The following is a 70,763-nucleotide window of genomic DNA, read 5'->3' on the forward strand; positions in this document are numbered from 1 at the left end:
GACCACATGGGGGAGGAGGACCACATGAGGGAGGAGGATCACATGGGGGAGGACCACATGGGGGGGGAGGACCACATGGGGGAGGACCACATGGGGGAGGAGGACCACATGAGGGAGAGGGACTACATGAGGGAGGAGGACCACATGGGGAGGAGGACCACATGGGGGAGGACCACATGGGGGAGAGGGACCACATGAGGGAGGAGGACCACATGAGGGAGGAGGACCACATGGGGGAGGACCACATGGGGGAGGAACACATGAAGGAGGACCACATGAGGGAGGACCACATGAGGGAGGAGGACCACATGAGGGAGGAGGACCACATGAGGGAGGAGGACCACATGAGGGAGGAGGACCACATGAGGGAGGACCACATGAGGGAGGACCACATGAGGGAGGACCACATGAGGGAGGACCACATGAGGGAGGACCACATGAGGGAGGAGGACCACATGAGGGAGGAGGACCACATGGGGGAGGAGGACCACATGAGGGAGGAGGACCACATGAGGGAGGAGGACCACATGAGGGAGGAGGACCACATGAGGGAGGAGGACCACATGAGGGAGGAGGACCACATGAGGGAGGAGGACCACATGAGGGAGGAGGACCACATGAGGGAGGAGGACCACATGAGGGAGGAGGACCACATGAGGGAGGAGGACCACATGAGGGAGGGCTCCAGTAACATAAAACCTCTTAAAGTTCAAATCATCAGAGACAGAGTGGAGGAAATAAAATTTATTGATCAGTCCACACAAGGCTCTGGGTTAGACTTGGTCCTGGGGTCTTCTGGGGGTTTAAATGTCTGTGGGGCTGAGAGAAAGTCTGATAGGGTCCAGGGTCCAGGGTCCGGGGTCCAGACCTGGCTGACATCCTGCTCCAGTCATTTCCGTTGGGCAAAGGGCACGGCGAGTGATGCGTTTTGGGCTGACTTTTTGCAGGATTCCGGCGACACTCGGAGCAAAGCCGACGGCAGGAGCTGGTTCCGTTTGATGATCTGAAGAGCCAACTGAGTATTTCCTACAGACGAAGGGCCAGACATGAACAACAGTGGATCCAGGTCCTTTTTAGGTTTGCGGCGATGAATTTTTGTGGTTAAAGACAAATGAAAAAGTGTAACGAGCCGTACCGTTCTGCAGCTCGAGGTAGACGCCCAGGAGAATGGCTTCAGGAGGAATCTCTTTAGTGTTCACCATCGACGCCGCCTGAAGACAAGCACATTTTTAAAAGAACACAACATATAGTTCATTATTGAACATTTGGCTTCTCCTGAACATAAATATGGATTGGAAAATGACAAAATAACAGAAAAGGTCCACTGACATTCTGTCCAAAACTGTGGATGCAGATAGTAAAAACCATAGAAAGGTCCACAAGTCAAGTTATAGTAAAGCTCATGAAAAATAATAAAATATCTTTATCTTAGTCATCTTTTTTTCATGAGTGCGTGAATGTCTTTGATAGAAAAGAAAGAGTAGCGGCAGCGGCGGTAGCAGCAGTAGTACTAGTACTAGTACTAGTACTAGTAGCGGTGGCGGCGGCGGCAGTAGCAGTAGTAGCAGTAGCAGTAGCAGTAGCAGTAGCAGTAGCAGTAGCAGTAGCAGTAGCAGTAGCAGTAGCAGTAGCAGTAGTAGTAGTAGTAGTAGTAGTAGTAGTAGTAGTAGTAGTAGTAGTAGTAGTAGTAGTAGTAGTAGTAGTAGTAGTAGTAGTAGTAGTAGTAGTAGCAGTAATAGAGAGCTCTCACCGACGTCACAAAACCATGTGATACGCATACGTTGCCGCCCCCTTGTCATACGTTGCCGCCCCTTGGCCGTCACTTGTTGCGTTCCTTTGCACTGATAGAGCGCGGAAAGTGATCTCAAACGTACATTATGGAGCCCCCAGAGCTTTCAGAGTCCACAAACTCCTTGGATGAGCTAAACAGAGGTCAATATATAGAAAAGCTGCGATAAATCAACTCAGATCCATATGTTTTGCCTAAATCACGACTCTTCCAGATATCTCCAAGCCCACTAGTCCCATGGTTCACAAGTCCCAATTTTGATCAAAGGCTCTACAGCTGAATAAAACATCTACAGCGTTTATTCTCCAGAGTTCCAGTGCAGGCAGGCGGTGCGTGAGTCTGCATGCCCGGGGTTATACATATATATATATATATACACATATATATATATATGTATATATATATATATATATATATATATATATATATATATATATATATATATATATATATATACATATATATATATATACACATATACATATATATATATATACATATATATATATATATATATATACATATACATACATATACATATATATATATATATATATATATATATATATATATATATATATACATACATATATATACATACATATATATATATACATATATACACATATACATATATATATATACATATATATATATATATATATGTATATGTGTATATATATATGTATATGTGTATATATATATATATGTATGTATATATATATATATGTATGTATATATATATATATATATACATATATATATATATATATATATATATATATATATATATATATATATATATATATATATATATATATATATATATATATATATATATATATATATATATATATACACACATATATACAAATACACACAGACAGACAGACAGACACAGTCTATGTCCATCGCGCTCTTATTTCCGGGTTTCTCGGTATCGGATAGAACTTTATCTTCTCGGTTGCATAACACCTGCACATAAACCTTCACCATTGTGATAATAGTAAAGAGTGCGATATCATTAATGAAGTTTTGGGCCTCTTTGAGCCGTGTTTCGTCGTAAATCGACGCAGACAGACTGCGGTTTAGAATGGGCTAGTATAGGGGGACAAGCACTGATGACGGCCAAGAGCCTGGAAGAGCCTGGGGGAGCGTGGGGGGCGGCCGTGTGACGTCACGTGAATGCTCTCTATAGAAGCAGTAGTAGCAGTAGTAGCAGTAGTAGCAGTAGCAGTAGTAGTCGAGCCTCACCTGGTGCAGACACTTGCGTGCCTTCTCGTACTCGCTCCGGAGGCAGTAGGCGCTGCCCAGGTTGAACAGCATCATCGCCCGAGCAGAAGCCACCGAGCTCGGGTAACAGAGAGGAGTCTGCTTCCCTGCTGGAGGAGAGAGCCACATCAGGACCAAACCGGGCCAAACAGGACTAAACCACGGCTAAAGAAGAGCTAAAGCAGGGCTAAAGCAGGTCTAAAGCAGGGCTAAAGCAGGTCTAAAGCAGAGCTAAAGCAGGTCTAAAGCAGGTCTAAAGCAGGGCTAAAGCAGGTCTAAAGCAGGTCTAAAGCAGGGCTAAAGCAGGACTAAAGCAGGTCTAAAGCAGAGCTAAAGCAGGTCTAAAGCAGGTCTAAAGCAGGGCTAAAGCAGGGCTAAAGCAGGGCTAAAGCAGGTCTAAAGCAGAGCTAAAGCAGAGCTAAAGCAGGGCTAAAGCAGGGCCAAACAGGACTAAAGCAGGGCTAAAGCAGGGCTAAAGCAGAGCTAAAGCAGGTCTAAAGCAGGTCTAAAGTAGGTCTAAAGTAGGTCTAAAGCAGGTCTAAAGTGAAAAGGTTATGACTGTATAAACTTACAGGACTCTCCGGGTTCATCTCCTTTGTCTGAACCTGAAAAACACAATCACAATCGTTATGGAACTTGAAACTCATGTTTGACTTCAGTCGAGTCGCGCTTCCTGACCTTGCTCCTGGTCGCTGGTGCACACGCCCATCGACACGTCGCTCACGTTCTCGGGGTTCAGGTGAGCGATGGCGTCAGAGATTCTGTCCAATGAGATGAGAGCTTCGGCCGCGTACAGGTGACCCAGGAACCTGACGGAGAGAAGCACGTTTGTGTTAAAGTCTGTCACCGATCTCCTGGCGATGGGCGGAGCCAGGATCCAGGTCTAGTAGGCAAGGCAAGGCAAGGCAAGGCAAGTTTATTTGTAGAGCACATTTCATACACAAGGCAATTCAAAGTGCTTCACAGCAGGAAAAATGCATTCAAATCACAAAGAAATTACAGAAACAGAAATACAATAAAATTAACTAAATTAAAAATTATCAATCCAACTGATTTTCTAAACTAATAAAATCACAAACAAAAGAGAAGAGTGCAAAGAAAAAATCCTTTCAGTCATATGCGCAGCTAAACAAAACTGTTTTTAGCTTAGATTTGAACATTGTCAGAGTAGAAGCCTGTCTCACATCTTCAGGAAGACTGTTCCAGATTTTAGCTGCATAAAACTGAAACGCAGATTCCCCATGTTTTGTCCTGACTCTGGGCACCAGCAAGAGGCCGGTCCATGTTTAGTCCTGACTCTGGGCACCAGCAAGAGGCCGGTCCCTGAGGTCCTCAGAGTCCGAGATGGTTCATATGGCACTAACATATCCAAGATGTACTTTGGTGCTAGGCCATGGAGAGACTTGTACACAAGCAGAGCTGCTTTAAAGTCTATTCTCTGAGCCACAGGGAGCCAGTGGAGAGACCTGAGAACAGGACTAATGTGATCATACATCTTGGTTCTAGTCAGGACCCGAGCAGCAGCGTTCTGGATGTACTGCAGCTGTTTTACAACTCGTTTGGAAAGACCAGTGAGCAGGCCGTTACAGTAGTCTAATCTACTGGAGTTCAAGTCTGAGTCCATTATTACCCCCAGATTTCTAATTTGGTTTGTAGGTTTTAGAGCGAGACTCTGGAGGTGACCGCTAACACTTTCTCTTTGTTTCTGTGGGCCAAAAACGATTATTTCAGTCTTGTCTGAGTTCAGCTGGAGAAAGTTGTTTTGCATCCACAAACTGATCTGTTGGATGCAGTGACAGAGTGAATCTACTGGTCCATAGTCACCTGCCGATAGTGAAACATAGATCTGAGTGTCGTCTGCATAATTGTGATAGGACACATTTTCACTGCGTATCAACTGACCCAACGGCAGCATGTAGAGGTTGAACAGAAGGGGACCCAGGACTGACCCTTGGGGCACTCCACAGGTCAGGGTCATGTGGTCTGAGACACAGCTACCAATTTCAACAAAGTACTTCCTGTCTTCCAGATAGGACCTTAACCAGTTTAGGGCAGTGCCAGTGATGCCCACCCAGTCCTCTAGTCTCTGTAAGAGGATCCCATGATCGACAGTGTCAAAAGCAGCACTCAGATCTAACAGAATTAAGACTGAGGCTTTGCCCGTGTCAGTGTTCAGGCGGATGTCATTTGTCACCTTGACAAGAGCAGTCTCAGTGCTGTGATGAGGTCTAAAACCTGACTGAAAAACATCAAATGAGTTGTTTATTAAGAGGAAATCTGTGAGCTGTTGGTAAACAACCTTTTCAAGGACTTTGCCCAAAAATGGCAGATTAGAGATGGGCCGGTAATGACTCAGTACTGCGGCATCAAGACTGCTCTTCTTTAGGAGAGGCTTTATGACCGCAGTTTTCAAAGACATTGGGAATGTTCCAGATTGAAGCGACATGTTAACTATGTGAGTGAATGGTGCTAACAAACTGTTCAGCACAGACTTTAGAAATCTGGTGGGTAACACATCAAGGCAGCATGTAGATGAACTCAGACTGGTGATGATCTCATGGACAGTTTTGTCAGTTACTGGTGCAAAGTGAGTTAGCTCTAAGTGTCTTGGTGGTTTTAGGGTAATTTTTTGCATTGTGGGATTTATAGCATTTTTAATGCCCTGAACTTTGTCATTAAAGAATAATGCAAACTCATTACACTTGGATGTGGAAATGAGTTCTAACGGCAGCTGAGCTGGAGGGTTTGTTAGTCTGTTTGATCTCGATCCGATACCGCTGTGGAACTTCCCTGTTGCCTCTACAAGTGGACTCATGTCTCTGAGGACCAGCAGCTGTGTAGTCAGAGTACACTTACAGGGCCGTAACGAATCAGATCACGAGAATTATCTGATAACCCATTGATTACCGTATTTTCCGGACTATAAGTTGCACCAGCTAAAAAATGCATAATAGAGAAGGAAAAAAAACATATAAGTCGAATTTTTTGGGGAAATGTATTTGATAAAATCCAAGACCAAGAACAGACATTTCATCTTCAAATGTTTAAATTTAAAATAATAAAAAGATGAGAGAACATGGTGAAGGTGGTCGCATGCTAACGCTAACACCTTCAGCTACATGACGTATGCTAATGCTAACACAGTCAGCTTCATGAGGCACAGACAGAACTGTGGTAAGTGTCTGGTATGTTAATGTAACATATGAACAGTTATTCAGATAACTATAGCATAAAGAACATGCTAACAAGTTTACCAACGCATCAGTTTTACCCCAAATCACTAAATCCATTGAATTGTTCTTCCTCTGTGTCACTTCTACTACTAGATCTTGCTTCCGAAGAGTGCACACGCTTTTTTGCTCGCTCCGCTTGCTATCGCTGCTTTCCTTATTTATTTTGCTTTTTAATCAGTTTTTGTCTTCCAAACATTTTTGCTTTAGACTTTTTCAAGTAAACCAAGGATTTTAAGAACATTTTTCCAGTTTTAACGACATATCTGACGCCAGCGACATGTCCGGGAGAAGAAGGGAGAAAGACTGTGAACGCTGTCGGAAATATCAACAAGAAATTAATGAGCTGAAAACACAGATATTTGTTTTGGAATCTGAAAAAGTTCTTCACGATACCATTCCTGTGTCAACCGACGGTAAGAAGAGCACACTTTTTACAAGAAAAACTGCTACTTTCAACCTAAACCGCAGTGACTCTGTGTCGTTTCCAAAACTGTCTAAAAACCAGAAAGACCAGGCTGTTTCTTGGAACAAACTAAAGCAAAGCCTAAACGATACAAAGATAACGTGAAGTCACCTAAAATACAGCTCACCAACAGATTTTTACCACTTTCAGAGATGGAATTAAATGAAAAAAGGAAAGATGACGTGGCCAAAATACAGCGAGGAGGATCTGTGCCAGGAGCCAAGGTCACGCAGATTGTTTTAGTTGGGGACGGCGCGATAAGTCACGTGACGCATGAAAAGATAAACACACATTCTTTTCCAAGCGCCACTGTTTCTGAGATAACGTCACTCCTTCCAAATATTATGGCTAAGCATGGAGGAGCTAAACAGCTGATTGTGCACGTGGGTGCAGTGGACATGCGGCGGGAACAGACTGAAGTTTTGAAAAAAGACTTCTTGAAGTTATTCGACGTGCTCGATAAAATGGAAATCAAAACATTCATAAGTGGACCTCTTCCAAACATCGACAGGAGGATAAACAAGTTTAGCCGGCTTCTTCAGCTGAACACATGGCTGTCCAAAGAGTGTTCCCCGAGAGGACTACACTACATTGAGAACTTCTATCTATTCTGGAAACGAGAGGACCTGTTTAATAGAAATTGCCCCCACCTATGCAGAGGTGGAGTGAGGGTGCTGACAGAGAACCTGCTCCACGCTCTGAGGCATTGGACTGGGCCTGGACAGGGTCCTGAGCAGATAGTTAGAGAAGAGAGGAATGAGAGAAGAATTCCTGCTCCATCAGCCAGAGACCGAGCCAATGTTTCAACATCAAAAGCACCACAACCTCAGCCTCCACCAAAGGATTCATCAGCAGCTGCTCCACCACCACCAGCAAAGGATTCAGCTCCAGCTGCTCCACATTCACCTCCACCGCCTCCAGCAAAGGAACAATCTTCAAAGGCCTTGGACCCATCTGTGACAAGCCCAACAACATCCCTGTCATCGCCCCTGCCTTCACACCAGCCCTGGGTTCCCCCTGCAACATCTACTCCCACTAAAGATTCATCATTCTCCTTCTCATCTCCACTCTCACCCATGGGCCTTCCCAGCCATTTTGAAAGTCTGATCAAATCAGGCATTAAGATGGCTCCACTCACGCCCAATATAGCAAGGGCTATGCCGACTACACCAACAAAAGCCCCACCACCCATCCCCCCTCGCCTCTCACCTGGTCCCAAACTCTCCTTGGCTACAAAAGCCCCACCACCCATCCAACCTCGCCTTTCACCTGGTATCTCCCATAGCTAGGATGCACTGGGTCTCAGCGTTGCCGGGACTTATTGTCACATTAAAAATCAAACCAACCCGGGGCCCTATGTAAAAAGAGCCCCCCCTAGTGCTATTTCTGTAGTCACATCATCACAGAAATGGAAAAACAAAATGCGAGTCAGGCCCAATCTGAGAAATGTGATTCGATTCTGTGAAAAGATAAAGCCCAGTCTCACTGAAACTAGTCTGAAACTTGCTGTGCTAAATGTCAGATCCTTATGTAACAAATCTCTTAATTAATAATTTTATTTCTTCTTATAATCTTGATTTTATGTTTTTAACTGAAACATGGCTTGACAAAAACACAGGAAATGTAGAGTCTGTGCTGTCTTTAGAGATGAAATAATTACCCGCAGGTTGTCTTTTGGGGTGTTTTCATAATTTGAGTATGTATCCTTTAAAATGGAGCTAAAACGGTCTCCATCCATTCTCTTCATTGTTTTATACAAGCCTCCCCAGCACTGCCAAAGTTTTATTGATTATTTTACTGAGATGCTTTCAGTCATATGCAGACTTTGATGGTTTGGTCATTACAGGTGATTTCAATGTGCATGTTGATAATATTTGTGACAGAAACGCTAAAGAGCTTGATGCTGTCCTTGAAACCTTCAGTCTTACTCAGCATGTGAGAGGCCCCACCCACAGCAAAGGACACACTCTAGATCTCATAATTACAAAGGGGGTAAATATTTCAAATGTTAATGTGATCGATGTTGCTCTGTCTGATCATTTCTGTGTCTTCTTTGACCTGTCTGTTTCTCCCAAACCTCCGGTTGGTCCTGCAGTTGTTCAGAGGAGACACATAAGTGATGGCACAGGTGCACTGTTTATGGAAATGATAAACTTTGAAAATGTCTCATGTTCTAATGTAAATAATTTGTTGAACTCTGTTACATCTAGTGTTTTGAATGTTCTGGACACCATCGCCCCTATGAAGGCTAAAATGGTTAAAAATAAGCAGAAGGCGCCGTGGAGAAATGATGATTCGGTCAGGGCACAGAAAAGGGAGTGCCGCAGGGCCGAACGGAAATGGCGCAAGTCAAAGCTCCAGGTTCAAAAAGAGATTTACAAAGAAAAGCTGAACATGTACAACCTAATCTTATGTAGAACTAGGGAAAGATATTTCTCTGAAATTATTGGAAGCTGCAGTAACAACTCGCGTGTCCTGTTTGCCACAGTAAACAGATTAACAAACCCTCCAGCTCAGCTGCCGTTAGAACTCATTTCCACATCCAAGTGTAATGAGTTTGCATTATTCTTTAATGACAAAGTTCAGGGCATTAAAAATGCTATAAATCCCACAATGCAAAAAATTACCCTAAAACCACCAAGACACTTAGAGCTAACTCACTTTGCACCAGTAACTGACAAAACTGTCCATGAGATCATCACCAGTCTGAGTTCATCTACTTGCTGCCTTGATGTGTTACCCACCAAATTTCTAAAGTCTGTGCTGAACAGTTTGTTAGCACCATTCACTCACATAGTTAACATGTCGCTTCAATCTGGAACATTCCCAATGTCTTTGAAAACTGCGGTCATAAAGCCTCTCCTAAAGAAGAGCAGTCTTGATGCCGCAGTACTGGGTCATTACCGGCCCATCTCTAATCTGCCATTTTGGGGGAAAAGTCCTTGAAAAGGTTGTTTACCAACAGCTCACAGATTTCCTCTTAATAAACAACTCATTTGATGTTTTTCAGTCAGGTTTTAGACCTCATCACAGCACTGAGACTGCTCTTGTCAAGGTGACAAATGACGTCCGCCTGAACACTGACACGGGCAAAGCCTCAGTCTTGATTCTGTTAGATCTGAGTGCTGCTTTTGACACTGTCGATCATGGGATCCTCTTACAGAGACTAGAGGACTGGGTGGGCATCACTGGCACTGCCCTAAACTGGTTAAGGTCCTATCTGGAAGACAGGAAGTACTTTGTTGAAATTGGTAGCTGTGTCTCAGACCACATGACCCTGACCTGTGGAGTGCCCCAAGGGTCAGTCCTGGGTCCCCTTCTGTTCAACCTCTACATGCTGCCGTTGGGTCAGTTGATACGCAGTGAAAATGTGTCCTATCACAATTATGCAGACGACACTCAGATCTATGTTTCACTGGTAGGTGACATCGGCAGGTGACTATGGACCAGTAGATTCACTCTGTCACTGCATCCAACAGATCAGTGTGTGGATGCAAAACAACTTTCTCCAGCTGAACTCAGACAAGACTGAAATAATCGTTTTTGGACCACAGAAACAAAGAGAAAGTGTTAGCGGTCACCTCCAGAGTCTCGCTCTAAAACCTACAAACCAAATTAGAAATCTGGTGGTAATAATGGACTCAGACTTGAACTTTAATAGCCACGTCAAATCAATAACATCAGCAGCTTTTTACCATCTAAAAAACATTGCCAAAATCAAAAATATAGTGTCAAAACCACATTTAGAGAGACTTATCCACGCGTTTGTCTCCAGTAGATTAGACTACTGCAACGGCCTGCTCACTGGTCTCTCTAAACGAGTTGTAAAACAGCTGCAGTACATCCAGAACGCTGCTGCTCGGGTCCTGACCAGAACCAGGAAGTATGATCACATTAGTCCTGTTCTCAGGTCTCTGCACTGGCTCCCTGTGGCTCAGAGAATAGACTTTAAAGCAGCTCTGCTTGTGTACAAGTCTCTCCATGGCCTAGCACCAAAGTACATCTTGGATATGTTAGTGCCATATGAACCATCTCGGACTCTGAGGACCTCAGGGACCGGCCTCCTGCTAGTGCCCAGAGTCAGGACAAAACATGGGGAATCTGCGTTTCAGTTTTATGCAGCTAAAATCTGGAACAGTCTTCCTGAAGATGTGAGACAGGCTTCTACTCTGACAATGTTCAAATCTAAGCTAAAAACAGTTTTGTTTAGCTGCGCATATGACTGAAAGGATTTTTTCTTTGCACTCTTCTCTTTTGTTTGTGATTTTATTAGTTTAGAAAATCAGTTGGATTGATAATTTTTAATTTAGTTAATTTTATTGTAGTTAATTTTTATCTTTGCACTCTTCTCTTTTGTTTGTGATTTTATTAGTTTAGAAAATCAGTTGATTGATAATTTTTAATTTAGTTAATTTTATTGTATTTCTGTAATTTCTTTGTGATTTGAATGCATTTTTCCTGCTGTGTGAAGCACTTTGAATTGCCTTGTGTATGAAATGTGCTCTACAAATAAACTTGCCTTGCCTTGCCTTCTAAACAACTCCACAAACTCCAGAGGAAGAGGAAGTGCAGAGTCTTCTTCTGCGTCACTTAGAGCCTAAAGCGCCCTCTTGTGGTTGTCAGTGTGAAAATAACGAAAATGATCACAAAATAAGTCGCTCTGGAGTATAAGCCGCACCCCGGCCAAAACTATGACAAAAGGTGCGATTTATAGTCCGGACAATACGGTAGATCTGATTCGCGAATGTGATCATCAAAAACACAAAATCAGTGGATTTTTAGAGCAACTGTTGCATTTCTACGTCAAAGAACGATAAAAAAACCTTTGTCACATTAGTTTGCCCTTTTTGCACAGTTTTCCTCGTCAGATCTGAACAATAAACTGACAAATCTGACAACTCCGGAAATCAGATCAGATTTCCAGTAGTCATAGAAACCGAGTGACTGGTGTTACATGTTACAGTCTCTATGGTTCTCTGCTCTTTTTGCAAACAATTCCCGTCCTTTACAGCAGAACAGGAAACCGCTGAGAGACAGTTTTTAAGTCTGTATACGAATCAAATACAAATTAAATCAAGCAGCTCATCGTCGCCCCGGGAGACGAATAACCATTGCTGTAAATCTGGGAAAGCACACAGTATCAAAGAACTGCTATAAACGGATTAACGGACGGAAGTAAACGCCACAAACCATCATCTTGAACTGACTAAACGTTTTTTCATTAAGATGTTTGATTCTGATTGGATTATAATCGGTGAAAAGCTGGTGAAGTGGGTGTCACCTCGAGCTTTCTTGACTCCGCCCTCCGCCATGACTTACTTCAGAGATCCCGACACTTTGGGCTGGTACAGCAGCTTCTCGGCGTGGTTCAAAGCCATGAGGTTGTCGCCCAGCGCCAGAGCCACGTACGCGCTGCACGCCAAGATGGAGCACCTGCGGGAGAAGGCGGGGTCGGGCAGGTGAACGGGGCGGGCCATGTTGAAGCGACGACCGACGCGGACATATACCGCAGACTTCATTACAATACCGTGTTCATAAAGTTAAATGGAGCGACACGAAACCAAACGGAGGTCACGTTATTAAGAGCTAAAGCAAAATGTAATCCCAATTAAATAATGAATGAATAAAAAGTCAGGAAAACCCTTTTAACGCTGAACTAAGTAACACGTCAACCTTCTTGAACGTCTTATAAGTCCCTGTGATGGTTAAATGTGCATTTTCGGAGCGTTCGCCATCGCCCCCTTTTGTCTTGGGGCGGAAACCCATTTGCCGACATCGACCCCAAGACAGCACTTCTGAGAAACCCTGGCTCTTTTTTTATATTTAGCAATGTGACATTTTTTGTTATTATGAAAAAGAAATCAATTGGAAAAAGAGGCCGTTTCATTAGAACTCTGATCAGGTGGACGTTATTTTAAATCGCTGATCAAACCTTAAACGCTGAAATAGAAGACACACTAGCAACATGGATGAATTAACATGTTTACCAGTCCATTTATGGAACAAAATCTGTAAAAACGAGTGTATTACTGACTTTGTGCAAATCCTGTGCAAATGTTCACAAAAAACACAGACGTCCCGAGGTAAAACAATATGTCTTAGATGTCATGAAAATTAAATGTGCTTTTATTTACTTTTTGTTATGTCATTTGTATAGCCATGTTTTTTGGAACATTTTGTTTATGTAATGTTTATGGTTTGTATTTTTTTAGAAAGTATATGCGTGTACCTGAGGTTTTCTACTTCCTGTTTCCGGAGAGGAGACGACGGTGCTGCAGACAGGAACTTATCTGCATCCTGCCCTTTACCACTGAAACACAGAGGAGAGTCCGGGCTTAGTCCGGGCTTAGTCTACTTACTTTTTCAATGAAATTAAAGGACACAAAATAAGGATAGGCAAAATAATATGTCTGTTTGCTGTAACACGACCGACCCGCTATGAAAATAGCCGACTGGAAAAAAAAATCAGCATTTTGTTGAAAAAACTTCAAAATCTTTTATTTTTAAATTATTTCGCCGACTTACCGACCGGACTTTCCTAAACCGCCATGTTGAATATTTTTTATCACGCTGATAGACGTGTCTTTCATCTCAAAGGACTGATAACGCACTGCACAACACATGTGCATCTTCATTTTCAGTCCTCCACATGCATCTGTAACATAACAGAGCGCGCATAGGAGTCGTCGTAGTGCTTTTGACAAGTTGGTTTGCCTTTGTCGGCACCACTGAAGTCTCCATAGGACATGTGTTTCTCTGTCAGGGTGTGAAATTTGACTTAAGCAAATGCATTCTGGGATTGAAACACGCCCAGCAGCGTCATCACAACAAACATGGCGGTGCCCGTGTCCCCGGCATGTTCCCCCCGCTCGCCTTAGCTACCAAATTAAAGGATAGCGGCATACAAAAGGTTGATTAAAATATCTTAAAATCGGGAAATTTAGTCGCCCGATCGGGTTGATAGACGTTTTCCGTCATTGACTGTTGAAGCCTGACCCCTGGTGGTCACTCAGACTCAAAAAATTGCAAAATTTTGATCTTTATTTGCCTTCAAAGTAAAAAAAATAAGAATTTGCCTACCGTCCGAGCCACTTAAAAAATGTTGACTCGGGTTACAGCAAACAGACAATTTATTTGGGGTAGCCTAAACAAATGGCTATTATCTTTACTTAGTTGAATCTAAATATTACTCTCAAAAAGTAAATATTGTCAGTGCAGTTACTCCTCTCTAAACTTTATTGGAAAGATTTCAGAAATTATCTTACCACCCTAAAAAAAGCCTAAAAATGAGGGGGCATTGGAGCAACAAACTTAAATTTACAATAAATATTATACATTACAGTATTTGAACTTTTGACTAAATTTGTTATATGTACAGAGTTTATAATAAACTGTATTTTCTCACAAACAGGCTTTTAGACCCGTCTTCCCGTATTTTGGACGGGGTATTTTAAAATGTAGACGGCCATTTTATTAATAAATCGGGAAGCATTTGACAATAGTCTGCCATTTAAGTTTACTGTTTACAATTGAAAATTTGCATGCTGCGCGCTGATTGGTCGACAAAATTTGTGTGCTTGGCTCTGATTGGCTGCCGAGCCGTGGTCCGGAGAATGCCGAAGCTACTTTTTTTTTTTCGCCTAGTCGGCCCCCGTACCCCCGGACATTATTTGGACGGGGTGTTTTCGAAACCCATCTAAAAGCCTGCTCACAAATATTACCATTAAAAACATTTTGTAATAACTGAAACCACTATAGCACAGCCCTAATTCAGATATATTCACGGTGTGCCAATGACTGAGCAATTGTTCTGCAAATAGAAAACTGGATTGTGTGCACTAATACTTTACCCACATTATCACTGAGCTTCAGTCAAAGTGATCTGAACACACTGCCCTTACATTAAAGAGGACTACTAATAAAACGTTCAATACATGGACAAAGCCATAGTGCGTTATGTATTGAACGTTTTATTATGAACATTTGTCTCAAAAGTTAACAAGAGTGACATTCATAATTTGTATACGACAAAAACAAATGTGCCGTAGATTGTACTTAGTGCCAAAGTTAAAGTAAGTGATGTAATGCAGGGTTCTGACCTGCAGAAGTCGCTGTTCTCGCTGCCGCTCTCCGTGCTCCCGGACTGACTGGAACCTTTGGACCCGTTCTCTGTTTTGGCGTCTTGTTGCTGATGTTCTGGGAGCAACAGTAACGCGTTTCTGAGGCAGATGGCTGCGAACTCCATACTGGCCACAGGGATCGCCCCCGACTGACCCTCACTGCAGGAAACAAAGTACTCACTTAGGTTGTTTTCACATATGTTAGTGTGCACGTGTACATGTTAGTGTGCACGTGTACATGTTAGTGTGCACGTGTACAAGTTAGTGTGCACGTGTACAAGTTAGTGTGCACGTGGTCCCCAGTGCACAGTAGATTTTGTTCCGTTTACCCCTCCATGAATCACTTGAGACATGTATGCACATACATACGGTGTTGTGCGTGTGTCTACGCACGCACACACTCTCTCTTTAAAGGTCCCATAACATGCAAAATCGACTTTTCAGAGCTTTTAACCTTCTTACATTGCTATTTGTGCTTCATATATGTACCCAGACTGTTTTTTTGATTGATTCCCGTAGTTTTTAGCTATATTACAGACTATCTCCTTTCCGCGAATCTCCAAACTGACGGGCGGTGGGGCAAGACCGCGTCATTATCCCCCCTCTCCGCGCTGCTGTCTCCCTACAAGCCCATTCCAGAGTTTTTCTGCTTCGATTTACGACGAAACACGGCTCAAAGAGGCCCAAAACGTCATTAATGATCTCTCTCGCACGCGCGCACGGGCACGCGCACGGGCACACGCACACGCACACGCACACACCTTTGAGACTAAAGTGTGTGTTGATCTGAAGTGCTATCGTTTCTCACTCAGTCGCGCGGCGCAGACAGCTGTGGGGCACACCCTACGTCACGGGTGGGCGGGGCACACACGCGCTCTGAGACTACGTCACGGGTTGGGCGGGGGAGCCAGATCGCTCTTCGCAAGGGTGGGGGCGAATATCAAACCAAGCCGTTTGCATTTCTGGGTTGGTGAGGGGGTCCAAGGTTAACTATTATGTTAAGGGTGTTGCACAACCCTTATTATTATCAATTATACACTTAAGATAGACTACGAAACGTGAAAAAAAGCATGTTATGGCATCTTTAAGTTTCTGTTATGAGGAAGTGACACTCGTCCTGCTCTCAGAGGGAGAAATGGTGCAGAGCACAGTGGACCCGGCGGCTCTGAGCTGCTCCGTGTGTTTGGAGGACCTGAAGGAGCCGCTCACTATTCCCTGTGGACACAGCTACTGCAGCAGCTGCATCCACAGCCACTGGGACAGAGAGGAGACAGAGAGGCCGGTCTACAGCTGCCCTCAGTGCAGGCAGAGCTTCAGCCCCAGGCCTGTCCCCATCAAAAACATCATGTTAGCAGGTTTAGTGGAGGAGCTGAAGAGGAGAGGGCTCACAGCGCCCCCTGCTGACCGCTGCTACGCCGCTCCTGGAGATGTGAGCTGTGACGTGTGCACTGGGAGGAAGCTGAAGGCGCTGCGCTCCTGTCTGCAGTGTGTGGCCTCTTACTGTGAGAGCCACCTCCAGCCTCATCATGACGCTGCAGCGCTTCAGAGACACCAGCTGGTGGCGCCCTCACACCACCTCCAGGAGAACCTGTGCTCTGAGCACAACGAGGTCAATAAGATGTTCTGTTATGGAGCATCACAAGGGCCACGACACCGTGTCCTCTGCCTCAGAGAGGGCCCAGAGGCAGGCACAGCTGCCGGCCAGGAGGGCCCTGCTGCTCCAGAGCCTCCAACACAAAGAGACAGACCTGCAGAGACTCCAACAGGAGGCCCAGGACATCAGCTGCTCTGCCCAGAGAGCGCTGCAGTGCAGCGAGGACAGCTTCAGAGAGATGGTCCTTCTCCTGGAGAAAAGACGCTCTGAAGTGGAGCAGCAGATCCTCTCCCAGGAGAAGACCCAACTGAGCCCAGTCCAAGAGCTCCAGGACCAACTGCAGCAGGACGTGACTGAGCTGAAGAGGAGCATGTCTGGCCACAGACACACAGCGTCCAGAGTCCAGGATCCAAACAAGATCAAGGAGGGACTTCGAGTACGTGTCCAGAGCTGTGGCTACACTCAGGGACAAACTGGAGGTCTTTCTGGAGGAGGCCATGGTTAAAGTCCAGGATGAACTGAGGCCTGAGCCGAGCTGCAGTGAGGACTTCCTCAGATATGCACGAGACATCACTCTGGACCCAAACACAGCAAGTAAACATCTGTCACTGTCTGATGGAAACAGAAGAGTAACACGTGTGGGTAAAGAGCAGAGTTATCCTGATCATCCAGACAGATTCAGTGTGTGGCAGGTCCTGAGTCCAGAGGAGCTGACGGGCCGATGTTACTGGGAGGTGAAGTGGAAAGGGGGGGAGGTTCTAATAGCAGCTGCTTATAAAGACACAGAGAGACTGTGTGCTTGGAAACAATCAGAAATCCTGAGCCTTACTCTGTCACAGTGGTGGTCACTCATTTGGGTTCAACAAAGTCTGGTCCGAGATCCCAGGTCCGGTCAGGTCCAGAATCGGGGTTTACCTGGACCACAGCGCAGGGGCTCTGTCTTTTTATAGTGTTTAGGTTCAAACCATGAGGCTTCTCCACAGAGTCCAGACTCAGTTCACTCCTCTACCTCTACAAGCTTGAGTCTGTGTTTGGTTTGGAGCCACTGCACATTTCCTTAAACTGAAATGACCTCCCGAACAGTCACAGTCGAGACCTTTTGGATCCTGATCAATTACTAAACCAAGACTTAAACTGGACTTGCTGCTCTCAGGGCATAAAAACAGCATCAGAACCAGAGTTTGAGAAACACTGGAAGAACAAAGACGAGATTTATGGAATGTACTCAACACTGCTTGTCTCAAAATCTTTAAAAACATTGCCTTATTATTGAATGTTGTTTAATAATGATGGGGAAGTACAAAAACATGATTCATAAAAACAAGTACATTTCTATCTCTATTTTATTGCTGACTATTTTATCATACGTTCTGCTTCTTTAACCACTAAACCAGCAGACACCACAAATTCATAAAATCTAATCTCAAGTATATATTTCTGTATGTGTTAAGTGTTGGGCTTTGTGTCGTTTGGAATCTTTTTGTCAATAAAAGTTGGTTCTTTGGATTTTAATTCAGATGTTTTCATTTTCATTAATCATCAGAGGTGAAGTAAGTTCAATTTCAAACTTGATTTCCATATTAAGGAAAAGGTTTGATACCAATTTTGATACCACAATGATGACAAACTGTGGAGCGAGGGGGTTCTAATAGCAGCTACTTATGAAGACACAGAGAGACTGTGGGTTTGGTGAAAATGAGAGATCCTGGGCTTTAGACTGCAACACCAAACTCAATATCTTATTCTTGGCCAATGATGTTTACATATTTATGTTCGACGGAGTCCGGTCAGGACAGTGTTCAGGGTCAAACCATAAGGCTCCTCCACAGAGTTCAGACTCGGTTCACTCACGGATCCACTGCAATTTTCCCTAAACGGAAAAAACCTGAACAGCCATCACAGCTGTAACGCGTTTTACAAATACTTTGAGTAATTAGATCTGAATTCGCCTTTTGAAGTAAACAAAAAAAGGACCGTGTCAGTTGATATGACGACAACATATTTTACAAAAGTATACAAAAAGATTGCTGTGTAATTCTAATTGATCAAAGTATAGACCCTCCAGAGCTGATTTGCACATACAGTCTGGTGCTGATATGTCCATTCATTTTAATGAGTCTGCAAAATAAAAATTAATGAACCATTTTGTTAGCAGATAGCGCAGAAAAATGTGTCGTTTATATTCTTTTTGTTACATTTGCAAGCGAATGATAACAGTAAATATCCAACTTTCAAGTAGTTCACAAATGTATGTAGTGCGGGACTTGATAAAATAAACACAAGTTTCCATGTCTTTGTCTTCTGGTTCATTATTGTCCAGTTAGATTTAAGAAATGTTTATTACGTCGTTAGCATTTATGCTACTTTTGGCACTATTCAGTACCGTTAATAATAATGCAAAACGAGTGCTACAGTGGTAATGTTTTCTTAAAAGGCTCTGGTGTTCCTCATGTGTGCTTGAGTAGTTGTCAAGCTTCAAACCCTCCCTGATCAGTTTGAGTTCCAGCCTTTAGAATGCAGCGTTTTGTTTCCGGGAGTGTCTACAGAAGCCGCGAAACTGCCATGTTATTTTGTGACGTGGCTCCTGAAACTGCTGGGCTATTTGACCGTGCTGGGTTAGACCGCACCGGCTTAGGGTTAGGTCTTGGGGTTAGGTTCAGGGTTAAGGTTAGGGCTAGGGTTAGCCATGAGGCTATATGGCCGTGCCACGGCTCCTGAAACTGCTGGGCTATGTGACCGCGCCGCGGCTTTGTAGCCACGGCCTTTATTTCCACATACTGGAATAGTCACTCTAAATATTTGTATAGTTAAAATTATTTAGATGCCTGTTAATTTATGTCCTGATGGATGTTGTGACTGGTGCCAACATTAGCAGTACAGTGTTCTCGCTGGGCTTGAGGTTTGAGGATGGCGGTGAACCTTGAACCTTTCCTTTGGTATATCATGGTTTGGACTTGACTAAATTATTCTACAAAAAGCAAACATGTGGGGTGTAGCGATTCAGGACTTTCGTGACTCGATTTGATCAACGATTACGGACCTACGACTCGATTTGTCACAATTTTGTCACAATTTGCATTCATCCAAAATACAACTCCAGGTATGTTTTTGATGAGAGAACATTAGCACAGGTTAAAATCTCAAAAAAAGTATATTTGCGTGATTTGTCTCCCTTAAGTGCTAGACAAGACAAACTAAACCAATAAGCCCTGGTGAACACACTGACCTGTAGGGGGAGCTCTGGGTGGACTGAGAGGCCAGGATGATCTTCCGGTGATACCCTTGACCCAAGATGGACTGGACTATTCCCTTTTTACAGGGAAGGCCTTTACTCTCCTGCTCCGAGCCCTGGAAGAGCAGAACCGGATGCTTTTAAATATGTTGGGCCAACACAAGACGTATGCATAAGTTGGTGAAAAAATAATAAATGCTTTGCTACCATTGCATCCGAAATATACAAGAACACCACTTAACTCACTTGTATGAGGAGTTTTTTCATGTGTATACTACTACTACTACTTGTAACTAAATCCAGATTCTCTCCCTTTATTCTTTATACAGATCCACGCGAGTCTGGATTAAAGCGGCGTGCGTCCTGAACGGCCGCCGCTTGAATGTGGCGCGTACCCCTTTGTTGGCGCAGATGCAGCACTCCGCGAGTCGAAGCCAGAGTCGTGGGTTGGAGTGATAAATCTGCACCGCCTCCATCAGGCACTCGAATGCCGCCAGGGGCCTCCCGATGTGCAGCAGCTGAATGCCACAGTTGTACAGCAGCTCGTAGCGCTTGTTTGACAGCAGCGCACACATGGGGATCCCCGCAAACTTCTTAGCTGCAAACAGAACACGACGAAAGGTAAAACGGGGCCGAGTCGTTCTAACCATGGTCGTAAGTACGACTTTGATCGGCGGAGCTGTGGTTAAACTGGTCAAAATGTAGATGTTTATGGTAAATTTGTATGTAATTACAAGGTCTATCCACGAGACACAAAAACTGTTCGGTCATAACTGTGAAAAATGAAAAGAAAAAACACTATCTAACTTTTCTGGTAGAGACAGGCTTCTCTTGGACGGAGAAAAAAAAACAGCAGAAGATTCTTTGAGCCGCGTCGCAGCTGGAGGAAACGTCAGTTAAGGAAGAGATTCAGAACGGAGTATTTTTGACGCTCGGAGGGAGAGGACTTTCTAACCGGGATTCATCAAACTGAATGAAGCTAAATGTGCTCCAGCCGAGTTTGCGACGAGGAACAGTGTGAGAACAGGGTTAGAAGAAAGAAAAAGTATATATTCAACACAATAAAATGTGGAACCTGCAAGCCAAATCAGTAACATCGGCCTCACCAGAAAAAATACACATTGCAACTTTAAGAGCTATCTGGGGGATCTTGTTATCTTGTTATGGGGTCCAATGCAACTACAAAACGATTGAAGCGTGTTGTCTGCGTGCGATTGCGTGCCGGTCCCAACGGCGTCCGATGGGACTCCATGCGAGGTCCTTGCCTGGGCCGCTGCCTCCGTCTCCCAGCTGCGCACACGTGTGGTCGTTCTCCTGCAGCGCCTTCTTGAAGTAGAAAATGCCCAGGTTGTGTTTGCCCATGGCGAAGTGAATGCAGCCCAGATTGTTCCAGAACATACAGCGAACGCATTCACCTGGAGGAGACACACAAGCAGACGGGGCTAGGTTCACACGAGGAGAGGCTGTGCCAGCCCTCTACAGGCGGCACAGAGAACTACATCAACTAAGTTCTATCTCTAAACCCTAAAGCAGGCCTATCATCACTCTTTCACTATATAAGAACAGCACGCAAGGAACAGCACGTTTTTGGGCCGAACATTTTTCGTATGTACATTTTTTGTATGTACATAGTGGGAAATTGTTATTTTTCTACTGTACAGTAAGATCTGAGCTTTATGGAGTCAAATAAGTAACTTCTATGACAAATATAGCTCATAACTAACGACTTAAGTGTTTTATTCTGTGTTTTAACTGTTGCAACTCAAGTTTTTTAACAATATTTATAAAAGGGGTTTTCCTGCTTAAGGGTTATTGTCCAATGTAAAAGGAAAAATTGGAAAATAATATAATTGGGCTTTTGTTGTGTTTGTGCAAGTTTGAATAATATTGTTTTTTTCTGATCAGAAAATCTGGCTTTTTTAGTTTTCTTATTAAACACAAACTTGACATTCTAATGGTGCACATCTCCAAAACACCGTTCGTTCTCACCCGTCTTGAGAGGCCCTGGGTGCTCGGCGATGTTGGAGCTGTTGAGGAGTTTCACCGCTTTTCTGTAGTTTCCTCGTAAATACTCAAAGTTACTTTTGAGGAAGAGGGACGGCGCAGACTGTAGGAGGAAAAGGAGAAAGAGAAAAAGAAAATGATCGGCGCTTGTGAGGAGGATGAAGAGTACTAGGCAGTGACATGCTAGCAGCTATTGCTATTCCAATCTCTGTAATCTCTGAGTTTAAAGCTCCCAGTTCGTCCATCCGGGTCCCACGAAGGGACATCACGATTATTCGGTTCATCGATAATAGTGATCATTCAGGTCACAATATAACCGTTAGAACCAAAAAAAAAAAAGAAACGTGACAATTTAAGAATTATATTTAATTATTTTTTGTTCAAAAAAACAACACCGTATTTCATCTGGCTATTTGTATCACACTTAACTGTCACTCACTATAACCGTAACGCTAACATTTGATACTGCGACGTCCCCAAACCCCACCACAATCAACCACTTGAAAGCGCTCGTCTTACGTTCCCGGACGTGTTCATGACGGACTTGATTTCACGTTTGCAGGCTTTGGACGACTTCATCTGGATATACGCTCGGACTTTGTACTGGAAGACACAGAGAGAGGAGGAGGCGTGAGAACGACACAAGCGCGAGTCGCGAAGAGAAAACGTGTTGTGGCTTCACCTGGTGCATCTTGGACTTTGCCGCTTCCATCATTGCTGCGAACTCCGCCTTCTGACTCGCCGCCTCTTTGTTTGAATTGTGGTTCTAGAAAAAACATAGTCTTCTTTAAGTTACATCCAAACAATTTGCCATTTTTAGTCCCGTATTTTCTGGATTATAAGTAGCACCTTTTTACATCGTTTTTGGCCGGGTCGGAGCGATATGTAATATTATTTGTTATTTTCACACTGGCAACCGCATTTCACATAACAGCAAGAGGGCGCTTTAGGCTTTAAGCGACACAGAAGAAGAATCAGCACTTCCTCTTCCTCTGGAGTTTGTGGAGTTGTTTAGAAGTGACACAGAGGAAGAAGAATTCAATGGATTTAGTGATTTGGGGTAAAACTGATGCTTTGGTAAACTTGTTAGCATGTTCTTTATGCTATAGTTATCTGAATAACTGTTCATATGTTACGTTAACATACCAGACACTTACCACAGTTCTGTCTGTGCCTCATGTAGCTGAAGGTGTTAGCGTTAGCATACGTACACCTATTCACCATGATCTCTAATCTCTTATTATTTTAAACTGCATTTCAAGATGAAACGTCTGTTTTTGGTCTTGGATTTTATCAAAATAAATTAAAAAACGCAATTTATACTCCAGTGCGACTCATATATGTTTTCTTCCCTCTAATGCATTTTTTGGCTATTGTGATTTATAATCCGGAAAATACGGCAGATTCAGGGATGCACAGGGTCTATAGAAAAACAACCATCACTAATTCAATAAACCTTCTCATGAGCCTGTTGTTCTGCCACTTTATGGAATCTGAAAGTCAAAGCTGTCCATCTGCAGTGACACAACAGTCTCTCACTGCCCCCTGCGGGATAATGCTATGTAAGCTTCTTTGTTAAATTGGCTTACAGTATTTATATGTTTAAAGGTGTAATGGACGATTTTTCGCCGATTTGAGAACTCTGAAGCGCATGCCACTCCCCCATGCATATGCCACTCCCCCGTGTGGACTGACACAACACACACGTGCGTTTGTTTATCAGCGCTCTCGTCTCCAATAGATTTCCGTCTCTTCTGAGTCAGCTCGAACTGTCTTTCTCCGTCTTCATTTTGTCCCGTACACTGAGGAACTATATTATGATAGATCCATGCGCTTAGACATGCGGAAACGTGCTGCTCTCATGGGGAAGAGCAGACGAGGCTGCAGGTGAGCAGTAGGTGCGTTCTATGATTGATACGCGGCAGTACTAATCGGCCGTCGACGCCACGAGGAAATAAGACTCAGATTTAGGCAAAAAAATCGTCCATTACGCCTTTAGGACTAAAACCTCAACTGTTCTATTTTATTTAAAAGCTGCAAATCAAGTAGTATAGACCTCAACAAACTCAACAAAAATCTGTTTAAAATGTGAACGTGAGGCGATTCCTACCATTAAAACACAAATCTAAGTCATTAAGCCCCAGTTAAAGTGGTCTTTGAGCCACAAGAACAACAACTGTTACAAAACAACAGTCAACATTTGCGTAGATTTTGAAGCCAGTGTTTGGTGTCCGTGCGTCTGACCTCTTTGCCGTTCTTGCCACCGCCCTGGACGCTGAGCTTGTCCAGCAGCGTGAGAAGGTGCAGGGCCTTCTCCGGCTGAAAGGTGAGAAGGTACAGGTCCACCAGCAGGAAGCTGACCCACAGCGCGAACTTCTCTTCTAGGGCAAATAACATGATGACTATACTGACAAAACCAGGTACGAACCAGGTCCGAACAAGGACAGATGCAGGACAGAACCAGGTCTGAACAAGGACAGATGCAGGACAGAACCAGGTCTGAACCAGGTCTGAACAAGGACAGAACCGGGTCTGAACCAGAACAGAACCAGGACAGAACAGGGTCTGAACCAGGACAGAACCGGGTCTGAACCATGTCTGAACCAGGTCTGAACAAGGACAGAACCAAGACAGAACCGGGTCTGAACCAGAACAGAACAGGGTCTGAACCAGGACAGAACCAGGTCTGAACCAGGAGAGAACCGGGTCTGAACCAGGACAGAACCAGGACAGAACCGGGTCTGAACCAGAACAGAACCGGGTCTGAACCAAGACAGAACCGGGTCTGAACCATGTCTGAACCAGGACAGAACCAGGACAGAACAGGGTCGGAACCAGGTCTGAACCAGGTCTGAACAAGGACAGAACCAGGACAGAACCGGGTCTGAACCAGGCGATGGTCTTCTCGTTTCTGAAACGATCATGTGCAAAGACGAATCCTGTGTTTTTGTGAAGGGTCAAGAAGCAGAACCTAATGTACTCCAGATCTGAGAGTGTTTGGGACGAGCTGAAGAAGATCTGTGTGAGGAACAATGACACACTGAAGATCTGTGTGAGGAATAATGACACACTGAAGATCTGTGTGAGGAGCAATGACACACTGAAGATCTGTGTGAGGAACAATGACACACTGAAGATCTGTGTGAGGAGCAATGACACACTGAAGATCTGCGTGAGGAACAATGACACACTGAAGATCTGTGTGAGGAGCAATGACACACTGAAGATCTGCGTGAGGAACAATGACACACTGAATATCTGTGTGAGGATTAACAAGTATCTACCAAAAGCAACTAAACAATTGTACGAATCGATGTAAAGATGGTTAAACTGCATTTCCTGAAACTACATATCTGTAAATAAGCTGAAAGCAAATAGAAAGTTTTTCTATTACTGTGTAAGTCATGAACATTTTAATTATTAATTATTTGAACTTTAAAATTAGTCCAAGAAGAGAAGCTGACAATGTCGAAGTTAATGGAGCTCTAAATAAATAATAAACTCCAAACCACAGAGTGTCTTGTAAAGGGCTCTTCAAGACTAATGCTAATTGGTTAATTATGCTAATGCTCAACCGAAAAAAGGTGTCTTGCCCTCTCCAGGTGGGTGGGGAGTCCTTGCCCTCTCCAGGTGGGTGGAGAGAGAGTCCTTGCCCTCTCCAGGTGGGTGGAGAGAGAGTCCTTGCCCTCTCCAGGTGGGTGGAGAGAGAGTCCTTGCCCTCTCCAGGTGGGTGGAGAGAGAGTCCTTGCCCTCTCCAGGTGGGTGGAGAGAGAGTCCTTGCCCTCTCCAGGTGGGTGGAGAGAGAGTCCTTGCCCTCTCCAGGTGGGTGGAGAGAGAGTCCTTGCCCTCTCCAGGTGGGTGGAGAGAGAGTCCTTGCCCTCTCCAGGTGGGTGGAGAGAGAGTCCTTGCCCTCTCCAGGTGGGTGGAGAGAGAGTCCTTGCCCTCTCCAGGTGGGTGGAGAGAGAGTCCTTGCCCTCTCCAGGTGGGTGGAGAGAGAGTCCTTGCCCTCTCCAGGTGGGTGGAGAGAGAGTCCTTGCCCTCTCCAGGTGGGTGGAGAGAGAGTCCTTGCCCTCTCCAGGTGGGTGGAGAGAGAGTCCTTGCCCTCTCCAGGTGGGTGGAGAGAGAGTCCTTGCCCTCTCCAGGTGGGTGGAGAGAGAGTCCTTGCCCTCTCCAGGTGGGTGGAGAGAGAGTCCTTGCCCTCTCCAGGTGGGTGGAGAGAGAGTCCTTGCCCTCTCCAGGTGGGTGGAGAGAGAGTCCTTGCCCTCTCCAGGTGGGTGGAGAGAGAGTCCTTGCCCTCTCCAGGTGGGTGGAGAGAGAGTCCTTGCCCTCTCCAGGTGGGTGGAGAGAGAGTCCTTGCCCTCTCCAGGTGGGTGGAGAGAGAGTCCTTGCCCTCTCCAGGTGGGTGGAGAGAGAGTCCTTGCCCTCTCCAGGTGGGTGGAGAGAGAGTCCTTGCCCTCTCCAGGTGGGTGGAGAGAGAGTCCTTGCCCTCTCCAGGTGGGTGGAGAGAGAGTCCTTGCCCTCTCCAGGTGGGTGGAGAGAGAGTCCTTGCCCTCTCCAGGTGGGTGGAGAGAGAGTCCTTGCCCTCTCCAGGTGGGTGGAGAGAGAGTCCTTGCCCTCTCCAGGTGGGTGGAGAGAGAGTCCTTGCCCTCTCCAGGTGGGTGGAGAGAGAGTCCTTGCCCTCTCCAGGTGGGTGGAGAGAGAGTCCTTGCCCTCTCCAGGTGGGTGGAGAGAGAGTCCTTGCCCTCTCCAGGTGGGTGGAGAGAGAGTCCTTGCCCTCTCCAGGTGGGTGGAGAGAGAGTCCTTGCCCTCTCCAGGTGGGTGGAGAGAGAGTCCTTGCCCTCTCCAGGTGGGTGGAGAGAGAGTCCTTGCCCTCTCCAGGTGGGTGGAGAGAGAGTCCTTGCCCTCTCCAGGTGGGTGGAGAGAGAGTCCTTGCCCTCTCCAGGTGGGTGGAGAGAGAGTCCTTGCCCTCTCCAGGTGGGTGGAGAGAGAGTCCTTGCCCTCTCCAGGTGGGTGGAGAGAGAGTCCTTGCCCTCTCCAGGTGGGTGGAGAGAGAGTCCTTGCCCTCTCCAGGTGGGTGGAGAGAGAGTCCTTGCCCTCTCCAGGTGGGTGGAGAGAGAGTCCTTGCCCTCTCCAGGTGGGTGGAGAGAGAGTCCTTGCCCTCTCCAGGTGGGCGGAGAGTCCTTGCCCTCTCCAGGTGGGCGGAGAGTCCTTGCCCTCTCTAGGTGGGCGGAGAGTCCTTGCCCTCTCCAGGTGGGCGGAGAGTCCTTGCCCTCTCCAGGTGGGCGGGGAGTCCTTGCCCTCTCCAGGTGGGTGGGGAGTCCTTGCCCTCTCCAGGTGGTGGGTGGGGTGTCCTTGCCCTCTCCAGGTGGGTGGGGGGTCCTTGCCCTCTCCAGGTGGGTGGGGGGTCCTTGCCCTCTACAGGTGGGTGGGGAGTCCTTGCCCTCTCCAGGTGGGTGGAGAGTCCTTGCCCGATTTACATTTTATACTTCCAGTTTCAGTACTGGCAGTGTGTGAGCAGTTTTAAAATAAAAATGCTTTTGGTAGCAACCGCTTTTGGGTGAATTCTTAATTATTTTCAAGCATAATAATAATGCACTGGTTAGTGTCCCAGTAGGAATCCACTGTTGCAGATGTCGTCACCTCAATGATGTCCTCCATTTATTGTCCTGAATTATCTTTCTTGAAGGTAGATTGACCCTTAAGTTAACCTTTTCAGTCTTCCAGCAATCAGTAACTACCAATACTTGTAAGATTTGCTGTTTAATATTGATATAATACTAGTTTTAATGTGTTGCTTCTCTACACAGTCAAATCGAAGAAAAAAAAACAAAACGATTTTGAAACGTAAAAATCGGAATCGAATTGATTCTTGAAATTTGAATCAAAACCTAGCTCTAAAAACGACACTGGGAGCGAGAAGAAATACATTTAGTGGATGAAAAAAAACAAATTAATTGGGTAAATTTTATCTAACTTACACTTATTACTTCCTTAATAAAGCATGAATCTTAACTCATAGTGAACCAAAGAGTTTATTGAGAATGATTCAGGTACATACTTAATACACTAACCTCAATTAGTTAGTTTACTAAGCTTGAATCATGCTTAATAAACTACATGTTCACTATTAATCAAGTCTCAGGCAAATGAAGGTGTAGTTATTATAAAGTGTAACCAATAACAGTAGTAATTACATTTTAAAAACAACACATTTCATCCGTCAGTGTGCTCCGTGTAGAAGTCCTCGTGCGGCGCCACATTCACAAATCTCACTCTCATTCATTTCCAAATCTCACATTCAAACCGGTAGTTTCACCCAACAACAGCGTCATCACACAGAGTCTTACCCAGGATTAGCAAGGTTGAAAACGCTCTGACCCAGTCGTCCAGACCAGTGTTTTTCAACCTTATTTGAGCCGCGGCACACTTCTTTTGGGGACTAACTGAGACGGCGCACCATCCCGCTAGAATATCGTCAACGCACACCAAAAGAAAGAGGGAAAATTAATGTCCGTTTCCGTGTGCGGAGCTTTGGATTTTTTGCAGTTATGGTTGTATTTTCTGGGTCAGGACGTTTGGTTAGGATAAAATCGATTGGAATTGGTACACGCAAACACACAAGTAACATGCAGAAAATTTGAATATCGGGGGGAAAAAACTCTTTTTTTCATTCATTTCAAAAACTCAGACATGAATATAGACCTCGTGCAGCTGACGTCAGCGGGTCACGTGACACATGTCGCTGGACGGCAAAACAAACAACCGAGCGTAGTGAAACCTGATAGATCCATGAGTGAAACACTGCAGACACTTCACTTTTTCATCTTTATTCACCTCAAACACAACCACAAAAACATGGTAATCTCATGCTTAGCATATGGATGTACCTATCGACGAAAGAAAGAAGGCGTTTCATGTTATCGCTTCCCAAAAGCTCCAGAAAGGCGAGCGAGATGGGTGGCTGCGTTTAAGAGACAAAACTGGCAATCGAGTGCCACTGGCAGAATTTCCAGCAAATTACACTTCCCGGCCGTTTAGTTTTTGGAGCCCAAACACGATCAGTGTTCAGCTTATTGGGCACTTTTCACAGCTGGACTCCACTAACCCGTCCTGACTTTCTGATGCTCCTGACTTTCTGATCCTACAGAAATAACTGTAGGCATCTAAACTTTTCTAAGCTTTCATTGCTAAGTAGGACTGACGATTCACCACGTAATTGTCCAATGGTAGACAAAGTCGGGAATGTCTGATGGATGGTGTTAGAGTGATGTTTACCACTGCATATGTTGGCACTATTTTGTTGTGCGCAATGTTACGTGCGCGGAGCCTCCTGTCACTCTCTGAAACAGAGCGGCTGCCGAACGTGAAAGACACACATGTCTCTTGTCTCGTGTATTGCTAACTTGGTGTGTGACTGGTAGTATTCTGTAAAGATGTCTACACAATCAGAAGGCTGAGAGTTCCCGTGCACAAGCAGAGCGACCCGCAGCAGCACAGAGCGACCCGCAGCAGCACAGAGCGACCCGCAGCAGCACAGAGCGACCCGCAGCAGCACAGAGCGACCCGCAGCAGCACAGAGCGACCCGCAGCAGCACAGAGCGACCCGCAGCAGCACAGAGCGACCCGCAGCAGCACAGAGCGACCCGCAGCAGCACAGAGCGACCCGCAGCAGCACAGAGCGACCCGCAGCAGCACAGAGCGACCCGCAGCAGCACAGAGCGACCCGCAGCAGCAGACTCAACAGACGCCAATCTTGAATCAAAGGGAAAAAACTCGCAGGAAAATGATAGGGACCCTGCACCCGGAACAAGTGCACTTTTTCCTGCATATATCGGTTCTTTAACTCTCCATCTAAATGTTCTACAGACTTAGATCACGTCGGGTTGGCTGAATCAGCGCTCATTTTGGATTCGGTTCAGTGTAGTTTGGATCTAGCTGTAGTTGTCCAGGATACGCACGGGTTTGTTTTGCCGTCCAGCGTCAAACAGTCGTCACGTGACTGCACGAGGTCTAGTATAGATTATTTACACACGGAGTGAAATATTTCAAGCTTTTATTTTGTAAAATGTTATGGATTATAGAAGATAAAACAATTTTCGGAGACACTGAATTCTTGGTTATATTGTCTGTAATCCATACTTGAAATATTTGCTCCATGCGTACTAAATCCAGGTTTGACGTTTTGAACTGATTGACAACAAAAAAGCATTTTTCATTAAATTCCAATTTTCTGAGTGGTACTTTTATTTCAAGGCAAACCTGGCAACCCCTCGAGGCACAAAACGCTCGCCCGAACCCTATTGTGGTCTGAACCCTAACGCTGGCCTGAACACTAACTGGTCCGAACTCTAACCTGAACCCTAACCCTCGCCCGAACCCCAACCCTCGCCCGAACCCCAACCCTCGCCCGAACCCAAACCCTCGCCCGAACCCAAACCCTCGCCCGAACCCAAACCCTCGCCCGAACCCCAACCCTCGCCCGAACCCCAACCCTCGCCCGAACCCCAACCCTCGCCCGAACCCTCGTCCGTTCCCCAACCCTTGCCCGAACCCTATCCCTGTCCGAACCCCAACCGTCACCCTATCACTCGCCCGAACCCTCGACCGAACCCCAACCCTCAACCGAACCCCAACCCGAACCCTAACGCTCGTCCGAACCCTAACGCTCGTCCGAACCCCAACGTTCGTCCGAACCTTAACGCTCGTCTGATAGTGTGCGACTGGCGTGTCTGGCCTGCAACTGGCGTGTGCGCTCGGACCTACCGAACGGCTCGAGGAACTGGTAGAGCCTCTCTGCGATGGCGATGGCCTCAGCGTACTGCCTCAGGTGGTACAGCACGATGGCCTGGTTGTAGTACAGCATGGAGTTCTCCACGTCGTCCAGGCCGTCCACGTCCTCGGATGAAGAGTGCAGCTGAAGAGCGTCAGAGAAGAAGTCAAACACAAACTACATCCTAACAGAACGCAAAGACATTTATACTGAATCACTTTGAAACAATAAAACAGCCTGATGTCATGATACTGAACATTAAAAGTATCAAAATAACATCGTTCTCTGTGAGAATAGCGCCTGTACAATGAGACTGAACACTGAGAATACCGTCTCAGTGTTCTCGCTGAGAGCTTTTGGCATGGCGGCCCACCATGCTGCCGCCGGCACCCGCCATGCCCAAAAGATGCTGCCGGCACCCGCCATGCTGAAAAGATACCGCCAGGTATTAAGATAACCGTGAGCGCGGGCATTTTAGGGTGCTGCTGCGCTTGCTTGCGCCTTCGGGTGCCGAGGGGGCGCCGAGCGGCCGGGCGGCAGAGGATGATCATATTGGCATTCTATATCGAGGGAAATGTATTGGTGTCCCACCGCCATCCTCAAACCTCAAAGCCCAGCGAGAACACGACCGCCTGTACAATCAGACTGAACACTGAGAATACCTGAACACTGTGAGAATACCGCCTGTACAATCAGACTGAACACTGAGAGAATACCGCCTGTACAATCAGACTGAACACTGAGAGAATACCGCCTGTACAATCAGACTGAACACTGAGAGAATACCGCCTGTACAATCAGACTGAACACTGTGAGAATACCGCCTGTACAATCAGACTGAACACTGAGAGAATACCGCCTGTACAATCAGACTGAACACTGAGAGAATACCGCCTGTACAATCAGACTGAACACTGAGAGAATACCGCCTGTACAATCAGACTGAACACTGAGAGAATACCGCCTGTACAATCAGACTGAACACTGAGAGAATACCGCCTGTACAATCAGACTGAACACTGAGAGAATACCGCCTGTACAATCAGACTGAACACTGAGAGAATACCGCCTGTACAATCAGACTGAACACTGTGAGAATACCGCCTGTACAATCAGACTGAACACTGAGAGAATACCTCCTGTACAATCAGACTGAACACTGAGAGAATACCGCCTGTACAATCAGACTGAACACTGAGAGAATACCGCCTGTACAATCAGACTGAACACTGTGAGAATACAGCCTGTACAATCAGACTGAACACTGTGAGAATACCGCCTGTACAATCAGACTGAACACTGAGAAATACCGCCTGTACAATCAGACTGAACACTGAGAATACCGCCTGTACAATCAGACTGAACACTGAGAGAATACCGCCTGTACAATCAGACTGCAGAGGGGGAGGGGTCTCGGAGGGACAGTTATCCACTGGCTCTGCTTCTCTTTTATTGATCAACGACCGTATCATTGTCGTCCATTGAAGCCACTGCTGCTGTGACTCTGGGCGTTACAAAAGTTAGAAAAATAAATGGAATATTGATTTAATTCATCTATTGCAGTGGTCCCCAAACTTTTTGACTCGAGGGCCACATTGGGTTCTAAAATTTGGCCGAGGGGTCGGGCCAGGAAAATATGTTGTGTTTGTGTGAACTAATGAATTCCTATAAATTACACACAAGATTTGACCTGTAACAAATGCAAGGCTCAATCTACTAATTGTTTTCCAAATGCATTAAATAATGATTAATTATCTAAGTAAGTAAGTAAATTTTATTTATATAGCACCTTTCACAGACAGAGGTCACAAAGTGCTTCACAAAACACAGAATAAAACAATAAAAACACAAAGAAACTTACAGTGAACAATACATATACAACAATATACAGTAAAATCAGTCCGTAAAACAAGTGCAATTAAAAGGCTCGACTAAAAAAAAAGGTTTTAAGCTGACCCTTAAAAGCAGTAACTGAGTCCAGTGACCGTAGGGAGAACGGAAGATCGTTCCAGAGTTTGGGGGCAACAGCCTGGAAGGATCGGTCTCCTCTGGTCCGAAAACGGGTGCAAGGAACCAACAACAGTTTCTGGTCCAAGGACCTTAGTGAGCGAGAGGGAGCGTATGGTTTAATCAGATCGCTGATGTACGATGGGACCTGACCATTTAAAGCTCTAAAAGTTAAAACAAGGATTTTAAACTGTATCCGGTACGAGACCGGCAGCCAGTGAAGGGCTTTAAGAATGGGTGAAATGTGGGCCCTTCTATTTGTGCGGGTTAAGATCCTCGCTGCAGAGTTCTGGACCAGCTGCAGATGAGAGAGTTCCTTCTTGTTAAGACAGGAAAACAAGCTATTACAATAGTCTAAACGTGAAGACACAAATGCATGAATTATAACTTCCAGGTCATTTTGAGACACCATTTTCCTGAGCTTAGAGATTTTCCTCAACTGAAAGAAACAGTTCCTCGTCAACAGCTTGGAGTGGTGCTCTAAAGACATGTCTTTGTCAAAGACAACACCCAAGTTTCTAAGACTTGGTTTAGCAGTCTGGCCTAAAACACCCAAGTACTGGTTTATCCCTGGAATGGCATCATTAGGGGCAATAATCAGAGTTTCTGTTTTGTCAGCATTTAGCTGCAAGGAGTTTTGACTCAGCCATTGTTTTATTTGCACTAAACAACTGACCAAGGAGTTCAGCTTCTGGATCTCAGAAGGTTTAAAAGAGCAATAGAGCTGAATATCGTCAGCGAACAGGTGATAGGACACATCACTAAACTCTTTAATGATCATTCCCAGGGGAATTATATAAAGCAGAAATAAGACAGGACCCAAGACGGAGCCCTGAGGAACTCCACACAACAGATCAGCTGAGTCGGACATTATTTGGTTTGCAGCAACACTAAAGCTCCGACCGGATAAATATGAGGAAAACCAATGAAGAACTGACCCCGATAGTCCAATCAGGTCCCTCAGTCTGTTCAACAGGATATGATGGTCGACAGTGTCAAAGGCTGCAGACAGATCCAACAGAACTAAAACAGTGCATTTTCCAGAATCAGCAGACATCATAATGTCACTGGACACTTTCAACAATGCGGTTTCCGTAGAATGATGTTTGCGGAAACCAGATTGAAAAGAGTCGTGAATGTTTGACTGATCAAGGAAATCTGACAATTGTTCAGAGACCACCTTCTCTAGGATCTTGGACATGAACGGGAGCTTTGATATGGGTCTGAAACTTTTGGGGTCTGTCGGGTCCAAATTTGTTTTTTTCAGTAAAGGCTCAACTATGGCATGTTTAAATGGACCAGGAAACACACCAGTAGAAAGAGAGAGATTTACCATGTTGGTTACCCAGGGGCCAATAACATCAAACACTTTGAGGAAGAGCCTGCAGGGAAGGGCATCTGATGTACAAGAGGGTTTCATCTTGGTCACCAGAGCTGAGATGTCTTCTAGAGTGACAGGCTTAAAAGAAGACCAGTTTTGGGAAACAGGCTCCACAGAAACAGGTTTATCAGACAATGGGAGTGGGATTTGGTCTTTGATTATCTTGATCTTATCGATAAAGAATCTGAGGAATTCATTGCTGTCAGCTTTGCAGGAAACAGGAGTCACTGCAGCTGAAGGACAAACGATAGAATTTATAGTGTCAAACAACACTTTGGGGTTTTTCTTGTTGGATGTTATTAGCTGGCGGAAGTAATCAGATCTGGAACTTTCCATCATTTCATTGTAAGATGATACAAGATCTCTGAGGTGTGACCTATGGACCTCAAGACTGGAGGTTTTCCACAGACGCTCAGTTTTCCGACATAGTCTCTTTAGGTTTAGGATATCTTCATTTATCCAAGGACAAGCTTTTTTCTGTGATGACACAGTGGATTTTACAGGTGCCACCTGATCTAAAATGGATACACAGTGGCTGTTAAAGGAATTAATTAAACTGTCCACATAAAGACAATTCATAAACAAATGAGGATCAAATACAGCAGAAAATTGGACGGCTGTATTTGCAGTGATAATGCGCCTCTGAGACCTGATGTTTGAGGGCACAGGCTCAGGAGAAAAGTTCAATTCAAATAAAACACAGCTATGATCGCTCATATGGACATCCTCCACACAGAGGTTAGCAACACTCAGGCCAAGTGAAAACACCAGGTCTAAAGTGTGTCCCTTTTGCTGAGTGGGACCTGAAACATGCTGCTCAAAGTTAAATGTTTCGGTCAAGGTTAAAAGATCCTTTGCAGGGCATGATGAGCCATCGACCCAAAAATCCCCAAGAATTAAAACATTTTCCAGCTTTATAATAGAAGATAAATAGTCACTAAAGTCCTTTAAAAAGACAGCAGCAGGACCAGGAGGCCGGTAGACTAAAACACAGTAAAAAGGACTTGAAGAACCAACCTTAATCATCTGTGATTCAAAGGAAGTGAAAGTGTGTGAGTCGATGACTTTACACATGTAACGGTCCTGGGACACAACTGCCAGACCTCCTCCACGTCGACCAGGGCGAGGCATCGCAGAAACGGAGCAGCCAGGTGGGCAGAGTTCATTTAGATGAATAAACTCACCCTCTCTCTGCCATGTCTCCGTAAGACACATGAAATCAAGGTTTTGTCTTGTAAAAAGTTCATTCAAGGAAAACGCTTTGTTGGCAATTGAACGGGCATTCAACAAGCCGAGCCGGACCGTGGATGACGTCACGTCCATCGCTTCAGCTGAGCGCAGCGGGACCTGTCGAAGGCACGCCTTACGGTCACGTGATTCCCATCTGTTTCGCCGGTAAGACGACGAAAACAAGGAAGCGGACGGTGGACCCCAGCGCTCATAATTCCAGCGGCGCGCGGGCTCCAGGAAAACAGCCGCCACATTCCGCGCAGGCTCCAGGACCGGTGCGGCCCCGATGGCCCGGGCAGGCAGCGGGAAAACAGCCGCGATGACACGGGCAGGCTCCGGGAAAGCAGCCGCGATGACACGGTCAGGCTCCGGGAAAGCAGCCGCGATGACACGGGCAGGTTCCGGAAAGCAGCCGCGATGACACGGGCAGGCTCCGGGAAAGCAGCCGCGATGACACGGGCAGGCTCCGGGAAAGCAGCCGCGATGACACGGGCAGGCTCCGGGAAAGCAGCCGCGATGACACGGGCAGGCTCCGGGAAAGCAGCCGCGATGACACGGGCAGGCTCCGGGAAAGCAGCCGCGATGACACGGGCAGGCTCCGGGAAAGCAGCCGCGATGACACGGGCAGGCTCCGGGAAAGCAGCCGCGATGACACGGGCAGGCTCCGGGAAAGCAGCCGCGATGACACGGGCAGGCTCCGGGAAAGCAGCCGCGATGACACGGGCAGGCTCCGGGAAAGCAGCCGCGATGGCCCGTGCAGGCTCCTGGAAAGCAGCCGCGATGGCCCGTGCAGGCAGCGGGAAAGCAGCCGCGATGACACGGGCAGGCGGCGAAGACGGCGACGGCGAACAGCCGCAAACATGGAGGAGCGGGACCAGGCGCAAGCACCGAGCACGTCTCCCAAAGCCCAGGCTCGTGTGCTCAGAACACAAGGCTCGTCTGCGCTTGACTTGCACACCAGAGCTTGTGCCTCGTCTCCTCTGCTTCCTCCTTTTCCCCGGGCCTCGGGACAGCAGCAAAACGTCAGGTGAGTTGGGTGGACAAACAAGGGGTGGCGGAAAGGCTTGTTTGTACCTGTCCCATGTGTCGAAAAGCAACTCCATCGTCGCTTTGATGCGGAAAAGTGCGCCACGGTCATAAACCCGCACAGCAGACACACAACAGACTAATGTCTGGGCTGATAAAACTGCATACGATGTAACGATCGTCACAAATAAGCGGCATAACAGGAGTCGAGCAGTGGCGTGGCCGAACACAGGCGCCATCTTGATTCATCTACTGTCTTCTACTGTCCACAAGTGTCTTCTACTGTCCACAAGAGTCTTCTACTGTCCACAAGAGTCTTCTACTGTCCACAAGAGTCTTCTTCAGTGTCAAACACTTGCGCTTCCTGCTTGATTGGCTCTGGTGGCCGTTTGTGGTGAATTTTATTTTCTGCACGCCATAGATTTTCTTGTTTGCTGCATGTCCTCCTTTCTCTCTCATCATTCCCCTTCCTTTCTTACTCAATCTATCTACTGTCTAATAAAGCCTACAGCAAAAATAAAATAAAAAATATATATATAATTTTTTTTTTTTTTTTAATATTTTTAATATAACTTGGACAAGCTTGGCGGGCCTGATTGAAAGGCCCAACGGGCCGGATGTGGCCCGCGGCCGTAGTTTGGGGACCACTGATCTATTGTATCTACTGTAAGAAATGATTGAAAAAGTTGCAAAAATAAAAACTGTACAAGAAAAGGACACACAAATTAAATTGGATTTTTGGACTTTTTGGTTTATTTTTTCCGTTTTTTTTTGAAAATCTAACCTCAAAACGTCTACAGGTAAAATCTGATATTTCTATTTATATAGAAACAATTAAAAAACACCAACAAGAAAAGAGCTTTGTCTTATTTCTATCGACTCCAATAACACAAAACATAAATAAAACTCGCAAAATATGACTGTAGATTTATCCTTTGCCTAATTGTTCCGTTGAAGCAGAGGAACATGTTCAGAACGTGATCTTTGACATGAACGATTATGACATATCATTTAATGTAAAACATAGTATTGCCTCGAGTAAACCGAGCATTTAGTGGATAAACTACCGTATATTCCAGACTATAAGTCGTACCCTTTTTTATAAAAAAAAGTCGGCGTGCAACATATACTCCGGAGCGACTTACTTATATGCAGGGTTCAGATTAAGGATTTTCACTTGTATAGCGGTGCTGCTAAACAATCCGTTCATTTTTTTCAAATTTGTATAGCAATTTGATAATTGCATAGCAAAACACGAAAGTGACTAACAATCAATATTTTCCATTGATGTAACAAGATTGTTATTTGTATTTGTAAACATTCTATTTAAAAAAAATAAATAAAAAAAAACTAACAAATGAACCCAAAATACGCATCTGATTTTTAAAACCAGGTTGTAGTCACTTGGCAGTGTAAATATGAGTATTTTGGCATGTGAATGATCTGAAAAGACTTTTGCGTTTAGGAGCTATTGACCTCAGAAGTCCGAATGTGTGACGCTAACTTTACCGCACGTGGCTCCTCCCACTTTCAAACTCGCTATCTGAGGCTGCAGTGGGACTCGTCATGTCAACACAGCGTCTCTACATGTGTCATACCGTTATTGACGATCGATTGACGAGTGATCAGTACTTTTAGGCGCTTTGGTTATACAATTGAACACACATTTTTGTATCGCAAAAGCTGTGATACAAACACACTTTTTTCTGACGAATGCATCGCATGAGAGAAATTGCATCGCAAAATGCGATGCGATACTGCTTATTCTGAACCCTGATATGTGATATTATTCGTTATTTTCACGCTCTCAACCGCATTTCACATAACGGCAAGAGGGCGCTCTAGGCTCTGACCGACGCAGAAGAAGAATCTGCACTTCCTCTACCTCTGGAGTTTGTGGAGTTGTTTAGAAGTGACACAGAGGAAGAAGAATTCAATGGATTTAGTGATTTGGAGTAAAACTGGTGCTTTGCTAAACTTGTTAGCATGTTCTTTACGCTATAGTTATCTGAATAACTGTTAATATGTACCAGACACTTACCACAGTTCTGTCTGTGCCTCATGTAGCTGAAGGTGTTAGCGTTAGCATGCGACCACCTTTACCATGTTCTCTAATCTGTTTATTATTTTAAATTCAAACATTTGAAGGTGAAATGTCTGTTCTTGCTCTTGGATTTAATCAAATAAATTTCCCTTATATTTCTCTTAAATGTTTTTTTTCTCTATTATGCATTTTTTGGCTGGTGCAACTTATACTCCGGAGCAATTTATAGTCCAGAAAATAAGGTAAAATTAAACGTGGCAGTGCGGAGCTTCACCTGGTTCTTCAGCATCATCAGCGTCTGTTTGAGAATCCCCGTCGTTGTCTGTCCGCTTTTGTAGAACTCCACCACGGCGCGGTTCATGGGGACTTTGTAGTCGTCCTTGTTCAGATCCTGCAGCGCCTCCAGCTGCTTCAGGGAGTCCTCGTATTTCCCAGCCTGCCACAAACGCACCGCACCGGGTTCACAGCTGTCTATCTCTAGAATTCAACTTAAAATTACGACAACTGCACAATGTAGAGTGAAAATGAGCGTCACAACTGGAGGGGTGGATTAATCATGGGACGTGAAGTTAATGCGTTAAAATGACTTCAGTGAAAAAGGTATAAAACGGAAAATAAATCAAAGTTTGTACCGTGAAAGCTTCGTAGGCGCTGGCTGCCGTTTGCTTCTCTTGGTCCGTCATTCCTGGAGAAGAGCCGTCGTGTTTGGTCTCGTTTTGTTCTGAGGAAAGAAACATGAGCAGATGCAGAGGAAAAAGAATCCAGGGAAACAGACCAACCGCTAATGGAGCTAAGAAATACAAACTGAAATATACACCGGAACCGGGAATGAACCAAAGCATGGTATCGGACATAATTTCATCAGTTGAATTCACAATGTACGATGAACTACGATGCTGTTATCTTGAGATCACAAGTTACAACAAATAACGAAAAGCTTAAAAGCATTTATTTGAGGACGTCCTGATGGAGGATGTTTACAGCCGAAAAAGGTTTTCCTTGTGTTATTTTGGTGTAATTCTTGCTCTGTCATAAACCTCTTCTCCTAGCCACTCCTTCCTGGCTGTGTGCTTGGGTCATTGTCATGTTGTAAGACTCTGCCACGCCCCATCTTCAACGGTCTGACTGAGGGAAGGAGGTTGTTACCCAAAACCTCCCAATTCATGGCCCCATTTATCCTGTACTTAATACAGTGCAGTCGTCCTGTCCCCTGCGCAGAAAAGCACCCCAAAGCAGAATGTTCCCACCCCCAAAGCATTATGTTTCTACCCCCAAAGCAGCATTATGTTTCTACCCCCAAAGCAGCATGATGTTTCCACCCCCAAAGCAGCATGATGTTTCTACCCCCAAAGCAGCATGATGTTTCTACCCCCAAAGCAGCATGATGTTTCCACCCCCAAAGCAGCATGATGTTTCTACCCCCAAAGCAGCATGATGTTTCTACCCCCAAAGCAGCATGATGTTTCCACCCCCAAAGCAGCATGATGTTTCTACCCCCAAAGCAGCATGATGTTTCTACCCCCAAAGCAGCATGATGTTTCTACCCCCAAAGCAGCATGATGTTTCTACCCCCAAAGCAGCATGATGTTTCCACCCCCAAAGCAGCATGATGTTTCTACCCCCAAAGCAGCATGATGTTTCTACCCCCAAAGCAGCATGATGTTTCTACCCCCAAAGCAGCATGATGTTTCTACCCCCAAAGCAGCATGATGTTTCCACCCCCAAAGCAGCATGATGTTTCTACCCCCAAAGCAGCATGATGTTTCTACCCCCAAAGCAGCATGATGTTTCTACCCCCAAAGCAGCATGATGTTTCTACCCCCAAAGCAGCATGATGTTTCCACCCCCAAAGCAGCATGATGTTTCTACCCCCAAAGCAGCATGATGTTTCTACCCCCAAAGCAGCATGATGTTTCCACCCCCAAAGCAGCATGATGTTTCCACCCCCAAAGCAGCATGATGTTTCTACCCCCAAAGCAGCATGATGTTTCTACCCCCAAAGCAGCATGATGTTTCTACCCCCAAAGCAGCATTATGTTTCTACCCCCAAAGCAGCATGATGTTTCTACCCCCAAAGCAGCATGATGTTTCTACCCCCAAAGCAGCATGATGTTTCTACCCCCAAAGCAGCATGATGTTTCCACCCCCAAAGCAGCATGATGTTTCTACCCCCAAAGCAGCATGATGTTTCTACCCCCAAAGCAGCATGATGTTTCCACCCCCAAAGCAGCATGATGTTTCTACCCCCAAAGCAGCATGATGTTTCCACCCCCAAAGCAGCATGTTTCCACCCCCAAAGCAGCATGATGTTTCTACCCCCAAAGCAGCATGATGTTTCCACCCCCAAAGCAGCATGATGTTTCTACCCCCAAAGCAGCATGATGTTTCTACCCCCAAAGCAGCATGATGTTTCCACCCCCAAAGCAGCATGATGTTTCTACCCCCAAAGCAGCATGATGTTTCTACCCCCAAAGCAGCATGATGTTTCTACCCCCAAAGCAGCATGATGTTTCTACCCCCAAAGCAGCATTATGTTTCTACCCCCAAAGCAGCATTATGTTTCTACCCCCAAAGCAGCATTATGTTTCTACCCCCAAAGCAGCATTATGTTTCTACCCCCAAAGCAGCATGATGTTTCTACCCCCAAAGCAGCATGATGTTTCTACCCCCAAAGCAGCATGATGTTTCTACCCCCAAAGCAGCATGATGTTTCCACCCCCAAAGCAGCATGATGTTTCTACCCCCAAAGCAGCATGATGTTTCTACCCCCAAAGCATTATGTTTCTACCCCCAAAGCAGCATTATGTTTCTACCCCCAAAGCAGCATTATGTTTCTACCCCCAAAGCAGCATGATGTTTCTACCCCCAAAGCAGCATGATGTTTCCACCCCCAAAGCAGCATGATGTTTCTACCCCCAAAGCAGCATGATGTTTCTACCCCCAAAGCAGCATGATGTTTCCACCCCCAAAGCAGCATGATGTTTCTACCCCCAAAGCAGCATGATGTTTCCACCCCCAAAGCAGCATGATGTTTCTACCCCCAAAGCAGCATGATGTTTCTACCCCCAAAGCAGCATGATGTTTCTACCCCCAAAGCAGCATTATGTTTCTACCCCCAAAGCAGCATTATGTGTCTACCCCCAAAGCAGCATGATGTTTCTACCCCCAAAGCAGCATGATGTTTCTACCCCCAAAGCAGCATGATGTTTCCACCCCCAAAGCAGCATGATGTTTCTACCCCCAAAGCAGCATGATGTTTCTACCCCCAAAGCAGCATGATGTTTCTACCCCCAAAGCAGCATGATGTTTCTACCCCCAAAGCAGCATGATGTTTCTACCCCCAAAGCAGCATGATGTTTCTACCCCCAAAGCAGCATGATGTTTCTACCCCCAAAGCAGCATGATGTTTCCACCCCCAAAGCAGCATGATGTTTCTACCCCCAAAGCAGCATGATGTTTCCACCCCCAAAGCAGGATGATGTTTCTACCCCCAAAGCAGCATGATGTTTCCACCCCCAAAGCAGCATGATGTTTCTACCCCCAAAGCAGCATGATGTTTCCACCCCCAAAGCAGGATGTTTCCACCCCCAAAGCAGCATGATGTTTCCACCCCCAAAGCAGCATGATGTTTCTACCCCCAAAGCAGCATGATGTTTCCACCCCCAAAGCAGGATGTTTCCACCCCCAAAGCAGCATGATGTTTCTACCCCCAAAGCAGCATGATGTTTCCACCCCCAAAGCAGCATGATGTTTCCACCCCCAAAGCAGCATGATGTTTCCACCCCCAAAGCAGCATGATGTTTCTACCCCCAAAGCAGCATGATGTTTCCACCCCCAAAGCAGGATGTTTCCACCCCCAAAGCAGCATGATGTTTCCACCCCCAAAGCAGCATGATGTTTCTACCCCCAAAGCAGCATGATGTTTCCACCCCCAAAGCAGCATGATGTTTCTACCCCCAAATCAGCATGATGTTTCCACCCCCAAAGCAGGATGTTTCCACCCCCAAAGCAGCATGATGTTTCCACCCCCAAAGCAGCATGATGTTTCTACCCCCAAAGCAGCATGATGTTTCTACCCCCAAAGCAGCATGATGTTTCCACCCCCAAAGCAGCATGATGTTTCTACCCCCAAAGCAGCATGATGTTTCTACCCCCAAAGCAGCATGATGTTTCTACCCCCAAAGCAGGATGTTTCCACCCCCAAAGCAGGATGTTTCCACCCCCAAAGCAGCATGATGTTTCCACCTCCAAAGCGTGATGTTCCCACCCCCCAAAACCCAAAGCATGATGTTTCCACCCCCAAAGCAGCATGGTTCCACCCCCAAAGCAGGATGGTTCCACCCCCAAAGCAGGATGGTTCCACCCCCACGCTTCACAGTAGGGATGGTGTTCTTGGGATGGTCCTCATCATTCTTCAAACATGTATAGTAGTCCCTCACAGAGTAGTCCCTCACAGAGTAGTCCCTCACAGTGGAAATGCACCTACGATGAACATTACAGATCCAACATAATTTCCTGCAAAATCGCAGGGTGTTCAAATACTTACGTGACTCACTGTATAACAATAACAATTCGATGATTACTAAATGAGATTAGAATGTTCAATATTCGGTTAAAACAAGTGAATCAAATAAACAGTGACATTATTAAATAAAAAAAATATCACTTTTTGATTGAATGTCACTGTCTTTGTTATACAAAAAGGTATTTTCGTGTATGTTTTAGAGTCTATTTAGTCCCGCTAACGATTACCTTCAGCAAAACACGACTATTATTTATAGTCTACTAGTCACCATAAGTCCATTAATTGACGCAGCCCTACTTTTTGCACTTAGAATCATCACTGAGCACAGCGCAAGTCCCAGTCGAGTAAAAGCAGTTCCTTTCATCCAGAGCAGCACAATACAACGCAAATGTATTGATATTGTAACATCGAGTAACGCAATAATCGATATTGACGTGTCACGTGAGCGCCACGTTCAAAACATAAACGTTACAGCGGCTTTAATTTCTTTGACGTTTTAAAATGTGGCATTTCTGACCAAAAGCCGGGATCAAAAGTCTTAAACAGCACAAATGGCATGTGTTGTCTTCACTTGGCCTCAGCTTTGACACCTGCCCGTCTCTAATGGAGGACGATTCACGCGGGACATACGAAGATTTATGGCTTACTTTTTTTTGAATGAAACTAGAATTCAGACGAGCTAAGCTAAGATGCTAACTCAACGTTTAAAGCAGAACTAAAGGAACGTATACAGAAAAACCGAAGGAAAATTATCATTAAAGTCAAACTGAATGTAGTCTTAAGGGACTAGGGCCATAGTCATCAATTTGCGTATTCAATTTTAGCAATACATAACGATAAAAACTATCCATTAGCCCAGTTTGACCAGGAAATGCTAAAAGGCTAGCGTTTAGCACCTACTGACCTGTGTTTTCTGCCATTTGAAAGGCCGTTTCCAACACCAGTCACCAGCTGAATGTTGGTATATGTAAGACTGTGGTTGTATCCCGTTGTCAGGATTAATAAATATTTAAATTAATCTTATATTTCAGAGAAAAAGCATTAAAAACAGAAGGTGCTAACTCCAGCGGCTCCGCTCTGTGTGGAAAAGCATGAGATCCGGTTTAAACAGCGGAAGTGCGCCACAAACTGCAGCGGTCGCCGAGTGGAACTACAAGAACACGGGAAAACATGAATGAAATTAACTAAAAATATAGCCGCAAGCGGCAATGATCGGCCCTCGCCACGCTGCCGCCGCCGCCACGCCGCAAGAGGAGGGGGCGCGTTTATTACGCCTACTGCTGAATCTGTGACGCTGTCACATCTTCTCCCCTTTGTTTTACCATCAAAAAGCAATTTTATTTTGAATTCTTGGCAAAATGTGCGGCTTTGCCGCACAGACACCGTGACTCTTTGAATAAAAATGTGGATACATTTTGATGGTCCACCCCTGAAGATGAGTCTCACCAAATTTCAGGTTAATAGGGCAAACGCCCTGGGAGGAGTTCGTGAAAGTCCGAAGTGTAAACATGTTCTGGCGATTTCCCCATTGGAATAACATGGGAGGTTTTGGTCATCGCTACGGCAAAGCCATAACAATTATGACATGGGTCTCATTGACTTTTTTGATGGGGCCAAAATTGAGTTGTGTGTCAAATTTCATAAAATTTCACAAAACTAAACATTTAACCTCCATATAAAATCTGTAGGGGGCGCTGTGGTGCCAAATTAATTTATTTCACTTCAAGTACGTTTAGGGCAAAGAGTTTAACAACTGATTCTAATTTGACGCAATAAGGACTTTATTTGCGCAAACGGCAGAAATGTTAAATTTGGGAGATTTCTGAAATTCTAGCTAGAGTTTGCGGCTTCGCCGCACAGAGACCGTGACAGGTATCAATGTAATTTGAATAACTTTTGATGTCCCACTCCTCAGTACCATTTTCACCAAATTTCAGCTTTTTAGAGCCAACGCCCTGGGAGGAGTTCGTAAAAGTACGACGTTTGGAAAAACTCCCGAGTCAAGCTTAGCCATTTTTGAAGCAAAATGGCCGACATTTGGTTGGGCGAACGGCGTTGCCGTAATTATATTTTTTACTTCTCTTGTCACCATCTACCTCTGCGCCAAATTTCATGATTCTACGATCAGATTTTTTTTGGGTCATTTCCCATCTCTCAATGCATTTTTGGTACATTTGGGGGCGCTGACGCGCCATTTTTTTATTTTAGAAAAGGGAAATAGCCAGAATGTAGAGAAGCACGATTTTTAGAGGTGTGCAAATTTTTGTGACTTTTCGTCAATGTTCACTGGGTGAAAAATAGGGGGGTTGGTCCCGAGAAGAAAGAAAGAATGAAAAAGAAGAAAGAATAATATTCCGATGCGAAAACAATGTTTCCCATTTTTCAAATATCATAAACTATACATTTTCGGAAAGCGCTCGCGCTTTCCTACCTCATGGTGTGGGTCCCTGGTCACTGACGGGTACTTTCGTTAATTTTGAGTGGGCTCCGCCCACTTTGTGTTTTTGGCCCTCTATACAGTAATAATGTTCAATTTTTGCATTACATGCTTATATGCTCGGAACATGCAAGAGATGGGGAACGTATTCGTGAGCTACTTAGCGCAAATGAGTGCTTTATATGTAAAGTGCTCGTTTAGTGCGCACTTTTGCACGGGCTTGGCCCGTTTACAACGGTAATGTTCCATTTTCCTACTACTAATTAGTATGCACGGGGCGTGCGTGAGTGAAGGAGTGCGTTAGTGAGTGTTTGGAAGTGGGCGAGCGCTTTGCGCTCGATTTCGTGCGCACTATGTGCGCACTTTCGCAGCCGTGCTTCGCACGGCCTTACGAGACTAATAGGCCTCTCGCCAGCTTGTGGCGCTCGGGCCTAATAACTTGAGTTCACAAATAATCATGATTTCAGTTGATTTGACTAGTTTACAGTTATTTGCTTGCCATTCTTATGTGATTTTTATTAAGGTTGTATACGTCTATCTCGTTTAGTGGATTATTTTCCTTTCAAACAGTGTGTCTCATGTTAACTAATTCCCACTGCTATTCTAATGTAATGAATTGGCATTTTTGGAGGGCCCCGAGCAAAATCCTAAATGCCAGATAGTGACACAGACTTTATTTATTTCTTAAGTTTAAGAGTAATTAGATGTGTAATTAGAACTCTGATGAGCATTGTTTGTTATGTAATGGCTAAGATACACTTTTGCATTGAAAATATTTCACGAACTTACATTTCTAACTGAGCAAAGATGTGCTTTCTTTGCCGGTCCAGCTCCAATACAACACTTAACAAAGACGTTGTTTTATCTCTCTCAGTTCAGATGTGTGTGATTGACAGGTGGATTAGCCAATCAATGAGTGGCTTGAGTAAAAGGTTTGTTACTCTTCTCACTGTGTGTAAGTTTGTTGACCACATTAAAGTATTTGAACATTTGTATTTCTTGCAATGCTCTTGTGAAAATACCAGATTTTGAGCATTAATTATTGATTGGTTCTTCCAATTACAATAACTCAACTTATAACTTATTTACTTACTTGAGTAATTCTTTGACCACTACTTTGTACTTTTTACTTGAATAATATTGTTCAAAGAGGTAGGAGCCTTTCTTAAAATAAAAAATACAGCAGAAAAAAGCCTGTGTAATGCTCAATGCAGCGGATCACGTGGTACGACATAACCTGATCTCTTCAGCTCTCTGAAGCTAAGCAGGGATGGGCCTGGTTAGTATTTTGATGGTAGACTGCGGGAACACCTGAGGCCACAGGGGGTGGTAGTGTGTTTTGTCTTTGGGCAAGACACTGCACCCACTTTGCCTCCGGTGTCCAAGTACTGGCCAGTGAATGAGAGAGTGAATGTGGGACAGTGGATGAAAATGAGCCCGTGTTCACAGCATCATGTATGACCTCATCTAACCTAATGTTCGCTAACACACAGTGCTCCCAACAAATGAACCAATAATATTAAAAAAACAATTCAAAGCAAGTCAGTCATCTGGACAAAGTTTTTTTAAATCAAGACTTTATTCAAAGAACTTTGATTGACTAAATGACTCCCGGAGGTCAAAACGTCTTGAACACAGAGGACTGAACAGTATTTCTTCTGAATCAGTGAATGAAGATATAAACTGTCATTCTCAGGTGAAAACGGTGCATTAAACTCATCTGACTTCACACTCAAAGAGTGAAACGTTCCAGGCACGAGCAGACGTGTTATAGTGTGGTGTTTCCACAGTTACAGGCTTAAACCTGTATTTAAGATATTTACTGCAGTGTAATTAGGCATACTCACATTTGCTTAAAAATGTGATTCCCCTGATAGAGGAGTGAAACCAAAAGTGTTACTGCTGTTTTAGAGAAGTGAGTGTCACACAAGTACAAAAGAGGAAGAGGCTGCCACTTACGCCACACTCTGCACTCTTTGTCTCGTCTTTGCAGCGAAATGGACAAGTTTAGAACCGTCCTAAACATCACCAAGAAGCAAGCCAGCCTCCACCTGGCCCTGGTGGCACTGCTCACTGCAGGTGGCGAGCAGATCTTCTCAAGCGTGGTTTTCAAATGCCCCTGCAACCAACTCAACTTCATTTACGGTTTGGTGTTTTTGCTTGTCCCTGCTTTGGCGCTGACCACCCTGGGTCTTATAATGTCCAAGACAACGTGGAAATTGGTCACCGGCTTGTGCAAACGAACGGACAAAGTCTGTGGCAGCTGCAGCAGGGTGAAGTCCCTTGCAAATGTGCTGTTCCAGATTTCCACGTTTGCTTTCCTGGCTCCGAGCACCTGGATTGCGGTGGCTCTTCTCAACGGGGTTTTCATCGAATGCGCAATGACGGGGACCAAAGTGACTCTGTTCAATAATCATCTGTGCGAAGGGAGGAAGGAGGAGGTGAAATGCCTGCAAGAGCTGCACTCGTTCCCCTGTGGAAAAGGAGATGTGCCTCAAGACGTGAGAGACGAGGTGCTACTGACGCTCCGAGCAGAGTCACAGGTCTGTGTGTCTTTGTAACCAGGACTGACCAGGACTGACCAGGACTGAACCTGGACTGAACCAGGACTGAACCAGGACTAAACCAGGACTGAACAAGGACAGAACAAGGACTAAACCAGGACTGACCAGGACTGACCAGGACTGAACCAGGACTGAACCAGGACTGAACCAGGACTAAACCAGGACTGAACAAGGACAGAACAAGGACTAAACCAGGACTGAACAAGGACAGAACAAGGACTGAACTAGGACTGAACCAGGACTGAACAAGGACTGAACCAGGACTGAACAAGGACAGAACCAGGACAGAACCAGGACAGAACCAGGACAGAACAAGGACAGAACCAGGACAGAACCAGGACAGAACCAGGACAGAACCAGGACAGAACAAAGACTAAACCAGGACTGAACCAGGACTGAACAAGGACAGAACCAGGACTGAACCAGGACTGAACCAGGACTGAACCAGGACAGAACCAGGACAGAACCAGGACAGACGGAGACAGAGCGGTTCATCTAGTGTGGCGAGTTCATCCAGGCAGTAAACACGGTGTGAGATGTTCTGTGCGACTGTGACTGTGACGTGCATGTCTTCAAGCCCAAGACAAGTTCCCTCTCTGGGACAATAAAGTCTCACCTCTACCTCTTTACTTGACCTTTGTGTCCTCAGGTCGTGGGCTGGCTGCTGATTGCGACCATCTTCCTTTCCTACCTGGCCGTCACGTGTTTGGCTCAGTGCAGCTCGCCGGTGGGTTACCTCCAGCTCAAGTTCTGGAGGCGCTACACGCAGGAGGAGAGCGCGGCCTTGGACTCGCACATGACAGAACACGCCCGGAAGCTCGCCGATCGTAACGTCAAAAGCTTCTTCACCAGCACAAAGACCGAGTCTGTCCACACGCCGTCAAACAAGGAGTGGCAGAAGGTCTCGTCGCTCTACATGTATCGCAGCAAAACAGGGTCTGTCACTCTCTCTTTCTCTCTCTCTACTTCCGTTCTTTCCTCTAGAGATTGTGGTCAGTTTGCTCGCTCAACATGATAAGCTTTCTAACCTTGTCAGCAAGATGAATTCTCTTGTTGTTGTGAGTTCACACACTCTTGAGAGTCCACCTTCTTTCGTTTGCAGTACACACCAGTGGTTTAACGGGCCGATCACAGGCGGGACTGGATCCAATCACAGAGCAGCATTGTGGTTGGGGCGGAAACAACCGAACCAAAATAAACATGGCGACGCCGACGGCCGTACTTCAGCTTATTGTGGGAGGAATAAGGACTATATTGTTTTTGTGTGCACACAATGGCACAGTTTTCTGCTTCTTCTGCTTTCGTGACCCTTCGACCAATCAGCGTGAAGTATGTTTCCAGATTGATTCATGTGACTCACTTCAGAGACACAGATCAGTCTGACGTGAGCAGGTTATAAGCTTTCAAAAGGATAAGTGTGTGCTAAAGGATAAGTGAGAACTCCAGGAACATAGCTAGATTTGAATAAATACTTCCTCCATTTGCAGTTTGAAAATCCGGAAATGAAGTTTTAACTGTCAGATATAATGTCTGGATGAACATTTGAATCTGATTGGTCAAAGCGTCACAACAACAACAGGAACAAGCCCAGAAATCAAAACTGTTGTTGAATCCAGTCAGAGAAAAGCACAGACTTCTTCGTCCTCAAATCTGCTAAAATAGGCCAAAGTACGTCTGTCGGCGTCGCCATGTTTGTTTAGGTTCATCCTTCGGCCCAAACTATAATACTGCGCTGTGATTGGTCAGCCACACAGCGGCTCAAACCGAGCAGCGCAGGTCTGACCAGAGCAGTGTCCGGAGCAGTGTCCAGAGCTTGTGAAACAAATATCATGAGAACTCGTCTGGCTCGCAGCCTAGAATAAAATGTCTAAACGACTTTTAAAACTTGAGCTGAGTGTCGCTCTGTCGTTCCTGCAGGGGGCAGCACTACAGCCCGCTGCACGGTTTTGTGGAGAGTCAGACAGAGACGCAGGACGACTCGAGGAGGAGCAGATCCACAGACTCCGTCCACATCACTCCGGCCGCGGTCGCCTTCGTGGAAGACGGACAAGCCTCTCTCTGAAGGGGAAGAGCCAAATGTGAACGTTTTTATCCGAGTTTAATCCTGGTTTAGAGCCAGGTTTTGGCTATATTAAGTCCTCCTTTAATCTGGGTAAATTCATGCTTTCCAAGATTCCTGGTTTGTTTCGTTGTTTGACTTTTTCCCTGTAACATTTCATAAAAACAGTGCGTTAGTTCATCTTTATGTGTCTGGAAACACGGATAAAGTGGAAATAGATGTCTGAACTCTGAAACCATCTGAAAATGTGTTAATCTTACAAAGAAAAGCTGATTCAACTCTTTCCACGTGCTGTCTCCGTGCACACAATAAAGAAAATACATGACTAACTTATTCATGTGAGTCACGGGACAGGTGCATCCAATGACAACAAAAAAGTGACTAAATCCAATCAAGCCCAGTTGTTTTTGGTCGTGTGCGTGCAGCTCACCATCGCAGCAGCAGCGGCAGAGGCTGAAGGGGAGTTTGTGGACAGGAAATGGATTAAAACAGCACTTAGAGCAACAGAGGATAGAGGACAGGAAGCAGCTCTGAGTAACGCAACCACGCAACCGCCACACGAATGGACAAAATTATTTTTATTCTTTTAATAAAATTTACGATCACAGCACTTTTATGTGCTGTTTTTCTTGTCTCAAACAGCGAGAAGAAACAAAATGTGACATCTTTAACTTGTGACAATTTTGTTGTTGTCGTGTTTTCTGAATTTTGTCCATTCGTGTGGCGGTTGCGTGGTTGCGTTACTCAGAGCTGCTTCCTGTCCTCTATCCTCTGTTGCTCTAAGTGCTGTTTTAATCCGTTTCCTGTCCACAAACTCCCCTTCAGCCTCTGCCGCTGCTGCTGCGATGGTGAGCCGCACGCACACGACCAAAAACAACTGGGTTTGATTGGATTTAGCCACTTTTTTGTCGCTTGCATGACTTGCATGTGCGAAAAAGGGACAGAAAAGATAGAGCGACTGTATAGTATAGACCTGAACCAGGGTCGTCATTGGGTGCGCCTGAAGGATTAGCCTCCTGATGGGGTTTTGGAGGCATCTAATGGTGACCAGGGGGATTGCTGTCTCCTTTTTCTGAATGTATGCAGCAACAGTAGCTCAACAGGGTGCTCGTCCTCTGACGTGAAGGTCGGTGTCACGGATCAGTTCGGAGGAGCCGTCTTAAACAAAGGTGATATTTAGCAGTGTGAAACAGTACATCATGTTTCCCCTGAGTGCTTGTCAGTCTCATTCATCATCCCAGGGGCACACATGAGACCAAAGCAGACGTGTGAGCTCGGTAGAAGGTGAATGTAGCGATGGAGACAACGTTAGACAAGCCTCGCTCTGACCGCTTTCCTTCGGTGGAGACGAGCGCGTAGATCCACCTAACGGCTTCAGACGGGGATAAAGGGAAGCACTATTGTGGAGGAACGTTTACATTTTATCCGGACAGCGCACACGAGCGGCCATGGGAAAGGCGGACACCGTGGAACGCCTTCTCCAGATCCACAAAGCACATGTGACTGTGGCAAACTCCCATGAACCCTTGAGCACCCGATGGAGAGTGAAGAGCTGGTCCAGTGTTCCACGAGCAGGACGAGAACCCCTTTAATCCTCCTGAATCCGAGGTTTGACTCTCGGTGGGATTCTCCTCCTCAGTACCCTGGGATAGACCTCATCGTGGAGGCTGAGGAGTGTGATCCGGCACCAACACGCTTCACCCTGTGACCTGGGAGAAGCTCTGCCTGAGGTGTGAGCTGAAGACCCCGCTGACAGACCCTAACGATGCGCTTGCCAAGTCTGTCCGGCTTCCTCTCTTCATCGGAGTGTGCAAGAAGGTCAGATGACATGACAGCTCGATCATGGAGCTCTGATGCAGCTGCACTGCACGGATGGACACGCTTGAGCCTGAACGCGGTGTTTGTTACGGACAAACCGCGACGAGCACAAAAGTCTGATGTTGAAATAAATTGATTGATTGATTTGACTTGTTCCAATGTATTTTTCAAAATATCGCTTGTTCAATCTAAGTTCTCTGTGTGTGACAAGTTCTATGACTCCTTTAAACTCAATAAGTGCTCACTTTGCGGCGTGTGAATTGAACTTGTGTTTTCTGTTGATCTTTTTTAAACTACAATAATCTCAAAACCTGAAAAACAAGTCTGACTTCCTCCAAACCGCAGCCTCAAAGTCCTCACAGAAGCTGAGGACTTTTGCAGAAGGTAACACATTTTGTATCAGTTGGAGTGGTTCTCAATCTGTGGTACAGCTTCCCCCTGGTGGTGCTCCAGAGTTTATGCACCCACTCTAGATCATTTCCTGATTTAGCGTGGGTTTATTCTGACGGTTTAGACCTGGTTTAGACCTGGTTTAGTCCAGGTTTGGACCTGGTTCAGTCCTGGTTTAAATCTGGTTAAGTCTTAGTTTAGACCTGGTTTAGACCTGGTTTAGTCCTGGTTCAGTCGTGGTTTAGTCCTGGTTTAGTCCTGGTTTAGTCTTAGTTTAGTCTTAGTTTAGTTCTGGTTTAGACCTAGTTTAGTCCTGGTTCAGTCCTGGTTCAGTCCTGGTTCAGTCCTGGTTCAGTCCCGGTTTAGTCCCGGTTTAGTCCCGGTTTAGACCCGGTTTAGTCCTGGTTTAGACCTGGTTTAGTCCTGGTCTAGTCCTGGTTCAGTCTTAGTTTAGTCCTGGTTTGGACCTGGTTTAGTCTTAGTTTAGTCCTGGTTTAGACCTGGTTTAGTCCCGGTTTAGTCCGGGTTTAGACCCGGTTTAGTCCTGGTTTAGTCCTGGTTTGGACCTGGTTTAGTCCCGTTTTAGACCCGGTTTAGTCCTGGTTTAGACCTGGTTTAGTCCTGGTTTAGTCCTGGTTTAGTCCTGGTTTAGACCTGGTTTAGTCCTGGTTTAGACCTGGTTTAGACCCGGTTTAGTCCTGGTTTAGTCCTGGTTTGGACCTGGTTTAGTCTTAGTTTAGTCCTGGTTTAGACCTGGTTTAGTCCCGGTTTAGACCCGGTTTAGTCCTGGTTTAGACCTGGTTTAGTCCTGGTTCAGTCGTGGTTTAGTCCCGGTTTAGTCCCGGTTTAGACCCGGTTTAGTCCTGGTTTAGACCTGGTTTAGTGCTGGTTTAGTGCTGGTTTAGATTTGGTTTAGACCTGTTTTAGTCCTGGTTTGGACCTGGTTTAGTCTTAGTTTAGTCCCGGTTTGGACCTGGTTTAGTCCTGGTTAAGTCCTGGTTTAGTCCTGGTTTGGACCTGGTTTAGTCTTAGTTTAGTCCCTGTTTAGACCTGGTTTAGTCCTGGTTTAGACATTATTAAGTGCTGGTTCAGTCCTGGTTTAGTCCTGGTTTAGTCCAGGTTTAGTCCTGGTTTAGACCTGGTTTAGTCCTGGTTTAGTCCTGGTTCAGTCCAGGTTCAGTCCTGGTTTAGTCCCGGTTTAGTCCCGGTTTAGACCCGGTTCAGTCCTGGTTTAGTTCCGGTTTAGTCCCGGTTTAGTCCCGGTTTAGACCTGGTTTAGACCTGGTTTAGTCCTGGTTTAGTCTTGGTTTAGTCTTGGTTTAGTCCCGGTTTAGACCCGGTTCAGTCCTGGTTTAGTCCCAGTTTAGTCCCGGTTTAGTCCCGGTTTAGACCTGGTTTGGACCTGGTTTAGTCCTGGTTTAGACCTGGTTTTGTCCTGGTTTAGTCCTGGTTTAGTCTTAGTTTAGTCTTGGTTTAGTCCCGGTTTAGACCCGGTTCAGTCCTGGTTTAGTCCCAGTTTAGTCCCGGTTTAGTCCCGGTTTAGACCTGGTTTGGACCTGGTTTAGTCCTGGTTTAGACCTGGTTTTGTCCTGGTTTAGACATTATTAAGTCCTGGTTCAGTCCTGGTTTAGTCCTGGTTTGGACCTGGTTTAGTCTTAGTTTAGTCCCTGTTTAGACCTGGTTTAGTCCTTGTTTACACATTATTAAGTGCTGGTTCAGTCCTGGTTTAGTCCTGGTTTAGTCCAGGTTTAGTCCTGGTTTAGACCTGGTTTAGTCCTGGTTTAGTCCTGGTTCAGTCCTGGTTCAGTCCTGGTTTAGTCCCGGTTTAGTCCCGGTTTAGACCCGGTTCAGTCCTGGTTTAGTTCCGGTTTAGTCCCGGTTTAGTCCCGGTTTAGACCTGGTTTAGACCTGGTTTAGTCCTGGTTTAGTCTTGGTTTAGTCTTGGTTTAGTCCCGGTTTAGACCCGGTTCAGTCCTGGTTTAGTCCCAGTTTAGTCCCGGTTTAGTCCCGGTTTAGACCTGGTTTGGACCTGGTTTAGTCCTGGTTTAGACCTGGTTTTGTCCTGGTTTAGTCCTGGTTTAGACCTGGTTTAGTCCTGGTTTAGTCTTGGTTTAGTCCTGGTTTAGTCTTAGTTTAGTCTTGGTTTAGTCCTGGTCCAAAGTTGAATGACAGTGAATGTGCACTAAAAAAAATAAGCTTTGCAGTTGTTTCCACTTAAACATTTGTGTAAATTTAAAATAAACATTTTAAGTGGATCAACTTTTTCTTGAAATGCTTTTGGTCAAGACGAAACAATCAAGGAAAAATAGACCATAATAATCAAGATTTAAGAGGACATTTCCTTTTCTTGAGTGTTGGAGGAGCGTGAGCCCAGTCTGAGGGAACTTCCTGTTTCAGGGAGGAGCTTAGGGAGGCTTGGCTTGTTTTGTTTTTCTTCTTCCTCATTCTCTCTCTCAGCTCCTCTCTCTTGGTTCCTCTCTCTCGGCTCCTCTCTCTGGGCTCCTCTCTCGGCTCCTCTCTCTGGGCTCCTCTCTGGGCTCCTCTCTGGGCTCCTCTCTGGGCTCCTCTCTCTCCCTCCTTCTCTCCTTCCTTCCCCCTTCTCTTCTCCCCTAAGTGCGTGTGAGAAATGCCGGCAGAAGTCATGGACGGCTTCCAAACCGTCCTGCGCTTCTTCATGAACCAAAAAGCCACCATCGGCTACAGCTTCATGGCGCTCCTGACCATCGGCGGCGAGAGGGTTTTCTCCATGGTTTCCTTCCAGTGTCCCTGCAACCACGACCAGAACTTTGCCTACGGCATCACGTTCCTGCTGGGCCCCGCGGCGGTTCTTCTGGTCCTGGGTCTTTTCATGAGCACCAGACTGTGGAGGCTGTACACCGGCTGCTGCTTGAACCCGCTGAAGCTCTGCCCTCGTGGAAACTGCTTCGGCTGCCTCCGCGTGGTCCTGAACATCATCTCGGGCGCCTGCGTGGCCCCGGTCATGTGGCTGTCCGTGGCGCTGCTGAACGGGACGTTTTACGAGTGCGCCGTGAGCGGTCTGGATGACAACGTGGTGGTGAACCTGTTCTGCGTGAACAAGACGCTGAAGTGCCGCGAGGAGCTGGCGCATGTGCCGTGCGACAGGTCCCAACTGACGCCCGGCGAGAGGATGGAGCTGCTGCTGATGCTCCGGGCGCAGTCTCAGGTGAGGAGGGCGGGGTAAGGCAGCGGCGTCTGGTGGCGGGGGGGGGCAGCGGCGTCTGGTGGCGGGGGGGAGGCAGCGGGGGGAGGCAGCGGCGTCTGCTGGCGGGGGGAGGCAACAGTGTCTAGTGGCGGGGGGGGGGGGGGGGGGGGGCAGCGGCGTTTGGTGGCGGGGGGGGAGGCAGCGGCGTCTAGTGGCAGGCAGCAGCATCTAGTGGCGGGCAGCGGCGTCTGGTGCCGGGGGGAGGCACAGCTTGTGCAGCCGGGAGTGAATCTGAACCATTAATTTGGCCTGCGCGGAGGCAGCGGCGTCTCGAAGAGGGGGGAGGCAGTGGCGTCTGGTGGCGGGGGGAGGCAGTGGCGTCTGGTGGCGGGGGGAGGCAGTGGCGTCTGGTGGCGGGGGGAGGCAGTGGAGTCTGGTGGCGGGGGGGCAGCGGCGTCTAGTGGCGGGGGGAGGCAGCTGCGTCGGGTGGCGGGGGGACGCAGTAGCGTCTGGTGGCGGGGGGGCAGCGGCGTCTAGTGGCGGGGGGAGGCAGTGGCGTCTGGTGGCGGGGGGAGGTAGAGGCGTCTGGTGGCGGGGGGAGGCAGCGGCGTCTGGTGGCGGGGGGGAGGCAGTGGAGTCTGGTGGCGGGGGGGCAGCGGCGTCTAGTGGCGGGGGGAGGCAGTGGCGTGTGGTGGTGGGGGGGCAGCGGCGTCTAGTGGCGGGGGGAGGCAGTGGCGTCTGGTGGAGGGGGGGCAGCGGCGTCTAGTGGCAGGGGGGAGGAAGCGGTGTCTGGTGGCGGGGTGGAGGCAGCGGCGTCTGGTGGTGGGGGGGAGGCAGAGGCGTCTGGTGGCGGGGGGGAGGTAGCGGCGTCTGGTGGAGGGGGGGCAGCGGCGTCTAGTGGCAGGGGGGAGGAAGCGGTGTCTGGTGGCGGGGTGGAGGCAGCGGCGTCTGGTGGTGGGGGGGAGGCAGAGGCGTCTGGTGGCGGGGGGGAGGTAGCGGCGTCTGGTGGCGGGGGGAGGCAATGGCGTCTGGTGGTGGGGGAGGCAGTGGAATCTGGTGGCGGGGGGGAGGTAGCGGCGTGTGGTGGTGGTGGGGAGGCAGTGGCGTCTGGTGGCGGGGGGGAGGCAGTGGAGTCTGGTGGCGGGGGGGCAGCGGCGTCTAGTGGCAGGGGGGAGGAAGCGGTGTCTGGTGGCGGGGTGGAGGCAGCGGCGTCTGGTGGTGGGGGGGAGGCAGAGGCGTCTGGTGGCGGGGGGGGGCTAGCGGCGTCTGGTGGCGGGGGGGAGGCAATGGAGTCTGGTGGTGGGGGAGGCAGTGGAATCTGGTGGCGGGGGGGAGGTAGCGGCGTGTGGTGGTGGTGGGGAGGCAGTGGCGTCTGGTGGCGGGGGGTAGGAAGTGGCGTCTAGTTGCGGGGGGAGGCACTGGCGTCTAGTTGCGGGGGGGAAGCGGCGTCTTTTGGCGGGGCGGAGGCAGCGGAGTCTGGTGGCGGGGGGGAAGTGGCGTCTGGTGGGGGGGGCAGCGGCGTCTAGTGGCGGGGGGAGGCAGTGGTGTCTGTTGGCGGGGGGAGGCAGCGGCGTCTGGTGGTGGGGGGGAGGCAGAGGCGTCTGGTGGCGGGGGGGGGCTAGCGGCGTCTGGTGGCGGGGGGGAGGCAATGGAGTCTGGTGGTGGGGGAGGCAGTGGAATCTCGTGGCGGGGGGGAGGTAGCGGCGTGTGGTGGTGGTGGGGAGGCAGTGGCGTCTGGTGGCGGGGGGTAGGAAGTGGCGTTTGGTGGCGGGGGGAGGCACTGGCGTCTAGTTGCGGGGGGGAAGCGGCGTCTTTTGGCGGGGCGGAGGCAGTGGTGTCTGTTGGCGGGGGGAGGCAGCGGCGTCTGGTGGCGGGAGGGGAGGCAGCGGCGTCTGGTGGTGGGGGGAGGGCAGCGGCGTCTGGTGGCAGGCAGCGGCATCTAGTTGCGAGCAGCGGCGTCTGGTGGCGGGGGGGAGGCGGCGGTGTCTGGTGGCGGGGGGAGGCACTGGCGTCTGTTGGCGGGGGGGCAGCGGCGTCTAGTGGCGGGGGGGAGGTAGCGGAGTCAGGAGGCGGGGGGGCAGTGGCGTCTGGTGGCGGGGGGGAGGTAGCGGCGTCTGGTGGCAGGGGTAGGCAGCGGCGTCTGGTGGCGGGGGGAGACAGCGGCATCTGGTGGCGGGGGGAGGCAGCGGCTGGTGGCGGGGGAGGCAGCGGTGTCTGGTGGCGGGGGGAGGCAGTGGCGTCTAGTGGCGGGGTGGAGGCAGCGGCGTCTGGTGGCGGGGGAAGGCAGCGGCGTCTGCTGGCGGAGGGAGGCAACGGCGTCTAGTGGTGGGGGGGGCAGCGGCGTCTGGTGGCGGGGGGAGGCAGCGGCGTCTGGTGGCGGGGGGAGGCAGCGGTGTGTGCTGGCGGGGGGAGGCAACAGCGTCTAGTGGCGTGGGGGGAAGCGGCGTCTGGTGGCGGGGGGAGAAAACAGCGTCTAGTGGCGGGGGGGCAGCGGCGTCTGGTGGCGGGAGGCAGCGGCATCTAGTTGCGAGCAGCGGCGTCTGGTGGCGGGGGGAGGTAGAGGCGTCTGGTGGCGGGGGGAGGCAGCGGCCTCTGGTGGCAGGGGGAGAGCGGCGTCTAGTGGTGGGGGGGAGGTAGCGGAGTCAGGTGGCGGGGGGACAGTGGCGTCTGGTGGCGGGGGGGAGGTAGCGGCGTCTGATGGCGGGGGGGAGGCAGCGGCGTCTGGAAGCAGGGGGGAGGTAGAGGCGTCTGGTGGCAGGGGGGGCAGCGGTGTCTAGTGGCGGGGGGAGGTAGCGGAGTCAGGTGGCGGGGGGGAGGCACAGCTTGTGCAGCCGGGAGTGAATCTGAAACATTAATTTAAATGTATTTCAGACTTTTAAATTGTTTTTTAACGAAATTAAAGTGTTATATTGTGACAAATAACGTTTATTATTGACAAGTTGATTTGATAATATCGTGTAATAAAAGGGTCTGTTTGGTTCAGATAGCGATGACGAGGATCAGAAGAGTAGCCGGTTAATCGCTACAGCCCTGGACCGTGTTTAACAAATCAAAACATTTCGACTTCTATACAAAAGTCCTTTTCAATCTAAGGTCACCCTTGTAAAAGAGTCGGTTGGTTCTGTCGACGTGCTCGTTTATGAAAGAAAGGGCAAGAGTTGGAATGAATGAAATGTTTAATCCCTGCCATGTACAAGACTAACACAGATAAACAGAGCGCTTACCTAAAATGTCCCTATCGGATGTGAGGCGGCTTACACGGGCGTAGTCCGGACGAGCCCTGTCCCTGTGCGCTCAAACTATTTATACATTTTCATATGGAGCTGATATGAAGGTTGTATTCTTCCATTCGCCGTTCAATCGCACAGAGATGTCCTTGGGTCTGCAGCCCACTCCTTATCTAGGAATGTGGTCTGTGTGAGGCCAGTTTCAGCACAAATCTAGAGTTAATATAGTTGGTATTCACTTATTATATCAAAGTACAGTTTTAATACAATTAAGTAAAGTTAATATTTGGTATTCCCTTTGGTTCTTACCTGGTTAAATCAAGTTTAATAGTGCGTTCACACTGCGGCGTCCAAAGCGTCCAGTTTACATTCAAAGTGTATGTGGACGTGCGTCTTGGGCGTCCTGCGTTTGAGCCTCGGACGCAGCGCGTCAGAAGCTTTGGACGCTTTGGTCCAAAGATGAACAAAGCTCAACGTTTCTGCGGCAGATGCGGCGCAGCAGCCAATCAGAGATGACGCTCCGGCGACGTGCTACACACGACCCGGAAGAAGACCCAAAACAAACCCCACAACCATGAAAAAAATCCTCGAGATGCAGCTCTTGGAGCAAATAATGATATGCGCGAATTGGATGCTGCGGTCTGAACGCTCCTTAAGACATACATTAATGAATTAATTTGATCCTGTATTAACTTTATCCTGCTCTGAATTACACTTTAAATACAAACCACTTCAGAATTGAAATGTTAAAATATTAGTTTCGGCTTGTTACGGTATTTTTAGGGCAAAAAACCCCCAACCAAAATCAAAAGAAACTTACTTTTGTTTATTTTGTGGCTAAAAAGTCACGTACTGTTTCTTTAAGTAGGTGTTGTCACATAAAGAACAAGTTTGATATTGTTTTGTGTCTTAATTCTTAAAGTCTGTATGACAGGTCCACGTGTCATTCATTCATTTTCCCGTTCGGGGTCGCGGGTGACTTGGGCCTTTGGCGGGGCACAGCCTGGACAGGGGCCAGCTCGTCGCAGGGTACCAGAAGGGTGAATCTTAAATTACTGTTTCATATTCACCCTTCCAATTGTTTATAATGGAATATTGAATCCCTGGAGAGGTCGACGCCCAGGGTGCTAATCAGTTACACAAGGAGGAGAGAGAGTGATCCAGGGACAATAGGAGGCTGATAGTCCATTAAAGGGCTGATAGTAAACAAAGAGGTGGGCGGGACCTACTCAGAGCAGGATAAATATCTGAGTTCCCGCTCTTGATTCGCAGATTGAGAATGACTCTTGGATGAGAGTCAAAACTTATACTTATTTTTTCAAAAAAACAGAGTCCAGATGAAACATTTGAATATTTTTCTACAATGGAACACTCCTGGACGAGTGACGTATTACACCCACTATACCAACAAGTCCTAATGTAAGAACACATGAAAACTCAATTTTGCTCTAAATCCTGTACTATCTAATAAGAGTTTTTTGCTTAAATTTGACAGTTTTTAAGCACATTTTGACACCATTTAGGTTGAAATGAGGAAAATTTTCTTCAATTGAGCAATTTACAAGCAAAATTATACATACATATGTTATTTATTCTTTTATGAGAATAATTTTCTTGAATGAGAACATCTGTCATTTTCAAAGAGAAACTAGCTTATATTAAGGCATTTTTTTCTTGTTTGATGCTTGAAATTTAATACTAAATATATATTACGCTACATTTTCTGAACATTTTTGCTCACCCTATTGGCATTTTTTGTTGTTGCTTAAGACAAAAACTTAATAATCGAAAAAAAATTCTCTTGTTTTCTTTAAACATATTTTTTGTTGTTGTTTTCCCGCTATAATTCTGAGACCTTCTTGTCCTCGTGAAATCCCGGCCGTTGTCGCGCGCAGTTGGACAAAAGTATCTCTATTCAGTCGAGGAATTTTTGGCGTGAGGTTTTTACACGTTTATAAAGACACAAAAGTGCCGCAGCTTGTGGTAAATAACACCGGCGCGGACCACATCCCCAGCTTCCTCAGCCAATCACATGTTGTTGTCGTTGTCGTCGTCGTGTCATTGGCTTTGACGGTAGAATGACGGTACTTTTATTAGCGGTTACATTCTTGTCACTCACTACACTTTCATGACTTCTTATCATTCGGGCTGATTTTCCATATAAAACGCCAGATTAAAATTGTCCCATTTCAAACTGAAGCCGTTCCTGAACCTTTTTAGGGAAAAAAGAAATGTTGTGACTCTTTGTGAATCTGACACGCTGCAGTTTTGGCCTCTGACGTTGGATTTATTCTGTTCGCAGGAATGTCACGATATGGAATGTCAGCAGTACGATTATTGTGAGAAAAACCATCGCGACTTAACGATTTTTTGCGATTATTGAGACCAATCGAGGGGGAAATCTTTCATTTTCTTTCACTCTCGTGACTGTTCCTTGAGTCTGTGAGCGGCTTTACCAAACTGAACTTAAAGTTAAATGTGACAAAAAACAGCCAGAAACAAAAGGTTCTTTACGCTTTTTTAGGCTGGAAATTAGAAAAAAAATCTTAATTTTGCTTCTAAAATTGTCACGATTCATATTTTTTTGGTTATTACGATTAAATTGTGAACTGCATTATTAACTTAATGATTTTGACGTGCCTATTTATGAGTAGTTATAAGTTCTGCAAAAGAAAACCAGATTTTATATCCCACTCATTTCACTAAAATGAGATTTAGGGGCGAAAAAAAACCTTTTGGTGGAATATGTTTTCAATCAAACTGACTAATTCATCCAAGAATTGTTGATTCGACTGAAAATAAGTGGGTTACCGCTTTGCGGAATCATATTTTAGTGTATTACCTGAGGAACATAAAAAAAAATATATATTGTCCAGACGCTGCAGGTGAATAGGAGAAAATCTTGAATTTAAATACATCAATTTGAAATCTCTGCTGTTGTTTACTCACATAAAAGTAAGAAAAAAAATGTAATACAAGTATTTCATCACGTCATGTTTTCACACAGAAATAAGGCGTTTTATGTGTAAAAACTGCCATAATCGCACATATTTGAGAAGTTTAAATCTAAAAAATGGACAGAGAAGGTTTAAATTTCTTGAATTATTCTGTTGACATTTTACATGCAAAAAAAATCTATATATACAATGGATTTCTTATTTAGTTTTTTAGTAAACTTGATCTGGCGAAAAAATTCTAATTCTGCCTAATTTTTTACACTTAAAACTTGAATAAATCAGGCTTGGAATTAGATATCAACAAATCCTTCTGTACGTTTCATCCAAATTTCATTCAGTCCCAAGATTGTAAAGTTTGGTGTGTGTTGGAGCTGCTTTAAGGGCTGAACTTGATTGGACACGTGAAAGTTGATATGTTGAGAGAGAAAAGTGGCCAAAATACAAAATAAATGGAATGAAAACGAGACTTGCCAGCAGTGCCTGGCCTTAAAATAAGTCAAATGACATGGTGTCTCTCAGTAGATCCTGGGCTGGTGCATCATCATCGTGGCGGCGGTCGTGGGTCTGTGCGGGACCTGCTACACCAACTGCCGCTCCAAAGTCAGCTACCTGCAGCTGACCTTCTGGAAGCGCTACGTGGAGAAAGAGAAGGAGCACTTCGACTCCTTCGCCCTCAGCTACGCCTCCAGGCTCGCTGAGAGGAACCTGCAGAGCTTCTTCGAGAACAAGGAGCCGGCGCCGTTCCCGTTCCCGAACCACCGGGCCTGGGAAGAGATCTCCGCCCTGTACACCTTCTCCCGCAGCGAGCAGTCTTACAGCACCCTCCAGAGGTACGTGGAGGGAACTGATCACAACGACGCGCCCGAGAAGAGGCCCGTGATGGACGTGGAGCACGGCATCGAGATGAGCTGAAGATGGACCGCTTCAGTCTGGGTTTAGACCTAGTTTAGTCCTAATTTAGTCATGATTTTTCCCTGGTTTTGTTGTAGTTTAGTCCTGGTTTAATCCTGGGTTTGTTCTTGTTTACATCTGGTTTGGTCCTGGTTTAGACCTGGTTTAGTCCTGGTTTAGACCTGGTTTAGTCCTGGTTTAGACCTGGTTTAGTCCTGGTTTAGTCCTGGGTTAGTCATGGTTTAGTCATGGTTTAGTCATGGTTTAGTCCTGGTTTAAACCTTGTTTAGTCATGATTTTGTCATGATTTTGCCCTGGTTTAGTCTTGGTTCAAACCTGGTTTGGACCTGGTTTAGTCCTGGTTTAATCATGGTTTAGTCATGGTTTAGTCCTGGTTTAGTCCTGGATTAGACCTGGTTTAGACTTGGTTTAGACCTGGTTTGGACCATGTTTAGTCCTGGTTTAGACCTGGTTTAAAACCAGGTTTAGACCAGGTTTAGTCCTGGTTTAGTCCTGGTTTGGACCTGGTTTAGACCTGGTTTAGTCCTGGTTTAGACCTGGTTTAGATCTGGTTTAGACCTGGTTTAGACCTGGTTTAGACCTGATATAGACCTGGTTTAGTCCTGGTTTAGACCTGGTTTAGTCCTGGTTTAGACCTGGTTTAGACCCGGTTTAGTCCTAGTTTAGTCCTGGTTTAGACCTGTTATAGACCTGGTTTAGACCTGGTTTAGTCCTGGTTTAGACCTGGTTTAGTCCTGGTTTACATTTGGCTAAATGTTGTTTACTTCTGGTTTATTCTTCGTACTTTGTCCTTGAGAAAGGTTGTGATGGACTTGGACCATTGCATGGAGAAGTCCTGGTTTAATCCTTATTTAGAAGCGGTTTAGTGTTTCTTGTCCTAGTTTAGTTCTGGTTTAGGACCAAATACACCAAGATGAAGCTGGAACATAGACATGAGATGGATGAAGTCCCTTTAAGTCCTAGTTTGGAGCTGGTTTTCTAGTTTAGTGATGTGAGGATGATGGAGCGTGGCATTGGGATGATCTGAGGAAGTCCTGGTTTTATGACCGGATTTACTAAACCAGTCCTAACTCTAGTCCAAACCAGCATAGAACCAGGACTGAACCACGTGGAACAACCCTTTTGTTTCCTCGGTTCGACCTTTGAACTCTCAGGAATGATTGCATTATGAACTTTTTGCAACATTGGAAACTGTTACTTTACAGTGCACTTTCACCCCATCGACCTTGTGAATTTTATAATCTGCAACGTTCTAATCTCTTGACCTTGACCTCAACTTTGACCTTAATATTGACAACATTTTGTATTTTTTCTCTGATGACAATGTTTTTGCAATCAATCAAAAATGTGCAATTATTATGTGCTAATATTATTCTATGCTATATTATCCTTATTCTTGTTTTTTTTGCACTTTTTTTTACATGGTCTTTTCTAGTAATTAAAGGTAATTATAATTAACTTAGCATTAAAGGTGCACTATGTTACGGTCCGGATAACAAACGGTGTCTGAGCTTTTTACCAGATTGTAAAAGAAAATCTAATGAAACGAGAGGACTTTTAAGAAGTTATTACAAACAGCAGATTAAACAAAGCAACGCTGACCCCTAAAACCAATGGCTTATAATCAAGGCTGAAGAGATCGTCTCCATGGTAACCTTCAGTAAACATCATCCAGCTCCAGCTACATGTTGTGTTTGCGATTTCTACTAAAGAGCCGCACTTTTTGATCTACAATTTGCCATAAACTCTTGTCATAAATAATTTGATGAGTTGAATTTTTTTTGTGTGTATTTGAAATGTGTCTTAATGCTCATGTTCCACCAAACAAATGTGAACAAACAGATTATTCTATAGTAACTATATACTATACTATACTACTATACTATACTATACGGTACTATACTATAGTACTATAGTATAGTACCGTGAACAGAAGAAGGAGAAGAATGAGAACATGTATGACTCTACGTTTGGAAAGAATCCTGTTGGAAAAATGTGCCACTATAGTATATAGACTACCGCAATGTCAAAGTGCACGTTGTTGACAGGAGGTGCTGGCGGTCGGAGAAACTGTGGCTGTCGGAGAAACTGTGGCTGTTGGAGAAACTGTGACTATCGGAGAAACTGTGGCTCAGCAGTCAGAGAAACTGTGGCTATCGGAGAAACTGTGGCTGTCAGAGAAACTGTGGCTGTCAGAGAAACTGTGGCTGTCGGAGAAACTGGCTGTCAGAGAAACTGTGGCTAAGCTGTCGGAGAAACTGTGGCTGTCAGAGAAACTGTGGCTGTCGGTGTAAGTGTGGCTGTCGGAGAAACTGTGGCTGTCAGAGAAACTGTGGCTGTCGGTGTAACTGTGGCTGTCGGAGAAACTGTGGCTGTCAGAGAAACTGTGGCTGTCGGTGTAACTGTGGCTGTCGGTGTAAGTGTGGCTGTCGGAGAAACTGTGGCTGTCAGAGAAACTGTGGCTGTCGGTGTAACTGTGGCTGTCGGTGTAACTGTGGCTGTCGGAGAAACTGTGGCTGTCGGAGAAACTGTGGCTGTCAGAGAAACTGTGGCTGTCGGTGTAACTGCGGCTGTCGGTGTAAGTGTGGCTGTCGGAGAAACTGTGACTGTTGGAGAAACTGTGGCTGTTGGAGAAACTGTAGCTATTGGAGAAACTGTGGTTATCGGAGAAACTGTGGCTAAGCTGTCGGAGAAACTGTGGCTGTCGGTGTAAGTGTGGCTGTCGGAGAAACTGTGGCTGTCGGTGTAAGTGTGGCTGTCGGTGTAACTGTGGCGTTCGGTGTAAGTGTGGCTGTCGGAGAAACTGTGGCTGTCAGAGAAACTGTGGCTGTCGGTGTAACTGTGGCTGTCGGTGTAACTGTGGCTGTCGGAGAAACTGTGGCTGTCGGTGTAACTGTGGCTGTCGGTGTAACTGTGGCTGTCGGAGAAACTGTGGCTGTCAGAGAAACTGTGGCTAGGCTGTCGGAGAAACTGTGGCTGTCAGAGAAACTGTGGCTGTCGGAGAAACTGTGGCTATCGGAGGAACTGTGGCTAAGCTGTCGGAGAAACTGTGGCTGTCAGAGAAACTGTGGCTGTCGGTGTAAGTGTGGCTGTCGGAGAAACTGTGGCTGTCAGAGAAACTGTGGCTGTCGGTGTAACTGTGGCTGTCGGTGTAACTGTGGCTGTCGGTGTAACTGTGGCTGTCGGTGTAACTGTGGCTGTCGGTGTAACTGTGGCTGTCGGTGTAACTGTGGCTGTCGGAGAAACTGTGGCTGTCGGTGTAAGTGTGGCTGTCGGAGAAACTGTGGCTGTCGGTGTAAGTGTGGCTGTCGGAGAAACTGTGACTGTTGGAGAAACTGTGGCTAAGCTGTCAGAGAAACTGTGGCTGTTGGAGAAACTGTGGCTGTCGGTGTAAGTGTGGCTGTCGGAGAAACTGTGGCTGTCGTGTGTTTTGAGACCGTCCTGTTGCTCATAAACCTGACTGCAGAGCGATTTATCTCAGATGTAAAACCCCAACAATGGAGATGATGGATGGATACCTGTGGAGTGTACTTTTAGCTGCAGAAAAAAAAGGGGGGGAAAGAAAGAAAAAGAAAATAGCAAAAGTCTCTTCCATTTTTGTCTTTTTTTGTAATAATATATTTCTCTAATTTCCACCAAGTTACAGGTCAGATCCGGGTAGAGGCGAGCCCACTCACAGGAAGCACACAGCAAGAAAGAAATGCAAGATAAATACCATACTGCGGCACATTCCAGTCAAAGCTACATCTCCGTGGAGACAAGCAAGTGGCAAACCGTCCAACAGAAATGTTACGCGGTGCTTCTTTAAAACGTCCTGCCTTCAGTACAATAAAGTACAGTACAAAGTCAAGAGACCAAGTGAACGTATTATTGGTATTACAGACGATGTACGGCATGTGTTTATGTGAACATTTTAGTACGGAAAATACTGAAAGCAACAATAAATATTGTACAAGGACATGATTGGTCACCTCTCTTCTTTACCTAAACAGAACGAGGAGCGAGAATCGCAAAAGTGAAACCATTTTAGATTTTTTTTTACCAAATAAAGCCGCATTTATTTTATTACTTGGTTTACGGATCTTCCGCACTTAGATTATTGATTTCTACAATATAAATAAAATAAATTATTATACATATTTTTTTTATAAAGTATCGCAGACAACACAAAATAACAATAAATAAAAGATAAAAAGCGGTATTAAGTCAAAAGTGCGGGTGAAGCAATTTTTTGGCAAAATCCTGCGGGAGTCTTTGACGGTGGCTGCCCACGAGTCCGAAGGTTCACCAATCTGAAGGTTCACTAGTCCGAAGGTTCACTAGTCTGAAGGTTCACTAGTCCGAAGGTTCACTAATCTGAAGGTTCACTAGTCCGAAGGTTCACTAATCTGAAGGTTCACTAGTCCGAAGGTTCACTAATCTGAAGGTTCACTAGTCCGAAGGTTCACTAATCTGAAGGTTCACTAATCTGAAGGTTCACTAGTCTGAAGGTTCACTAATCTGAAGGTTCACTAGTCCGAAGGTTCACTAATCTGAAGGTTCACTAGTCCGAAGGTTCACTAATCTGAAGGTTCACTAGTCCGAAGGTTCACTAATCTGAAGGTTCACTAATCTGAAGGTTCACTAGTCCGAAGGTTCACTAATCTGAAGGTTCACTAATCTGAAGGTTCACTAGTCTGAAGGTTCACTAATCTGAAGGTTCACTAGTCCGAAGGTTCACTAATCTGAAGGTTCACTAATCTGAAGGTTCACTAGTCTGAAGGTTCACTAATCTGAAGGTTCACTAGTCCGAAGGTTCACTAATCTGAAGGTTCACTAATTTGAAGGTTCACTAATCCAAAGATTCACTAATCTGCAGGTTCACTAGTTCAAAGGTTCACTAGTCCGAAGATGTGAGTCCGCGCAACAGGCTCTACTCGCCTCCATATGCCCTACACCAGGCATCACTGAATGGCGGACCCCGGTCCGGATCCGGACCAAGTGATGGCTCTGTCCGGACCTGTGACCGGTGGTAAATTCACAAGATAAAGTCATTTACACATTTATTGACACGGCGCTGCTTCTCCAATAAATAGGACACGGCATGCAGGTTCAGTCACCTGCACGGGGCTGAACAGCTGTCGCGAGTGAGTGACAAACGATAGAACTTCAGAACAAAGGGTCTACCGCCTTAATAAAACTGATGTTAATTCTACAGCGTGCGCAGAACACGATAGATCTCTGGGAACAGGCATTTTGGTGCTGTTGACCTTTTTGTATCAAAAAGTATATTCGGAACAAGTGATCCAAATATGTACCAACTGTGCCAAACTGTTTTATTACAATTTTAGTTCCTCTATGATCATAAAACATACATTTGGATGTTTTGTAGGCCACTAATACCGAGTGTTCATCGTGAATATTTTCCCAGAAGAAAACTTTGTTTACTTGACAATATCTCGAAATCGGATAACTTCAGGAAAAATACAAATGGATATTGTTTTTTTATGGTTCCTTATGGACAGACTGAGCAGAAGAATGTACAGAATTAAAGCCGTTTCGTCCAACAGCAAACAGGACATGCGTTTGTAAAAGTTGAGACTTTCTCACAAACTATTGGCAATTGGCATATTTTTCAATATAAATCATATTCGTTTTGTTGAGAAAATAAGCTTTAAAATGATGTATAACTTGCTGGTATTGACTACGAAAATAAAAGTGATGATGTAATAGAACATTTGTAATTTGCGAACTGCGCGCTGGCGCTCAGGTGGATGGTGACAGGTTTTAAACTGTTTTCCAGTAGGCATTCTTCAAAAGCTGAATTTCCTTTTTGACTACCAATCCTACGGTGATCGGATCACGCGTATTTCTATACTTATAATCAAATGAAGGTGCATAATGGAGGATTCGAGATGTTCCCTTGTTATTTTCACATACACAGTACAACTTGCGGTGCCTCCTGTGAGCAGCTGGTGCACTAAACGTGACGAGCCCCAGTGCGTGTCTTCGTGCTTCGTGCGCATTTTACAGACTGACTACATCCCAATGCCGTCTGCACCTTCACTTTAGCCTATGAGGAACCTTCGGACTAGCGAACCTTCGGACTAGCGAACCTACGGAGTAGCGAACCTTCGAACAAGCGAACCTTCGGACTAGCGAACCTTCGAAGTAGCGAACCTTCGGACTAGCGAACCTTCGGACTAGCGAACCTACGGAGTAGCGAACCTTCGAACTAGCGAACCTTCGGACTAGCGAACCTTCGGAGTAGCGAAGCTTCGGACAAGCGAACCTTCGGACTAGCGAACCTTCGAACTAGCGAACCTTCGGACTAGCGAACCTTCGAAGTAGCGAACCTTCGGACTAGCGAACCTTCGGACTAGCGAACCTACGGAGTAGCGAACCTTCGAACTAGCGAACCTTCGGACTAGCGAACCTTCGGAGTAGCGAAGCTTCGGACAAGCGAACCTTCGGACTAGCGAACCTTCGAACTAGCGAACCTTCGGACTAGCGAACCTTCGGACAACGAACCTTCGGAGTAGCGAACCTTCGGAGTAGCGAACCTTCGGACTAGCGAACCTTCGAACTAGCGAACCTTCGATCTAGCGAACCTACGGAGTAGCGAAACTTCGAACTAGCGAACCTTCGGACTAGCGAACCTTCGGAGTAGCGAACCTACGGAGTAGCGAACCTTCGAACTAGCGAACCTTCGGACTAGCGAACCTTCGGAGTAGCGAACCTTCGGACTAGCGAACCTTCGGACTAGCGAACCTTCGAACTAGCGAACCTTCGGACTAGCAAACCTTCGGACTAGCGAACCTTCGGAGTAGCGAACCTTCGGAGTAGCGAACCTTCGGACTAGCGAACCTTCGAACTAGCGAACCTTCGGACTAGCGAACCTTCGGACTAGCGAACCTTCGGACTAGCGAACCTTCGGACTAGCGAACCTTCGGAGTAGCGAACCTTCGGAGTAGCGAACCTTCGGACTAGCGAACCTTCGGACTAGCGAACCTTCGGACTAGCGAACCTTCGGAGTAGCGAACCTTCGGAGTAGCGAACCTTCGGACTAGCGACCCTTCGAACTAGCGAACCTTCGGACTAGCAAACCTTCGGACTAGCGAACCTTCGGAGTAGCGAACCTTCGGAGTAGCGAACCTTCGGACTAGCGACCCTTCGGAGTAGCGAACCTTCGGAGTAGCGAACCTTCGGACTAGCGACCCTTCGAACTAGCAAACCTTCGGACTAGCGAACCTTCGGAGTAGCGAACCTTCGGAGTAGCGAACCTTCGGAGTAGCGAACCTTCGGACTAGCGAACCTTCGAACTAGCGAACCTTCGGACTAGCGAACCTTCGGACTAGCGAACCTTCGGACTAGCGAACCTTCGGACTAGCGAACCTTCGGAGTAGCGAACCTTCGGAGTAGCGAACCTTCGGACTAGCGAACCTTCGGACTAGCGAACCTTCGGACTAGCGAACCTTCGGAGTAGCGAACCTTCGGAGTAGCGAACCTTCGGACCAGTGAACCTTCGGACTAGTGAATTTTTAAAACCTTCGGACCTGTGAACCTTTGGACTTGAGGGGGGTAACTGTCTGTGACGGAGCAGCTCCGTCCCTGTGCGCGGTCCCGTTTCCCTGTCTGCTGCACGTGCGCCAAATCGTTTATATCGCAAATATAAATTTTAAGCCCGTTTACCACGTTTTCTCCAGTGTGTTTTGCCGTGACTAAGGGTGCACACTTAGAAGCGTGAGTTCTACCAATGCACAACACGTCAAATCTACTGTTTCACTCACCTGCGCGCCGCGTAAAAAAGTCTTCAATAACTCGAGTACACACGTTAAAAATACTTCAGTACTGTCGTTTACCTCAGGTACTTTCTGACTTCCTGCTACTGGATGAAATATCAGTTGTGTCGGTAAAGTAAAGTAGCCGCAGTGACGAGCGGTAAGTTTATTTGTAGAGCGACAGCCGCGAACAAAGAAAAAGGACAACATGCAATAAAATCACACTACAAACAAATCAGAATAAAAAAAACTAGGGCTGGGCAACGATTCAAATTTTTAATCGCGATTAATCGCATTATTTCCCTGATTAATCACGATTAATTGCATTTTTACGTGCAAAATTCAAAATGAATTCAAAAGAAGTGTGAAGTGCATCAGCATTTTTATTCAGTAGCAGTTAAATAAAATATTAAGTATTCACTTGCCACAAAATCCTGAGCCACAATCATTAAAGATGAACAGGCCACTTCAGAGGGAACGTCAGAAACATTGTAATCTCATTAAACATTAGACACTCACAACACATTTTAGGAGCAGCAGAACCAGTCTAGTACCAAATGTCCCTAAACCAGAAAACACTTCACTACAGTTTGTACATTCTTAGAACTTGACACTAAAGCGCCATAATATTAGTTGTGCAAACAAACACTTAGCCAGTTAAATACAAATAAATACATTGTGTATATTTTAACTTAAACAACGTCATCAAACACAAAACTAAAGCTTATTGCCACTGCCAGGGCATTGAAAAGAACCAGACAAGTTTGTAGATTCCTAAAACTGGGT

At 46.2% G+C, this 70,763-nt stretch overlaps 3 protein-coding genes and 1 pseudogene across 7 annotated transcripts; 3 read left to right on the forward strand and 1 right to left on the reverse strand.

The window, feature by feature from the left end:
- Nucleotides 1-729: 729 nt before the first annotated feature.
- On the reverse strand, nt 730-43,823 carry cnot10 (CCR4-NOT transcription complex, subunit 10). Of its 5 annotated transcripts, none has more exons than XM_072461681.1 (20): nt 43,595-43,823; nt 38,798-38,886; nt 38,440-38,601; nt 30,471-30,621; nt 28,055-28,171; nt 23,952-24,085; nt 22,390-22,473; nt 22,227-22,310; nt 21,693-21,810; nt 20,969-21,118; nt 20,099-20,301; nt 19,698-19,819; nt 14,857-15,036; nt 12,987-13,067; nt 12,077-12,190; nt 3,740-3,870; nt 3,634-3,666; nt 3,044-3,171; nt 1,136-1,211; nt 730-1,026 (listed from the first exon to the last, which is right to left on the reverse strand). In XM_072461681.1, the coding sequence occupies exons 1-20, from the start codon at nt 43,608-43,610 to the stop codon at nt 890-892; spliced, it is 2,310 nt and encodes a 769-aa protein (XP_072317782.1). In that variant the 5' UTR covers nt 43,611-43,823; the 3' UTR covers nt 730-889. The 5 variants fall into 5 exon arrangements, with proteins under 5 accessions (XP_072317782.1, XP_072317783.1, XP_072317781.1 ...); XM_072461682.1 differs by having other exon boundaries at nt 3,044-3,168; nt 23,952-24,088; XM_072461680.1 differs by having other exon boundaries at nt 23,952-24,088.
- Nucleotides 15,965-17,645, forward strand: LOC140374689 (tripartite motif-containing protein 16-like; annotated as a pseudogene).
- Nucleotides 43,824-47,018: 3,195 nt separating the features above from the next.
- calhm6 (calcium homeostasis modulator family member 6) lies at nt 47,019-50,018 on the forward strand. Its single transcript, XM_072461689.1, has 3 exons — nt 47,019-47,670; nt 48,341-48,627; nt 49,609-50,018. The coding sequence occupies exons 1-3, from the start codon at nt 47,125-47,127 to the stop codon at nt 49,751-49,753; spliced, it is 978 nt and encodes a 325-aa protein (XP_072317790.1). The 5' UTR covers nt 47,019-47,124; the 3' UTR covers nt 49,754-50,018.
- Nucleotides 50,019-54,465: 4,447 nt separating this feature from the next.
- On the forward strand, nt 54,466-63,989 carry LOC140374694 (calcium homeostasis modulator protein 5-like). The gene is made up of 2 exons (XM_072461690.1): nt 54,466-55,142; nt 61,828-63,989. Exons 1-2 carry the CDS (start codon nt 54,585-54,587, stop codon nt 62,215-62,217), a joined length of 948 nt encoding a protein of 315 aa, XP_072317791.1. The 5' UTR covers nt 54,466-54,584; the 3' UTR covers nt 62,218-63,989.
- Nucleotides 63,990-70,763: the final 6,774 nt, after the last annotated feature.

The sequence above is a fragment of the Eucyclogobius newberryi genome, unplaced genomic scaffold (genome assembly GCF_026437365.1).
Source record: "Eucyclogobius newberryi isolate DKJ021-1_F unplaced genomic scaffold, fEucNew1.0.hap1 SCAF_3, whole genome shotgun sequence".
NCBI lineage: Eukaryota > Metazoa > Chordata > Actinopteri > Gobiiformes > Gobiidae > Eucyclogobius > Eucyclogobius newberryi.

Excerpts from the sequence above, each read along its gene's own strand:
- cnot10 (XM_072461680.1), bottom strand. Across the intron at positions 19,820-20,098 it reads GCATCTGCGCCAACAAAGGG|GGCTCGGAGCAGGAGAGTAA; the intron begins GTACGCGCCACA and ends CTGCTCTTCCAG. Across the intron at positions 13,068-14,856 it reads GAGAACAGCGACTTCTGCAG|TGGTAAAGGGCAGGATGCAG; the intron begins GTCAGAACCCTG and ends TCTGTGTTTCAG.
- calhm6 (XM_072461689.1), top strand. The coding sequence starts at position 47,125 with ATGGACAAGTTTAGAACCGTCCTAAACATCACCAAGAAGCAAGCCAGC. Across the intron at positions 47,671-48,340 it reads CGCTCCGAGCAGAGTCACAG|GTCGTGGGCTGGCTGCTGAT; the intron begins GTCTGTGTGTCT and ends TTGTGTCCTCAG. Across the intron at positions 48,628-49,608 it reads ATGTATCGCAGCAAAACAGG|GGGGCAGCACTACAGCCCGC; the intron begins GTCTGTCACTCT and ends TCGTTCCTGCAG.
- LOC140374694 (XM_072461690.1), top strand. The coding sequence starts at position 54,585 with ATGCCGGCAGAAGTCATGGACGGCTTCCAAACCGTCCTGCGCTTCTTC. Across the intron at positions 55,143-61,827 it reads TGCTCCGGGCGCAGTCTCAG|ATCCTGGGCTGGTGCATCAT; the intron begins GTGAGGAGGGCG and ends GTCTCTCAGTAG.